The sequence below is a fragment of the Phodopus roborovskii genome, unplaced genomic scaffold (genome assembly GCF_943737965.1).
Source record: "Phodopus roborovskii unplaced genomic scaffold, PHOROB, whole genome shotgun sequence".
Classification (NCBI taxonomy): Eukaryota; Metazoa; Chordata; class Mammalia; order Rodentia; family Cricetidae; genus Phodopus; species Phodopus roborovskii.
The window spans coordinates 21433534-21490409 of NW_026125052.1; the positions used below are offsets into that span (position 1 = coordinate 21433534).

General features: G+C 47.7%; 1 protein-coding gene across 5 annotated transcripts; it reads right to left on the reverse strand.

Annotated features, from left to right (window-relative positions):
• Positions 1 to 778: 778 nt before the first annotated feature.
• On the reverse strand, positions 779 to 54799 carry Pecam1 (platelet and endothelial cell adhesion molecule 1). 5 transcript variants are annotated; one of them, XM_051179256.1, is made up of 15 exons: positions 54599 to 54793; positions 54479 to 54505; positions 39632 to 39925; positions 36636 to 36938; positions 35202 to 35477; positions 32428 to 32676; positions 30419 to 30694; positions 27042 to 27326; positions 26192 to 26299; positions 25073 to 25100; positions 24072 to 24145; positions 20228 to 20290; positions 12360 to 12416; positions 8211 to 8233; positions 779 to 1826 (listed from the first exon to the last, which is right to left on the reverse strand). In XM_051179256.1, exons 1-15 carry the CDS (start codon positions 54660 to 54662, stop codon positions 1797 to 1799), a joined length of 2157 nt encoding a protein of 718 aa, XP_051035213.1. In that variant the 5' UTR covers positions 54663 to 54793; the 3' UTR covers positions 779 to 1796. The 5 variants fall into 5 exon arrangements, with proteins under 5 accessions (XP_051035213.1, XP_051035223.1, XP_051035219.1 ...); XM_051179266.1 differs by lacking the exon at positions 12360 to 12416; XM_051179262.1 differs by lacking the exon at positions 8211 to 8233.
• Between the last annotated feature and the right edge of the window lie 2077 nt (positions 54800 to 56876).

Genomic DNA, 56876 nt, shown 5'->3' on the forward strand with positions numbered 1-56876 from the left:
ATGGGGAGAGCTTTCCACATGTTGCAAAGTCTAGTCCCAACAACACAAGGCTGAAGGAGGGAGTGTGGGCAGAGCAGAAACTAATGAAACAGACTCTGGCAATGCACCAGGCAGCCTGTGCCAAGACAGTCCAGGAAAACCACACCCAGGCCAGGATGAAGTAAGGCCGCAACTAGGGACTTTTTGCTAAAAACCAATAAACACTTGGAAAAAAATAACCTGCCAAGGCTGGAATATATACAGAGAATAGCCTTACAGAGAACATCCCACGTGTTGGCTTTTGAAATAAACAGTTGGGAACGTACAACTCATCAATAACTTCAGCTCTGTTCTGACTATTTAAGGCGGAGAAGAGAACTGAATGGAAGGAGGACGGGAAAGGAAGAAGCAGAACAGGGATGAAAGACGGCCCAGCCCTTCAGAGGGAAAGGCAAGAGGAGTAGGAGTTTGAGGCCAGCCTGGGCTACATAATAATTTCAGTTCAGCCCAGCCTGGCCTAATGAACTACACACAGTGAACCCCATCTCAAACTAGAATAAAACAGAATACAGTAACATAAAATAAATTAAGACAAGGGAAAATGAAAAACAAAGCAGCCCGATGAAGGCTGGGAAGACAGTGCCAAGGGTCCAGCTTACCCCCCCCACCCCCGCACCATTGGTCCATGTGAGGCTCCACCCACAGAACAGACAGAACAGCTTGGTTCTCTCTGTCCCTTAGGGCTATAGTTATTCTACTGGCATAGGGCCTGTCTCAGAAGATGACATTTCACAGATCATTGAAGAGTAAAAGTCAATTTTATTTAATACAACACTCCTCAGGGGCCCTTCAGCTGGGTGGCTGAGGCAGAAAGGGTAGATGATATTAGATATGAATGTTCCACAGCAACGTGGAGGCAGCTCCCATCCCCGACTCAAGCCACCCTTGGAAACAGCCTGGGACCTCAGGAGACCGTTTCTTTAGCAGGGAATAAATAAAGAAAAATTAGTGAGGAAAAGTACACATTTCCTTTTACTATTAAAAAAACAAAAACAAAACAAAACAAAACAAAAAACCAAAGAAACATTTGGTGTAGGCAACCATTTCTCTTTAGCCCTGCAGCAAGGGAGAGGAAAAGAAAGACCTGGAAAGCAGTTAAAGGACATCACCTGTGCTGGCTCGATCCACTCTAGTTTTGGCATTGCCTGCTTGAGGCTTGCCTTCAAGTAGCCACTCCACAGGAACTGCTCCCAGTCAGCTGCCCCGCCCCCCACCCCTGTGAGTGAAGCCACCATATAGGCGACCAGGTGACTGTCTGAGCAGCACTGGATACTTCCAAAGAGCAAGGCCAGCCCAGAAGGAAAGAGATGGACAGAAAGAAAACAAAACAGAAAATCTAACCCTGGATGGAGTCCAGACCATTCACTAAAAGTAACCGACTACAGGACAAGAACAGGCTTCTGTGTGGGAGGCATGTGAAAAAGCGAGTTTGTCTCTCTGAGAAGGGGTATTTGAACATCACAATATCCAGGGGTTTGTTCACCCCGAACCTCCTCTCACTCTTCCAAAATGCAAGGATGCTCGAGCTTGGAAGGACAGTCAGGCTGGCCATTAAACTGCGCCGCTGATTCTCTTTATACCCAACACTAATAAGGCAAGACATTTAAGAATGGATGGCTTGGCCTGGAGAATTGCTGCGTTCAGTGCAGGTGGGGCCGGTTCCTAAATAACTGCACAGGACTCTTGGAATACGGGAATCGGCTGCTCTTCTTGGGACGTGGGTGTCCTCCCAGGCACGTGCACCTGTCTTGGTTGTCTTAAGTTCCATCAAGGGAGCCGCCCGTTCTCTGTAAGACAGAAGACAGGACAAGTTAGGCCATGCCCTCAGAACTAGAGAGTACCTGGAGAAAAGAGGTATAACAGTATGTACAGTATATACAACAGTATATACAACATAAGAGAGCTGCGAAGGACTCGGGAGGCGGGTCCTTGGGTATGGTACTTGTCAAGCATGTTAGGCTCCACCACCAGCACCACATGTGGTACATGTCTGTAATCCCAGCATCCAGGAGGTGGAGACAGAAGGATGGCAAGTTCAAAGTCCAGTTCTAGGCTAGCCTGGGATATGTGAGCTCTTGACTCAAACAAACAAAAACACTGGAAACTGTGCCACCATCCTGTGGGAACCCAACTTCTAGGGCAGCCAACAGTTGTCCCAACCCATCTTCTATTCCCCCCATGGCTGCTCTGTAGGAGCTGCTGTCTCCACCCCTGCATTCTTGCTGTGCATCAGCATCAAGCCAGAGCATCGAGTACCCACACGCACCCGGTGTGGTGTCCCATAGGTGCTGCCCAGGGAGGAACTGTCAGGTACAAGAGAGCTCACACCTGGCTCTAGCTAGGACCACAGGGCCTCTAGCTAACACAGACACCCTCTCCAGCCTGCCTTCATTCTGTTTTTGCTTTTGAGACAGACACTCACTCTATAGCCTGGGCCAGCCTGGGGCTCTCGTAGTCCTCTGGCCTTAACCTTCCCAGGACTGGGATTGTAGTGGTGCATCACCAGGGCATCTAAGGTTCTTAGATCAGCCTTTTAATTAAAACACTTGTCTAGGCATGGTGGCGCATGCCTTTGAGCCCGGCACTCAGCTGGTAGAGGCAGGTGGATCTTTGCCGTTTACACAACCTGTAATTCCAGCTCTGAGGAGCTCATAGACTGCTAGGGCTTTCTGGCTTCCAGTCTAGTGAAAAAATATGTCCATCCCAGGTTCGGGGAGAGACCCTGCTACAAAGGAATAGGCGGTAGTGATAAATAACACCTAATACCCTGCATGTGTGTGTGTGTGTGTGTGCACGCACACACACACACACACACACACACAGAGTTCAAGTCCAAGACCCAGAGGGTTGAAGGAGAGAGCCAGCTCCCAGAAGCTGCCCTTGGACTCTTGTATACCTGTATACATGCACAAACAACTGAATTCACTCTTGTTTTTAAGTGCTAGGGAAGGACGTCACACTGCTAGACATGGGCTCTATCACTGAGCCACAACCCCAGCTCTTGAACGGCAAACTTTACAATAACACAGTAGCTAATTTTAGGTTGTGTACATATATATTTTTAAAGATTTATTTATTAATTATGTATACAGTGTTCTGCCTGCATGTCAGAAGAGGGCACCAGATCTCATTACAGATGGTTGTGAGCCACCATGTGGTTGCTGGGAATTGAACTCAGGTCCTCTGGAAGAGCAGTTAGTGCTCTTAACCTCTGAACCATCTCTCCATCCCCAGGTTGTGTATATTTTACTATAATAAAAATTAATGGGAGAAAACAAAGCCAGGCAATGGTAACAAATACTTAGGGTCTAGCACTCAGGAATGTCAAGATTCAAGGTCACTCTCAGCTGTACAGACAACTCCTGGCTAACCTGGGACATCTTATACAAGATCTTGTCTCAAAATAACAATCAGAGCTCCAAATAGTAGCTCAAGTCACCCATTCACCTCCTGGTACCTGGATCCTCACATGGCCTGGCACTGATCTCTACACCAAAGAGTACAGACTCTGCACCAAGGACTTCATATTCCACCAACGACTTTGTTTTTATTTGTATGTGTGGACAATGTGTGTATATTCAGGTGTGTGTGTATGCGCGTGCGTGCGTGCGTGCTGTGGGGTTCCTGTGGATGGCATCAGGTACTGAGCAGAGAGTGGATTGCAGAAGTTACTTGAACTGACTTTAAGGATTTTTGTAAATTTGAAGGGCAAAAGGGCTGGGCATGCTGGGAGATGTGGGCGCAGAGAACCCTTGAGAATGGAGAGCCCCAGAGAACAGGAAACATCAGAGCCCACGGTTCTGAACCCTCCGTGGACACAGGACACCGTGCTGCAAGTAGAACTCAAAGAGGAGGGAGCAAAAGAAGATGTAAAGGTTGCCTGGCATCTTGGGAACCTGATGGCCAGGCTGCCTGGCTTCCTGAAGGGGAGCTGAGATAGTCTGTCTCCATTTTGTTTTTCTGGATCTTCGGCTTTCAGAACATGATGCAGACTCTAGCTCTTCCTTTGCTAGGAGATAACTGCACAAATGGCCTGAGAAAGCTGTGTGGCCCCAGAGGGCTGGAGGCTTGCCAGTGCTGGCAGGCTGGCTGCTGCCTTCTGCCATTTCCTCTACTCTCCCAGAGAAGGGAGATGTGAGCCTCGTGTCCAGGCTCTCTGTAGGCTCTAGACCAAGTCTCTCCCCAGACGCCTCTGTTCTCCCTCTCTTGAGGCAAACAACACTCTGGATAATGCTGTGGGTCCAATTCCACAGACAGGAAGGGCTGGGCCGTAAGCAGGGCCCCAGGAACATTTCAGTAAAGGTTAACACACTCCACAGTGAGGACTGGCCTTGTTGTCGGCCACCCACGTTCAGCTATGAACTGCCCTGCTTTCTGCTCAGAATGTTGTGTCCAGTAACCCCAAAGACCCTCTGATTCCCCCTCCTCTCCTGGGTCCCTAACTCCTACTTCTAGAGAGCACCCAGTATGAGCACTATGAGGACTGTGCCAAGTGCTCACTTAATCCCTGTAGTATTTAGGTTGAGAAGTCACTCAGTTTACTGATGTGGGAATGGGGTTGGGCAAGACAGCACAAGCCCAAATACTGATGTGAATTGTACTCCACAGCAGGAGGGAAAGGACTCTTGAAAGTTACCCTAATCATCTGCTCTCTCTCTCTCTCTCTCTCTCTCTCTCTCTCTCTCTCTCTCTCTCACACACACACACACACACACACACACACACACACACGGAATTTTTTAAAATGGTGACTGATCACGAAAAGAAGAATCTTACAGATTAAGCACCTAGTTAGGGCAACTCAGGTTTGAATGTGGGTCTCCTACGCCTATACCAAGATTTGGTATAGCCTTGAATGTGTTTCTCCTATATGTGTGTGTGGGGGGCATTTCAAAGACAAATAAACTCTTAACCACACCCACTGATGCCAGCACTTGAGGAAGAGATGTTTAAAGAAGGTAAATGGTGGAGGGCATGGGAGATGGAAGGGAGAGGGAACTGGGATCTATATGTAAAATAAGAAAAAATGTTAAAGAAAAAAAGAAGATGAATGGCTTTCTATGATAGCTTGGAGTTTGCAAATATATCGTTTAACCCTTAAGAAAATCCCAGTAGGCAGATGTTGTTGTTGATGTCACCATCACTTACCATCATTATCACCAACATTATCATCAGGACCATCATCACCATCATTGTCATCTCCATCCCTAGCATCCCCATCACCACCACCACCACCATCATCACCATGGTTATCAGTATCATCAACATCACCACCATCATCATCACCATCTCTACTTTATAGGTAGGGGTGCTTAACCTTGAGGAAGAAGGCTACCCACAAGAAGGCTGTAGAACAGGGACCCCACTCTCCAGCAGCCTCAATCCCACTTCTGAGTGCAGGCCCTATCACAGCCCAGCTCCCTGCCGGCCAGGGTTCTTTTCACAAGTCCAAATTCCACTTCTTTCTTTCAAGCACAGGCTGTTCCCTTCCACGTTATCTGTCTGCGTGGGCCACAAATACAATTTATAAACAAGGCAAAAATGGCAGAGGAAAAATGAAGTCAGAATGTGCCATTAAAGCAAATCAAACAATGCCAAGTTAGTAGCTGGCTAAGTGGCTGTCTCATTGTCCAGATATTTCCTCCAATATGTTTTCAGAAGCAACGGCTGTTAAACAAGAGGGGAATGATCGCCAGGTTTGATTTCAGGAAGGAAGCCCCTCCCATTTCCCTGCTGGGCAATTCTGTTAATTTTCTTCTGACCCCCACGGCTGCTTATTAGGGAAACTGCCTATTTTCATAAACAAAATCTATTTGCTTCAAGATTCAAAGTTCATTTCTCAACGGCTAGGAACCCCCGAGTTCCCGCCAAATAGCTTTATGATTTTGGGGGCGGGACTTTAATAAGTCAAGCATTTGGATCATCCTGGGACCAAAGCAGACTTTGGGGGCTGAGGGAAAGCCACTCCCCCACTGGCCTGGAGTTCAGAGCCTTTTTGCAGATAGGCCCTTTTGGTACAAGACAAAGTAAATAACTCTGCTCAGCATAGAGCTGATTGCCAGGCTGCAGCCCTGCCTTGGGTGGCCACAGATACAGCCACGCAGACAACCAGAGAACTGTTTTTTGTTTGTTTGTTTGTTTGTTTTTTATCAGGGTCCTACACTGCTTATGGAGCAAAGCTGTCACTCTCAACTCTTGTGGAACAGTCATGTCTTAACACTGAGGCCAGAGCGCTGGCCAGAGCTTTTGGAGACTTGAGTCTCTGTCCTTGGCTCTGTGTGATTCTGGGCAAGCTGTTTTACCAAGCCAGACCTCTGTTTCGTCATCTATAAAATAGGATCCCTTATCCCTTCCAATCAAACAGTGCTGTCAGAAGCCGAGGTGGGTGCAGGCTAGAAAAAGTCATTCATTTCATTCCTCTTTCCCTCAAACGGAGAACTTTCCTCCACACAAAGGTCAGCGCCTTCCTGTCTGTCATGAGCATAATGAGCTCTGTTTAACAAGAATTCAGACCCAGCAAAACAAAGGAAGCCAGGGGCCCTCTGAAGGCTGCAGAGGTTTCTCCCAGACCCAAAAGACCAATTCAGAGGCAAGTTCCTCATTTTTTGAAGATAATAGCTGCTCTGGTAACCTTGTGGGGGCTGGGTGCCCACAAACAGTCTGGGAACCGGAGGCAGTGGGTGGGTTCAGCATGGATTGAATTGAAACCCTCCCTCTCCCTCCTTCCTTTCTAGTGCGTTCCTCCATGTGCGTATATTCGTGCATGTTCCCATCTGAGTGTGTGCACGTGTGCATGCATGTTCCTATGTGTGTAGAGAGGCCAGAGGTCAATCTCAAATGTCAATGTCATTCCTTAAGAACCATCCATCTTTTTCTTTTCTTTCCACAAGGTCTCTTGTTAATATTCAGGCATCTGTACTGGCCTGTCCTTGGGGTTCTGACAGGATATGCCCTCAGCTGCAGCCACCCAAGAGCACCACCTGTGTGTATTCACTGTGTGTTTTTATTGCTTTTGTTTTTTGTTGTTGTTGTTTTTGTTTTTCGAGACAGGGTCTCTCTGTGGCTTTGGAGGCTGTCCTGGAACTAGCTCTGGTAGACCAGGCTGTTCTCCAACTCACAGAGATCCGCCTGCTTCTGCCTCCCCAGTGCTGGGACTAAAGGTGTGTGCCACCACAGGCCGGCTTCACTATGTTCCCTTTTAAAGGGGCTCCACCCACCTCCCATCCTCTCTCCCTCTCTAGCTCCCTCTCTAGCTTCCTCTCTCCTCTCTCCTGTCGCTCCTGTCTCCAGAGGTCTCCCCCCTTCCCTTTCCCCTTTTTATGATCCCCTTGTCTAAAACAAACAAACAAACAAAACCCTCTGCTTGAACCCTGTCACATGGCATCTTAAATGACAACATCTCTCACTGGCCAAGTAACCTAGACTAGTTGGTCAGCAAGCTGAAGAGACCTGCCTGTCTTTACCTCCCCAGGTCTGGGGTTACAAGTGTGAGCCACTACACCTGAATTTTTCACCTTGTGTTTTAGGATTAAACTCAGATTCTTGTGTAAACACTTTATCAGCTGAGCTACCTCCCCAGCTCCTCCCCTTTTCTCTCTCCCCCCCCCCCCAGGGACTTAATATGTAGCCCAACCTGGCCTTGAACTCAGGCTCCTCTTTCAAGCTTGCATCACTATGCATGAGACTCTGTCTTCTTATTAAAAGAGCAGTAGGATTCCCAACCATGCGGGAGGAGATCCAGGACCCCTCTCCCTATAAAGGCTGGGCTATGATGGTGTAAACGGAGAGAGAAGCAACCCTGGAGCTTCTGCTTTTGACTTCTAGAGGGGGCCAGGGCGTCTGGTCTCAAAGAGGCCATGTTAGCAGGGGGTGGTGGGGACAGTAGTGGAAAACAGGCCCTGGGCAAATTGGGAAATAGTTCACTGTTCTGTAGAACACTTTAGTAAAAAAAACAAAACAAAACAAAAAACAAAACCCAAAACCAACCAACCAACCAACCAACCAACCAACCAACAAACAAACAAACAAAAACCCAAAATGACTACAGCAAAAGTCACTGCAGTCTCAGATGGCCTCAAACTCTCACAAGTGTGATTGTGCAATCCATGCATAAGTTACTAGCTGGCTCCATGGAGCGTTTTTAAACAGATGGGTACGAAGTGTGTACTTACAGAAAGTCTGTTTTCCATGACATCTGCAAAACAAAGACAGTTCCGTGTTGAGTGTGCGGGTCTAATGCAGCTTCCACACCAGAGCTGCTGGTGGGGCTGCACAAGGCAAGAGGGTGTGTGGGGGGGGATCACTCACTACTGCAAAAAGGGTCTCGGGCCATCTGCTGATGGTCTCAGGCCGTGTGACAGGCATGTAGAGCCCCTGGAATCCCTTTGACTTTTTTGTTTGTTTGCTTTGCTTTTTTTTGAAGCAGGGTCTCAATGTAGCTCATGCTGGCCTCTTAACTCCCTACGTAGCTGAGGCTGACCTTGAACTTCTGATCCTCCTGCCTCCACCTCCCTAGTGCCAGGCATTACAGGCCTGTGCTGTCACACCAGTTTATATGATACTGGGGGTCACACTCCACGCATTCTAGGCAAGCACTTTACCCGCTGAGCTATATACACCCTGTCTCAGACAGAGATGGATGGATGGATGGATGGATGGATTGATGGATAGATGGATAGATAAGAAGAGAGAGAAAAAAAGAAAGAAGGCTGAGAAAACCTTAAAAAAAAAAAAAAACTTGAGTTATGTTTGGTGGCTCATTCCTGTAAATCCAGCAGTCAAGATTTGAGGCAGGGGAATTACCAAGAGTTCCAGACTCTCTCTCAAAACAACAAACAAATAAAGCTCTGCATTCCTCAAGTCTACCTGCCCTTAAACCCTATCTTACAATGTTTCATTGTTCCTGGTTGGAGGGAACTGGAACAGCCATCCCTAAGGGACCCCTCTGCTCTCCTAGCTGGGCCAAAGGTGAATGGCCTCCGGTAAGTGTGTACATCAGTCCAGGCATGGGTCAGTCATACACTCCATACACTGAGACCTCCTGTCTCGTCCCAGGTCTTCACAGGAGGAGAAAAGCCCCATGCACTGGCTTCTTCTGCCAAACCATGTTTTCTGAAGGTGAAATGCTGAACTCTATATCTGGGCTCAGTGGTTAAGAGCACTGACTGCTCTTGCAGAGGACCCAAGTTTAGGTCTCAGTATTCTTGTGGACACTCACAACCATCTGTAACTCCAGTTCCAAGGGATCTGACTCAGACTTCTGGCCTCTGTGGGTACCAGGCTCCCACGTGCTATACAGACATACTTAAAGGTAAAGGACCCATACACTTAAAACGTATTTTTAATTAAGAGAAAAAAAAATCAGTTTTACAACCTTCAAAGTTTAAGCTCGCATCTAAGTTACTAGGAAAAGACCTGGGAATGTGGCTCAGTGGCAGGGTAGGTGCTTAGCAGACATGAAACCCCGGGTTTCTCTCTGGCACCAATAAATAAATAAATAGGTAATTAAATGAATCACAGTGGAGGGTGTTAAGTGTTGGCCCCAATTCCTCTAAGAAAACAGAAGAGTAAACACAAAATAAAAAAGGGACAGTTTCTCAGTTTGTCCTGGCTGCGGCCAGGGCATAATCTCTCCTCTCCTCTCCTTTGCAACCCCCCCCCCTTAGTTCTTTTTGAGACCGGATTCACTATGTAGCCTTGACTGCCCTGGAATTCACTCTGTACATCAGGCTGGCCTTGAACTCAGAGATCTGCCTGCCTCTGCCTCCTCAGTGCTGGGACTAAAGCCTGGATTAATCTTTAAAGCAACTACACCCCCACACAGATCTCGAGGGGCCAGGGCTAAGGAAACGATCTCCATTTCCAAATGCTAGGAAATTGAAGCTATTTTATTTATTTATTTGGTTTAAGAGCCCTGGCTCTCCTAGAACTTTTTTGTGTGACTGCTCAACAGTGGGAAAGGATTCAAGGATGCTGAATTAGCCACCTACATATTTGAAAATGGTTAAAATATGAATTTTATGTACATTTTTACAATATAAGAAGGTAAGCCCAGAGTCCAAAGCCAAGATTGCAGACAGTGTGCACGTCCCATGGCCTGCAAGCTCCCTCCTGTCTCTTTGTGACCCCCCCCAATTTCTCCAAGGGCCCCTTCCTTGGGCCGCTCTTTGGAGGCAGTCCTGCTGCATGCCCTTCTGCTTATCTAGGGGAGTGGCCTTCCTTTGAATTTCTCAGGGGGAAAGGGGTTCAAGAGCCAAAACTACGCCCTATGAGCCATTTCCCAAAACAGCCACTGGCTGGAAGACAGCAAAGAATGTAAGAGGAGAATGTCTGCTAAGATCTGGCCCTACACCTAGCCAGCTAGCTACTGGCTGCCCACACCCTCTGCACACACACACACACACACACACACACACACACACACACACACACACACACGATGCTTCTGGATTTTCTCTGTCAGCCATCCCTGGCTGATCACTCCAGGACTCCTGGGGAATAAAAGAGACCCTAGGAGCAGGACCTGCTGCACAATAACAGCACCCACAGATTGACTCTCTAAGTCCCCAGGCCAGCCCAGGCTAACAGCATATGGGTGGTTAGAAATGCAAATTCTTCAACCTAAAGGATCAGAAAATCTGAGTTTTAACAAATCTTGAGAATCTAGAATCTAGTCCATTCCCTCATTTCACAAAGAGACTATGTTGGTTACTTTTATATCACAAGCTAGAGTCACTTCCATTAGATTGCCGATAGGCAAGCACTTTCTCGATTAATGATTGGTGTGGGGGTCCTGCCCACTGTAGGTGGTGTCAACCCTAGGCAAGTGGTTCAGTTTCTGTAAGGAAGCAGGCAGAGAAAGCCATGAGGAGCAAGCCAGTAAGCAGCACTCCTCCATGGCCTCTGCAATCAGCTCCTGCCTCCAGGTTCCTGCCCTGTTTGAGTTCCTGTGCTAACTTCCCTCAGTGATGAACTATGATGTAGAAATGTAAGTCAGATAAACCATCCCCACCCAAGTTGCTTTCGGTCATAATGGTTTTCTTGTTTTGGTTTGGTTTGATTTTTTGAGACAGTTTCTCTGTAGCTTTGGAGCCTGTTCTGGAACTCGCTCTGCAAACCAGGCTGGCCTTGAACTCAGAGAGATCTCTTACCTCTGCCTCCCTGATACTGGGATTAAAGGTGTGTGTCACTACCACCCAGCTTGGTCATATGTTTTACCCCAGCAATAGAAACACTAACTAAAGTCTTGGAATGTTCCCCGACTTTACCAGGACCACCTGGGGCCAGTGTCACACAAGGATGTGGATTTTAACTTCTAGGAGAGGTAGAGTTGGATTCTCCAATGGATCTGGTGATGACTAGAACCCAAGCCAAGACAGATGGACAGTGGAGAGGATGAGGAGCATGAGGAAAATTTGCCCCAGATGCTTTCCTGGGAAGGTTAAAGCTTTTCAATCTTCTTGTCTATCCCTTTTTCTTTCCTTTCTTTTTAAATTATTTTTTTTTTAAACTTTATGTGTATGGGTGTTTTGCCTGAATGTATGTCTGTGTACCATGTGTATTTCTGGTGCCTCTGGTGACTGTAAGGGGTGTCAGATCCCCTACAGCTTGAGTTACAAATGGCTGTGAGCCACCATGTACACACTGGGGACCAAAGCCCGTCCTCTGCAAGAACAACCAGTGTTCTTAACTGCTAAGTGGTCCCTGGGTTCCATCTTTTAAAGACTGGGATTATGTAGCCTAGGCTATTCTTGAACTTGATATGTAAGCAAGTTTTGATTTTCCAGTCTTTACCTCCCCTGTGCTGGGATTGTAGGCACATACTGCCATGCTCAGCATCTTGTCTTTTCTTTACATGTTAATTGTTCTTTGTTAAGCAGTTACATAAATCCCCACCCTCCAATCTCCTTTTTGAGTCATTCCTAGCTGAGATTTCCTCGGCATGTTAATTAACCCAGTTTGTTTATCCCTTGTCGGTCTGTCTCATCTCATTTGAAAAGCTTAGGCAGAAACCAGAATCCCAGAAGTGTAAAGAGAAAAAAAAAAAAAAAAAAAAAAAAAAAAAAAAATTCTACCAGCTCCTTCCCCACTAACAAAGACAATGCAGCTAGGATTGTGGAATCTAGCTCTTGGTGTTTCTGTGATCTTGGTTAAGTGCCTTACACTGCCTGTGCCTCTGCATTTGTACTGGTGATGGGAGGGAAAGAGTCAGACCCTTAGAGCTGATGCTCTTCTGGGCTTTTCCCCCGCCCACTCTCGAGGCCCCATCCTTGATTCTAGCGTGAACCCTCCCACTCCACGAATCAGGGCCCCTCACTCACTAGGGTTGACCTTCCGGATCTCACTGTACACCGTCTCTGTGGCTCTCGTTCCCAGAGCTGGAAAAGGGACCAGGCACAGGTCAGTAGCTACCTCTGGGATCCAGGCCAGCCCACTGTTGTACCTACCTGCCGTCCAACAGAGCCCCTGTCCAGAAGCCTCACAAAACATGTCATTCTCCAACTTCAGAGTATCCTGACCTAACCAGAAGCTCAGGGAGATTGAAAACAGGTCAACGGGCTACCGAGGGAAGAGGGTGGCTGCAGGGAGAATCTTGGCTGAGGAGGGGGACTCTGCACAGACCCAAAGTCCCTAGCCTAGTGACCCCATCCTTCTTTTCCTGCCACAGAGACCCTGTGCTGGCTGCTCTCTCTGCCAGGACTCTCCTTTCAGGATTAGGCTGTGTGACAGACAGTCTCACTCCCCAGAGGCTGGATCCCAGGGACCAGAATTGAACCCTGAGGTCTAGGTTGAGCCTGATATCAGCAGTGGCCATACAGACTAGTTGAGACAATGGTAGAGCTGCCTGGGCTAGCTGCCTTTGGTGCCAACATCTGGGCTCATTACACATGATCTACTCATTCTAAGTGAAGCACTCTGGGGCCTATCCTGGCATTAGTTTTTGGTTTGTGTTGTCTTATTGCTGTTTTTTGTTTTGTTTTTGAGACTGTTTTCTGTAGCCCAGGATGGCTTTGAACTTACTGTTCAAAGTCTTGAATTCCAGATCCTCCTGCCTTTACCCCCCCCCCCAAGTACTAAGATTATGGACCTATACCATCATACCTAGGTCCATTGGTCTAGAGCTCTACAGGGCCTCAAACCTGTAGCCAGGTCATAATTCTCAGGGTTAAACCCTTTCAGAACAGAAGACAAGGCTACCTGTTTATTTCATATAGAAATACATTCACAGAGTATGCACACATTATACATACAGACATGTATCTCCTGTATACCCACTCGTGCATGGTATCCACACTCACAAACACAGGCATGCATACATAGACCCAGAGACCCTGAGGAAGCAGGACAAAACCTGAACACACCCTAGATTTCCATCACCTGCTGGAGAGATCACGAAGTCTCCTGGTACAGCTGGATGAGTATGGGCCGGCACCCTCCTCTGCCTATCTCCCCCAGATAGGCTGAGATGTCCTGCCACCACAGTGTCATGTGGGCATGCTATCCTCTTTGCAGATGCCTGGGACACCACACGAAGTCTAAGGACACCAAAGGTGCCTTCTCCCTATGCATTTTTTCACTATTTCACTTTTCACTGAGGCCACTCCTCCTGGGACTCTTCCTTTCTCTGGGCCCTGAACACTTCTACTGTCCTTTCTCTTACCCCACTGCTCCAAGACCCTTAGCACACAGCCATATGCACAACCTTCACACTTGCATCTTCACCCTGCTCTGTGCCCTGAGCAGTTACATGGGTTCCTGTGCCCCACAGCACTTCGGTGACATGTACCCAGAGCACAGCAACTTTCTTTGTTCCCACAGCTGTCTTCCCTGGTGGATCCCCAGGCTCCTCTGGATCAAAGTCCAAATTTATGCTCTCTCTCACTCTCAGGCTGTGCAGTTTCCCAAGGTACCAGTCACTGTTTGCAGTGATGGTGAAGCATCTGTCTTAGACCTTTGCACTTCAGAAAGGCTAGGTACTGTCAGGTCCCTCCAAGGTTTCCTGAGCACACCGCTGGAGAAATGGGAGGCAGGCGGGAGACTAAAGTCCAGGTTCTTCATTAGACACTGGATGTTTGTGGCTGTACAAGTCCCGCACATCAGAGAAAGCCTAAGAGTAGTTCACATCCCCGGAGTAGAACTCCGGGTACCCAGCGTGATGAAGGCATTGCAAAAGGAAATAGTGACTCTCCAGGCAGGAGTTGGAGCTCAGTAGAGCCATTGAGGTACCAGTCCCCCAATGCAAGAATATTTGCTTAAAAGAACAGAGGGCAGACAGCATAGAGACCCACACAACCCTTTACATTCTGCTCTGGAAACAGAGATGGAAACTCCAGGGGTCTCCAAACCTGCTGTGGGGCCATTTACATACCCCAAAGACGGATCCAACTGTACACACTTCCTATGTGTCCTGAACCACTGAAGGGGGAAATGTGGATCTGGTCCTAGCTTTCAGAAGCTCTAGCCTTCAGGGAAGAGCTGAAGGTGTGGCTCAGGAGTACAGCTCTTACTCAGCATGTCCAGGGCCCTGGATTTAAGCCCCAGCACAAAAAAAGAAACAACAAACAAATACCGCAGAGCTGGGGATTTGGCTCAGTGGATAAGAACACACCTGAGCTCGAATCCCCAACACTCCATAAAAATCAGGGGCCTAGTGTGTTAGGGGCAGAGGTAAGAGGATTACTAGGACTTGCTGGATGCTAGCCTAGAGACAGGGTCAGCAGGAGACCCTGTCTCAAGAAAATAAGGTGGTAGTAAGTGGTAAAGTAGAACATCTGACATCCCTTTTTGGCCTCTGCATGTGCTCAGGGATATGTGTACTCCAACACACACACACACACACACACACACACACACACACACACAGAGAGAGAGAGAGAGAGAGCGCACACTAAAAGCAATACTGCACTAACTGCTATAAAATGTTGTAAAATGTTGTCCATGAGAGGGATGGCCAGGCCCTCTGCCCTATCCAAACACAGAGCTAGGACAGGAAAGGGATGAACTGGAGGAGGACTGGGCAGCCAAACTTGGGTAGGGGTAGTCTGGACATCTTGTGAACTCCACTGTCCCCAAGCAAGTCAGGATACCAGGGATGGCCCCATGGTCTATGGTTACCCCTGGTTTTGCCCAGCTTGGTGGTGGTAATGGGGGCTGGGGTGCAGCTGCTCATTGCTCTTCTTCTTTCTAAGCCCCTGTGGCAGCAGCTGCCTGCTAATGACTAACCCAGGCCAGCAGGCTGTTTGTTTCTGCTGTCAGAGGTGTTTCCTGATGGGACTCTATTCTGGTTTCTGTTTTTCTCCTATGGGGTTTTCCCAGCAATTAGCCTCCAAGCAAACAGCAAACTGGGATTTAATGAGTTCCTTCCCGCCCTCCTCCATCCCCATCCCACTTGGTTAGTTGCCAGCCAAGGTTAGAGCTGGACTCAGTCCCTACAGTATAGCCTCCTCCAACTGTGAAGGATGGGAGACCCTGAGAACTGGGCACCGGGTTGGCGGATAGCGGTGTGCACTTCGTCATCACTGGCCCTGAATCCACAAAGCCCTTTCTTCACCTCGTAATGCCCTAGTCCCTGCCTGGGAGGGGACAAGGGGCCAGCACCACCTGAGCCCCTCACTGCCCGTGTGCAACAAGGAGGCTGGGACAAATAAGTACAACTTGTATCTCCCCCAGATACAAGTTTGCCCCAGATACAAGATACTCCCTTTGCCACCGGAATGACCTTTATTCCAGAATTTCCCCAGAGCCCTGGCTGAGCACAGCTACTTGTGCGAGCTGAGAAATGTGACTTGGCTGCAAGGGACAGCTGCAGAGCCTGGTGAGGGAAGCCAGAGGCGATTGTCACTGTCCCACCCTATTCGGGGAACTGCCATACTTCCTCCATTTAATCCCTCCACACCCTCAAGACGCAAAAGAACACGTTCCCAGTGAAAGGGGAACCGGGCCTTTCTCAAGTGCCAAGGTACTTCCTTATTCCCTTTTCAGCCTCCTTACACCCAAACTCCCCAGATACCATGTACAGCCCTCAGAATTCTACCTGCCCAAACCTAGGACCTGAACCACTGTAGGAGGACTGACGTAGCCTGGTGCCAGAGCCCGGGGTGACAGGGACTCTGGGATCTTCTGCACAGACAGAAAGCAGGGAGATGGTCCCCTGAGCTCTCTGACGTCATCCCTCACCATCCGCTGGAGTGTTCTGCGGAGCATGGAGGTCAAGAACAGACAGGAAGGTGGGATTCTTCCATCCAAGTTCCGTGGGCCACCCTGCTTCTTGTCATCCTGCCCTCATGCTGACCTTCCCCTTACCTCCAATCCTGACTTCTTCCCCTTAGGAAGAAGAAAGCTGCTCCTCATGTTGCTAAGCCCAGGATGCACAGTGACTGGATGATATTCCAAGCCCAGGCTGGACCAGCAATAGCTGGGACTGAGCAATCCACAGTTTCTGCTAGCACGGCCTGCACAGACTCCTGAGCTCCCGGCCCCTGGGCTTCCTTCTCTTTGGTTTCTCACTAGGCATCTCAGACTTCACCTAGGCAAACTAGACCTCATCCTCAAGCATCACAGCCATCCGTCCAAACCATGCACTTACTCGCGCAAGAAACGTGAGGATCCTGACTCCCCCGTCCTGGCCAAGGGCTGTAGCCAGCTCGATAATAGGCCTAGATGCCATCCCTTGCTGGCCCTTTGCTCACCCCACCCCAGCCATATCCCTTGCAAGGTGATAGCACACTCATCTCTACTTCCATTCGTATTCTTTAAGCTGCTTTCCTTACTGTCCTGAGTTTGTTTTTATATACATATGTATGTACGGTATATGTGTGCGAGTGCACACGCCCGTGCGTGCAGGTATGCTGCACAGGTGCTCTCATGTGTGTTGGGGTGATGGTGTGTGCACCTGTGGAGATCTGAGGTTGACACTGGGAGACTCCCTCAATACTTCTCCACCCTTGTGTCTTGATGGGTGTCTCTCTGAGTCTGTGTGTGTTTCTTGTGCTTTTTTTTGGCATCTGTTTGTCTGTTTGTTTTGCCCCATTCTGGTTTACTTGTTTTATTGTATCATATTGCATTTTACTTATATTTTTTTAAGATGGCTGTTTGTTTTCTTATGAGAGAGAGAAAGGAAGGGTATGGATTTGGGTGGGCGGGAAGGTTGGGGAGCATCTGGGAGGAGTTGGGGGAGGAGGAAAAACCTTGATCAGAATATAGTATATGAAAAAAAAAATCCACTTTTAATTACCATATTCACTGAGGCCAGATGCTGACACAGCTAGCCAGCCTGCTCTGGGAAGCCCCTGTGTACTTTGTGAGGAATACCGGAATTACAGGAGGGTCACCACGCCCACTCAGTACTTATGTGGGCTTTCGAGACCCAAATTCCAGGTCTCACACTGGTGAGGTCAATAAAGGCTTTCCCCACTGGGCCGTCTCCAAGCCCCTGAAGATATTTATTTATTTATTTATTTATTTATTTATTTATTTATTTATTTATTTATTTAAAGGAAGGAACTTAGAACCAGCCATTTCCCTGCCTGAAGCCTTCCAAAACATTCCCTCGTCCTTTTAGAGCACGACTCTGAAACTCTTGTCCCCGAGTGCCCCTGCCACCATCCTGTTCTAACTGTCTCTGCACACAGGAACTTCCTAGATACTGTGTAACAGCACTGGCTGTCCTGGAACCCACTCTGTAGACCAGGCTAGCCACAAACTCACAGAGATCCGCCTGCCTCTGCCTCCAAAGGAATGAGCCACCACCACTTGGGTTTTCAGAACTTGTGAGACAGAGTATCTCATAGCCTGGGCTGGCCTTGAACTCTTGATGCCCTTGTGTCACCGGCACACACACACAGGCTTTGGGACTGAATGTGGGAATGTACCACCATGGCCAGCTCCCCTTTCAGACCAAAATAAATGAGCTAGCTCTGATCTGCCAAAACTAACTTTCCTACTCCCTGGGTCTTCCTAGCCACCCCTACCCTCACACAGCTGCTTTCCTTACAATCTTCAGCCCAGCTTACTCTATGGCTCTCAAAGAGGCCAGAGAGACGTCTGTCCGCTTTTACACCTTCTCCAACTCCACTCTACCCATTCCCAGCACTTCTGATCGCCTGACATCATCTGTCCTTTAGTCCTCCCAGCTCCCATGTCAGCTACCAGGGAGGGACCACCCATGCCTTTGTGCCTTGAATAGTGGCTGGTACCATCAATGCCTTTATCACTACTGGTGCCAAAATGAGTGACACACTTCACTATAAAATAAAAAAGACAAGAACAACAGGCCTTCCATGCTCCCCACCCTCAGAAGCAGCCAGGACACACACGTCGAAGGGCCCATAAGGTCCCACAAAGCTAGCTCCATTAAGATCTCTGACACACACCTTGGGGGGTAGTTCTGACCAGAGGCCATGGGAAAGGAGCCAGTGGTGTATCACAGGGACAGTACAGGGCATGTTCCCCTGACTGGAAATTTCTCACACACGCCTGCCTACTGACATGGTACTTGAAATCATGTTCAGCAAGAGGAGGAGGAGGAAAACTCCAGAACTCCTCCTAAGTCATTGAGCAAGAGGTAGCTTCAGAATGCCATCGCCATGTGGCCCCAGTGAATGATCGACAGGCCCGGCCTGGAAAAGTGCCCATGTCTGCTTGGCTGAGAACACAGCACACAGCCTTAGCCTCAATGCAAAGGGAGATAGATGGCAACAGTCCCAGGGAGCTTCCCCCAAGGACCGGAAGGCTTGGGATGGTCAGTTCCTTTGAAGCATGCAGAAGTCCAAGGGTGGGCTAAGGTGGAGGAAGCTTGAGAGATGCCGAGGTCATGCTCCTGTATTTTCTGTGACCCACCTACTGTGCATCAGTCTCCCAGCACTGAATCAGAGATGGGATGTACAGGCAGTTTGCCCTTGAGTGAACTACACACCCAACAAAAAAGCCAAGGCACAGATCCAATGCCGCGCTGAAAGAGGCACTTGACTTTGCCCAAGAGTCCCTCTAAGAAGGTAGGTAATCTTCAAGTTAATGTGAATGGATGTAGACTCACCATGGAAGCTTTACCTCTAGGCATGTCTGTGAGGAAGTTTCTAAGTTGGGTTAATTGAGGTAGCACTATGTCATGGGCTGGGGTTCCAGGCTGCATAAAAATGGCAAACCTACCTGAAACTCAGGGCTCATTCTTTGCACTCCCAGGATCCAGTGTGAAAACCTGCCCTAGTCCCTTCCATGAAGAATTGCATCTCCTCCAACGGTAAGGCAAATAAACTCTTTCTTCCTTAAATTGGTCTTGTTAGGCATTTGGTCACAGCAACAAAGTAAGCAACATATACACTGCCCCTATTTTATTTTATTATTATGTGGGGGGGTTGGAGTTGGGGTTTGCTATGAGCAAATGTGAGTACAATGCCTACAAAGACTAGAAGAGAATCCTAGATCTTCTGGAGTTACTGGTGGTTGTGAGACACTGGATTTGAGTGTTGGGAACCAAATTTAGGTCCTCTAGGAGAATAATGTGTGCTCTTTACCACTGAGCCATCCCTCCAGCCCTAGACTCAACATTTGGTCCACACAGGCAACTGTTATAGGAACACAGTGCACTAGGCAGGGGCTAGCTTCTGGAAGAAGGCCTGAATACCTGCAGCGAGGGAGGGAGCTCCCCACAAAGACTCTTCCAGAGAAACAAAGTGCTTAGCTCTTAGTGCCTGCCTAGCACCCAGTGAGTGCTAAGGGCCAGTCCAGACTTATGTGCTGTGGTAGTTTGAAATAAGCTCATAGGGAGTGGCACTATTAGGAGGTATGGCCTTGTTGGAGGAAGTGTGCCATGTGGGGGTGAGCTTTGAAGTCTCCTATGCTCAAGCTTACACCCAGTGTCTTAGTTCACTTCCTGTTGCCTGCCAATCAAGATGTAGGACTCTCAGCTCCTTCTCTGGCAACATGTCTGCCTGCGTGCTGCCTTGCTTCCCACCATGACGATGATGGACTAAACTTCTGTAACCCAATTAAATGGTTTCCTTTATAAGTGTTATTGTGGTCACAATGTCTCTTCACAGCAATAGAAACCCTAACTAAAACAGGCGCATCTAGTAGGTCTTGCAGACACCTCCCTTCTGACAGCTCTGACTGTGCACAGCACTCCCAGGTGGCATCTACATCCAACCCCAGAACCTAATGTGGGCGTGGCTCACTTGATGAGGGCACTTACCTTGGTGAGGCTCATGGGGGGATACTTCCACTTCTGTGTATTCCACATCCATGTTCTGGGGGACTGTTCAAAGGAAATCACAGCACCTTGAGTTTAGACTGCATCTCCTCCAGAGGTACCAAAGCACACTAGAGGCCTTCATTCCAGTTAGCCCTATACTGGTCTGATGGGAGATGTCATTCTGTAAATGTTTCTCATGCTGGTTAATGAATAAAGCACTGTTGGCCAATAGGAAAGGAAGATAGGAGGGACTAGGAGACAAGGAGGAAAGAGGAAGTCGTAAAGAGAGTCAAGATGGAGAGTCTGGAGAAGGCAGTATGCCGGCCGGCTCCCCGGTAAGAGAAATACATAGATCAGCAGAAATGGGTTAATACTTAAGACAGAGCTAGCTGATAAGAAACAAGTACTTGGCCAATAGCATTGTATCAAATACAGTCTCTGTGCATTAATTGGGGCTGGCGCGGCGGCGGGACAAGACCAGCAGCGGCAGGGGGAAAACCGTACTCCTTACACCTGTGCAGGCAGCAGACACCACTACCTCTCTGACTCCCGTCACCTGAGTGTGGATAGAGTCTCTGCCAAGGTTTCTACAGTGTGTAAGACTTTCAGCAGGTTAACAGGTATGGCAAACAGCCCAGGACATCCCCACACGGTTAATTCCCACCAGTCTCAAGGACATGGGAAAGGATATGAGTGCTGTGGGACCAGGCTTACCAGCATCTGAGTGTTCTAAGGAGCTGATGCATCCCAGGTAATGAAATCTCCAGGCTCTGTGGAGATACCTGGGAAATGACCTTGTTTTCAGCCCAGGCTATTGCTGCCACTGTTGTTTGTGTCTGGTACCCAAGGAGACCAGAAGAGGGTGTCAGATCCTCTGGGACCAGAGTTACTGTATGGGAGCTGAAGCTGGGTTCTCTGATAGAGCAGTTAGTGCCCATAACAGCGAGCTATCTTTCCAGCTCCTGCTGTTGTTTCTTGAGACAGGGTCATGTGTATCCTGGGCAGCCTGGAACTTGCTAGGTAGCCAGGGTTAGCCTTGAATACCTCCTGGTCTTCCTGCCTCAGCCTCCTGAGTACAGGGATTACAGGTATAAGCCATGCCTGGAGTTGTGTGTTTTAAGGACCCACAGAATGAGGGGTTCTTTCTAACAGCTATAATGGATTGTGCAGTCTAAGAGACTCTGTGGAAGCAGGTCAGGGGATTCAGTTCTCAGGAGAGGAGCATGGGATAGGGAATACCTTTAGGAAATGATTTAAGCCAACCCCTTAAAGCTTGAGGCAGAAGCAAACAAAAACTGTCTATTGTTAGTTATCTTTAAAATAAATAAATAAATAAATAAATCTTACAGCTGAGAAACCAGCATGGGACTGAACCACGCTGCCTGAATGTGGGTGTCAGCTGGGAGGCCTGGGCAGTCTATGGGGCCTCTGGCAGTGGAACCAGTATTTATCCCTAGTGCATGATGGGCTTTGGGAGCCCTTTCCCTATGGAGGGATTCTCTCTCAGTGTAAGTACATGGGGGAGGGTCTTGGTCCTGTCCCAAATGATGTAACAGACTTTGATGATTCCCCCATGGGAGGCCTCACCCTCCCTGAGGAGTGGAGGGGGATGTGGGATGGGGGTACAGGAGGGAGAGGGAACTGGGATTGGTATGTAAGATTGTTTTTAATTTAAATAAAAATTAATTTTAAAAAATCATAAAGATCTCCACCTCAGCCACTGGAGGAAGACATCCTCCTGGGCCACTCTGAGTGCCAGGAAGTTTGTTTGTTGTGTTTTAGGTGTGACAGCTCATTTCTACTGGGCTTAGGAGGCATTATGGTTCAGAGCACCGGCTAGCCTCCTTGGAGTCTATACGTTACCACACACAGGACCTCTAAGAGGGATGGGAAATTATCCAGCCACCTCAGAGTTTAAGTTGTCTTTTCCTGTGATTACTCATTTATTTTTAAAGACAGGGTCCTACTGCTCACTGTGTATCCCTGGCTGACTTTGACCCCCACAGAGATCCACCTGCCTCTGTCTCCTGAGTGCTGGCATTAAAGGAGTTCACCACTACGGTTGCTTGTGAATCATTTTTTTAAATGTAAAAGTTTCTAATAAAACATCTAAATAATGACCTTTATTTTGATTTATTGGTTTCATTGTGTCATTTCCAACATCATCATAACCTGGTTGAAAATAACAATCACAGTGAGTGACAGTGGAAATTAGTTTCCTGTAACCACGAGCATGTGTGATTGTGTGTATGTGTGTGCACACACACGTGTGTGTGAGCAAGCACCTTGAACGTCTTCCTCTATTACTGTTCACATTTTCCAAGACAGGGTTTCTCTGTGTAGCCCTAGCTGTCTTGAAACTCACTCTGTAGACCAGGCTGGCTTCAAACTCATGGAGTTCCACTTGTCTCTGCCTCCTGAGTTCTGGGATTAAAGGTGTGCGCCACCACTGCCCAGCTGACATGGGGCACTTTTGTTTGAGAGTTATTTGGAAGTCAGAATGGTTTGCGGTAAGCGAATTAATTAAAAATTAAGCTTCTTTCTAGAAGGGACCAGTTACTAACAACAAACACTAACAACAAACACAAAAGCTGGTGGTTAGCATATGCTCTCCAGTTGGGGGATTGGGTTGACTTAAAGAAACAATAGAATCTCTAGGTTATCGCCTCAGTGGACACAGACAAATCAAAGTGTGGGACTCGCACAGTAGTAATGCCCTTGCCTGGATTGTATGAGGCACTATAAAAGCAAGCAAGCAAGCAAGCAAACATTTCAGCATGTTCTTCGCTTTGGAAAATTACATGTGGCTGGAGAAACGGCTCAGCAGTTAAGAGCACTGACTGTTCTTCTAGAGGACTGGGGTTTGATTCCCAGCACCCAAGTGGCAGCTCACAACTGCCTGTGACTCCAGTTCCAGACGATCGGACACTCACACAGACATATGTGAAGGCAAAACCACCAATGCATATAAAAACAAAACAAATTATTTAAAAAATTCTTATACCTACTAGAAATACTATTCTTCAAGAGCACAGTTCTCCAAGCTGTGTTTAAGCTAATTAGTTTTAGGTTTGGATTTTATTTTGTTTTTATTGCTTGTTTTTTGAGACAAGGTCTTGATATGTAGCCCAAAGTGGTTTGGAACTCACTGTATAGAACAAGATGGCTTCCAGTTTGTGGTGAGCCCTGTGCATCTGCCTCCTGAGTGCTGGAATGTTAGGTGTGATCTGCCTCTCAGTGACGTCCTCACAGACCCAAGGGTATTGAGACCCACTGGGGCAGCCTCACTCCATTGATGTCTGCTTTAGAATTACTCTCAAACCCAGCAGTGATGGCGCAGGCCTTTAGTCCCAGCACTAAGGAGGCAGAAGCAGGTGGCTCTCTGTGAGTTCAAGGACAACATGAGCTCCAGGGATGTTACACAGAGAAACCCCGCCTCTGGGGTGGGGTGAGGTGGGACATCTCAGCACTTCTTAAAAATGCCTCTGCTGAGAGGAGAATGTTTCCATTGGTTTCCCTATGTGGCAAAGTTTAGTGACGTGGTGGGAATCCCATCTGAAACGTGTGTTACAGACAATTTAATTCGACAGCTGGTTTTTGCCTCCCAAGCGCAGTCTGATTAGTCCAGGGCAATTTCAGCCTTTGGAGGTATTTCTTCATTCCAAAGAAATGAAGCATAGAGGGTGAAAACAGAACTGTCCTTTTCAGTCTGTGTTTGCTAGCTTATCTTCCAGTGGCAGATGAGCTGGGTACCACTGCTTGAAACCGGGGTTTCCCTTCTGCCTCAACCCCACCCACCCAGGGTTGGTAAAAGTCTTTTAATTACAAGAAGCCTTGACTTTACCGTAATGACTGTTGGCTTCCACATTGGGCTCAGAAACCTTCTCACTGTTGGAGTTCAGAAGTGGGGCTGCTGGCCTTCACACGGAAATCAAAAGGAAAAGAGAATAATAGATATTAACATTTTTCACTGGACCCCCCAAACCCACAACACCATCAAAGGAAGATCAAGAGAAAGCAAGAAGAAATATGCCCATTACGCGTTGGCAATCACAGCACTGGGAAGGCTGAGGCAGGAGGATGGCTGGGAATTTGAGGCCAGCCAGGGCTACACAGTAAGACACAAGCTTGTCATGGTATCACATGCCTGTAGTCCTAGCCCTTGGGAGGCAGAGGCAAGAGGATCAGGAATGTAAGGCCAGTCTAGACTATGTGAGGTCATGTTTGAAAATGAAAATGAAAGGTAAAGGGTATAAAGGTATTTTTATTATTTTTAGGTGTGTGTGTGTGTATGTGTGTGTGTGTGGTGTGTGCTCACATATGCATGTGCATGGTGTGTGCTACCTGCAGAGGCTAAGCCATCTCTCCAGCATGGTAAAGACATTTCTTTTTATAAAGGCCAATTTGGGGTGGTGGTGGAGGGAGTTGGCACACACCTTTAATTCCAGCACTCTGGAGGCAGAGGCAAGTGGATCTCTGTGAGTTCCAGGACAGTCTAGTCTACAGAGTGAGTTCTAAGACAGCCAAGGCTACACAGAGAATAGAGAAATTCTGTCTTAAAAATAAAAAATAAAATAAAAAACAAACAAACAAACAAACAAACAAAAAAGGCCAGCCAGCTCTATTATTCTAAGAGTATAAAGTAGGCAAGCCTCTACTATGACAGATAAACAGAAACGCTCACGTGTGCATGCACACGCACACACACACACACACACACACACACACACACACACTAACTATACCCAAGGCCCTTATTCTTTGAGTTTGCCAAGAATCTCCAACAATTTCCTAATGACCAGACTGTGCCTGCAGAGACACCACCCCTCTTACAAGAACACTGACCTGGACATCTCCACTGGTTTCTGTTTGGCTTTAAAAAAAAAAAAGAAAGAAAGAAAGAACTCAGGTCAGTGTAAGTATGCTGACTCTCCTAAAGACTGACTACCCATAAACATTAAGGGGAAAGAGGAACTGGGGGTGTTGCTCAGTGGGTAGCGTGTTTGCCCGGCATGGACAGAGCTGTGGGCTCAGTCCCTAGCACCATAGGAACCGCATGCTAGCCGGTGATCCCAGCAGAGGCAGAGGATCTGAAGTTCAAGGGCATCCTCATCTCTGCTGAGGCTAGCCTAAGGTAAGGGCATGGATGGGTTGGGGGTGAGAAAAAGAGAATGTGCCAGATGAAATCATGCACATTCACAATGAGTGGAGAGGAGGGGAAAAGGGTCACCCGCCCCTCAATACTTTTCTTGCTTATGTTCGTGCAGCTGAGGATCCATGCCAGGGCTGCAAACACACTGAGCACATGCTACCATCACTGAGCTACACCCTCCTCCCCTTCTCTTGGCTTACAGCAAGAGACTTCATGTAGTTTTTTTCAGATATAACATTTTAGCCAGAAGCACTTTTAGTTCACAGCATGTGACCAAGACCAGGTCCAGGACTCAGATTCCCAGAGAAGAAAGCACCGTCTCTCTGATTCAAGATGATTGCAAAAGGCAAAGCCTAAGCCAATTCCTGTGCTCTCAGGTCCAAGCTGGCCTGAAACCAAAGTCAGGGCTAACCTTTGGAAGAAGTTCCCTTGAGGTCTGTCTGTCTGTTCCCAAAGGAGCTGCAATTTTCCTACGGCAGAAAAGACCAAAGACCCCTCCCCTTCCCATATGCTCTCCTAGCCCAGACAGCAGTACCAGAGGCTCCTGAGAGCCCATCTGCCCATCATTCTGTCCCACCCCCACCCCACTCCAACCCCATCCCCCAGAATACACCAGCATTGTGTGTCACTTTCCTTATGCCTGGGCTAGACCCGATTCCCAAGTGCCAGCTGGTGCTCCTAGCTCCCACTGATGTACGCGGTAGAAGATCAGTGCACAACTGGATGATTATCTGGGAGGTGCACGGTGTGAGCATGTGTGTCACAGCTGCGGCCAGTTTCCTGGCAAGAACCACCTGTGGACAGGTGCTCACCTCTGGCTTTCCTCAGGAAGTAGCATTTGGCAGCAACTATCAAGGTGGCGATGACCACTCCAATGACAACCACTGCAATGAGCCCTTTCTTCCATGGAGCGAGAAAGACTGGAAGTGGGGGAAGAAAAAGGAAACACACGTTTTTTTCTCCTGCCAGCAAGAAATGACAGCAGATTTAAGCAGCCACTCAGACCCGTTTTTTGCAAGCCTTGTAACTAGCATCTTGCTTTGGCATCTGTCTGGGAGGGCTTCTGCCTTCCTTCAGCCGGTGCAGAGCTAGATGGTGGTCTCTGCTAGGAGCCAAGGTTGGCTATAGTCTTCAAGGAGGTACCAAGTCAATTTTGCTGAGATGTTGCTCCGTTTGGAGTGTCCCTTCTGCTCTCCTCTGTGTCTGCATAACTCTAGGCTCCTATAAACATGTCTGTGTTTGGACACAGCTGGTTCATGGATGGACATCTCACGCCTCTTTGTCATGTCCTTGGAGTTGGAACTGGATAAGATATTTTTCAGTTCCTTATAGCTAATTCATCTCCTTTTCCATTTCAGTTCATATGAGTAGGTTTCTGCCGACTGTAACTGGTCAGACATTGTTCTCCATCCCCCCTACCTCCCGAGACAAGGTTTCTCTGTGTAATAGCTCAGGCTGGCCTCGAACTCACTAATATTCACGTGCTCTGCTTCCAGAATGCTGGGATTAAAGGCGTGTGCCATCATGCCTGGCTATGCTTTGGTCTCTTAGCCTTCACTCAAATGAGCTAGTCTCCATCGTCTTCCTCCTATATGGAGCATATGAGCTTTCCTCCCCTTGGAGGCCCCCATACTACGCCTCGATGGTGGGGCCTGGACTCACCTCTGACTGTTAGAATGCTGCTTTGGGGGCTGGTCGTAAAACTGGCTCTGTTGGAGGCCGTGCAATAGTACTGTCCCTCCTGCTTCTTGCTGGCTTGTTTCTCAATCCAAAACGCTTGAGTATCATTTAGGATGGTTTCGTGGAAGGGTCTGTCATCCTTTTCTTTGTAAAACTTGAACGTGATTGGGCCAGTCCCCTCTTTCACAGAGCACCGAAGTACTATTTCATCCCCAGACTGTACCTCGTTACTCGACAGAATAGAAATCGTGACTTCGTCCACCGGGGCTGGAAAACAGGCAAAGGATTAGTCCTGAGCAGAGCAGGGCAGAGGCAAGTGTGGAGTGCACACCCTGATCCCAGCACCTAGGATCCAGGCCAGAATGCAACATAGAGACATAGGAAGCCCTGTCACAGAGAACCCAGGAGGGAGAGGAAGGGAACTGAACAGAAAAGCCATTTCTCCTTGTCAACTTTTTTCCTAGCCTAGGAATTGAATCCTCTGCTCCCCACACGTCCCTCCCCTGATTATCCCAGAAGACAGTAACAGACACCTCCTGTCCTCATCTACTGACAAAATGCAAAATACTAGTGCTGTGGGACAGTCTTTTTGCATATTGTGAATATTTGTTACCCTCGTTGGTTTAATAAAGAGCTGACTGGCCAATGGCTAGGCTGGAAAAGGTTAGGCGGGACTTGTGGACAAAAAGAGAGCTCAGGGAAGAAGGGGGGGAGGAGGGTGGAGTTGCCAGTGAGATGAGGTGAGACGTGGAGAGAAGCAAGATGAGCATGCCATGCTGACAAATGGCATCACCTTGTGGTAGAGTAGAGAAGGAATGTGGGCGAATTTAAGTTGTAAGAGCTAGTTAGTAACAAGCTTCAGCTATTGGCCGAGCATTTATAATTAATGGCAAGTCTCCGTGTGGTTACTGGGGAGCTGATGAACACTGCCTACACACCAGGGACATGCCCCATCCTCCCACCTTGAGCACGACTGTCCACGAAGCAGCACTACAAGATTAAGTTGTGTTTTCTCTTAGAGACGTGAGTGTGTGTGCGCGTGCGCACGCACGTGTGCTATGTGTGTCCTGTGCATATGTTCAAATGAATTCTCTCTGCCTTTCTGCTTACAAGAAGATGTTTGACACTTACCCTGGTTTCTTTCCTGTTTCTTCTTAGCTTTCACAGCCTCATTTCCCATTTCCTTGCTACCCATGAAGTTTGCCTTCCATCCACCTGGCTTTGATACTGTTGTTCGTAATTGCCATTGTTTTTGTCTTTTTGGTTTTTGTTGTTTGCTTGTTTGTTTTTGGAGACAGAGTTTCTGTGTGTAGCCCTGGCTGTCCTGGAACTAGTTCTGGGCCCAGCAGAGTAAGTCCAATGGAGGAGGCCACTCGTTCTTCGTGCCGTTTCCGGGTTTTAGCCTCCTACAGCCAGACTGTCTCCCAGCTCCTCCTGTTCACATGGCTTCCCCTGTCTCCGAAGCTGATTCTCCTCCCTTACCTTTTCCTTTATTGTTTGTTTTGATAGTGAAATTTGGACTTTCTGGAAAGTTGGCCCTCAGTCTTCCAACTCCACTCTTTTTAAAAAGTAACATTTTGATCACTTTATTCTGTGCACAGATGTGCCCACGCCACAGCGCGTGTGGAAGTGGGAAAACACTTTGTGAGACTCTTTCCTTCCACCATGCGGGGTCCCAGGGATTGAACTCGGGCCATCAGGCCGGGACAGGATTTCACCTCCACACTCAGTTTTTATTTCTGAGCACTTAAATTTAAACAGAAGCTTCCTGTCCAGACAGCTTCCCGGAAGCTGGAGGCTCCCTTCCCACCTGTAGACTTAGACAGCCAAATTCGCTGTGCCCCCCACCGTGACCCTTCCCTTAGTGGCATTCTTAACCGTTCAGACCACCTTCCCTACCAGTGGCGGTGGACTGGACAACAGATGACATGAGTCACCTCTCAGCAAGCCCCAAGGGTGGTGAGATCTGAAGGAAGCTAAGCACAGGCCTGGAAGTGGGATGGCTGTGGTCCCACACAGGGACAACCTGAGCACATTACCAAATCCACTGGAAAGCAGAAGGGATTAGTGGTGAATTGGTGTCAAGAGCCAGACTGCCTGGGCTCAGACCCCAAGCCTACCACCCGCCATGTATTTGCTCTAAGTCCTAGGACTTCATTGCAAATGCAAGGGTAAACTATGATGAGTCTCACGAACTATTGATTTACTAGGGATACTTTGCTACAGTGCTTCCTTTACCCAGGCCTAGACACATGAGAGGTCTCTGTAAATGCTAGCCACTAATACAGACCCGATCTAAACCCATGGCTTCCTCACGGGTGTTCACACTGACTTCTTTTTTGCTGGTTTTTTTTTTTTTTTTTTTTTTGGGACAGGGTTTCTCTGTGGCTTTGGAGCCTGTCCTGGAACTACCTCTTGTGGACCAGGCTGGTCTCAAACTCACAGAGATCCACCTGCCTCTGCCGCCCGAGGGCTGGGACTAAAAGCATGCACCACCACCGCTAGGCCACACTGACTTCCTAACATCTGGAGGTTGGGCGTACTGGCTCCTCAACACCAGCCAGATACAGAGCAGCCAGGGTCCCCAAACCCTCTCTTATCATGCTCCTTGTCCACTGAGAATTGGGTCTTATGCATCCCAAGCTGGCCTTGATCTCACTATGAAGCTAAGGATAAGCTGGAACTACTGATCCTCCTGCCTCTCTCTGCCCGGAAGTACTGGGATTATAGGCCTGTCCACCTCACCCATTGCCCCTATCCTGTGGGCAAGTCTTGCCCACACCAGCACGTGTAGATGGTATGCTTTTATACATTGCATGTTGATGACACAGAGTTGTTAAGCAAAAGTTGACAAATGACAAGAGGAGGAAGGCTGGTTAAGTGTCTGTCAACAGGACTCAGAGCAAGGTAAGCAGTGTCATGGCTAAGGCCACTCAAAGGCACAAGTCAGACGCTGAGGGAAAGCTATCTGTTCCCAAGACTACGGTGAGACTCCCAAGCGGTTCCCATGAGCCAGTGTCTGCAACTCTGTCTGCCAAAAGTTTTCTTGTGTGGCCCAGATGTCCCACCAAGGTCAAGGGTAGAAAAGAGTTCTGGCCTGCAGCTCTTGGGGGGGGGGGGGAAGTGGCTTTCTAGTCACCTGAAAAGGTGCAAAAAACCTCAAATACATTCTATCAAGGGTCACTTGAAAGGTCAAAAGGAATTACAATGGCCATGCCAAGAGCTTATTTCTGCTTTGATTGGCTGTGTGGGATGCACAGGTACCATCCCTATTATCCCCACAACCCCTAATTGACTCCAAACCTTCCAGCCCATTAAAGCTCCGCTTTCTTCTTGCTTCCCACAGCACGCAGGCTTACCTATCACCTTGACCCTCAGGATCTCGCTGTGCAAATCAGGGTGGGAATGGCAATTACTCGCCATGCACTGGTACTCCACATCTTTGAGGGGCTTATCTGTGAATGCTGCCGGGTCATTGGACTTCATCTTGAGCTCCAGGAAGACATTTGTGGCTTTTATAAGGTGGTAAGTGACAGGTGTAGTTCCATTTATTGACTGGCAGCTGATGGTTATGGCATGTCCTTTTATGACCTCAGCCTTGGCATCATGAAATATCCTAGGCTTAGACAGCATTTCTAGGACAAACGAGAAAAACAATCCAAATAAAACAGCAACCCAGACCAGGACTTTCCTTTCGCAGATTCTGGGCTTGGCTTTCTCCATGGAGATCATGATTTCAAATTCCTACCTGTCTGCCTGATTTACCTTTAAGGGGGACCTGTAAGGTTACCAGGCAATGCCTGTCTATGGGTGTGCATTCAGAAACAAGGGAGAAAATGAACTCTTGTCGATGGGGATGTAGCCCAGTGGTAGAGCATTTGCCGAGCATGTGTAAGGTCTCAAGTTCGATTCCCAGCACTAGGGTAAGTGGCGGCAAGAAGAGCTTTGTGAGGCCAGCCAGGGCTACACAGTGAGACCTTGTGTCAAAATATCGAACACAATTTTAAAATAACCTAATTTCTGTTAGCAAAATAATGATATAATAGCTAGGTATGATGGAATAGACCTGCAATTCCACACCTGGGAGGGCAGGCAGGGAGAGCGCAAGTTCGAGGCTAGCCTGGGCTACATAGTAAACCCTGTCCTGTCTCAAAGGAGAAGGGGAAGAAGGAGGAGTGTGGAGAATGAGGAGGAAGGGAGAAGAGGGAGTAATAAGGGAACGGGGTGGAAGAAGCAGGTTTGGTGGCACCTGCCTGCCTGTAGGTCCACTGGCCAGGTGTGGTGGCTTATGCATGATGTGGGTGCTCTACAAGGACAGCAAGTGCCCATAAACACTGAATAATCTCTCCGGGCCCCTTGTGTGTTTGTTTTTTTTTTTTTTACACAAAAGTCTTGCCCTATAAACCAAGGTTGTATATTGGGTTTACAGCAATTTTCCTGTCTTACTGCTGGGATTAATGGAATGTACCACCATACCTAGAGTCTCCCCCCCCCCACTTCCAAAGACAGGGTTTCTCTGTGTAGCCCTGGCTGTCCTGGACTCACTCTGTAGACCAGGATGGCCTTGAACTCAGAGATCCGCCTGCCTCTGCCTCCCGAGTGCTAGGATCCAAGGCCTGTACCACCACTGCTCATTTCCTTTTTAAACACAAGGTCTTTTATGTTGGGAGTCAGGGAGGATTGAGACAGGTCCTTGCTATGTAGTTCAGGCTGGCCTTGAATTCACAACAATCTCAATCTCAACTTCCTGAGTGTCAGCATTATAGTTATGTACCACTAGGCCTCCTAAGCAGGTCTTATACGTACACACAAGCCCGAGCAGTTTGGCTCTACACTGTATTCTCCGGACATCCAGGGTGTGGATGTGTTTCTTCCCTGACCTGAGAGTGGGTGCCCACTTCCAGGGTTAGAGCCCTCCCAATCCCAAGGCCATGGCGGCAGCCGTCACAAAAGCCTTTAATGTGGTTGGCCCATCTCTCTTCTACTCTCCAGTCGGGGATGCACACTCATTTTGTTAGACTCTATTTTCCTTTAAAATGTTTTTATACATTTATTTATGTGTGTGTGTATCTTGCACATGCACATGCATGCGCTCACATACACATACATAATGAATGTGGATATGGAGGTCAGAGGGTAACTCGTAGGAGTTGTTTCTCTGCTGCTACCATGTGGGTCACAGGGACTGAACTCAGGTCATCAGGCTTGGCAGCAAGCACCTTTACCCAATAAGCCATTTTGCTGGTCTTTCCTGGAATTCTCTACTTGCCTGAATCTGGTCAGCCTTTGAGACCACACTGGGGACAGCCATCCTCTCCTTGCTCCTACTCCGAGCACTGTGTATGTGAGGTGCTGGGAACATACTCACCGCACACCTTTATGGGTACCGGGTTGCTCCTCTTGACCACTCTGCCGATGCCTGCAGTACAGCTATACACCCCGCTGTCCCTGTTATCAGCAATCTTGCTGAAATTCTGATCCTGAGACAAGACCATATTTTCCTTCTGGATGGTGAAGTTGGCTACAGGTATGCCCGGGACAGAGCAAAATAGATCCAAAATCTTCCCTTGGTCCAGTTGACGGGAGGAGAATTCCAACGTCGGCTTGGGAAACAGCTCTGAAGAACATTAAGTGGGAAGAGGAGAGATATGGTTACCTCCTCAATCCACTGCCTGGAGATGCTTGTGGTCCAGCTACTTTCAGCAGAATCAACCTCCACCAGCCTGCTCCTCACATACTTGATGGTTATGGTTTTCAAGAGTCAGGGCTCACTCTGAATGTGAGCTCTTATTGTAGGTTCTTCTTGCATTTCAGTCTACCAGGATTCACTCATCCATCTGTTCATCCATTTATTGAGACAGGGTCTCAAGTAGCCTAGGTTGGCCTTGAACTAATTAAGTAGCCAAGGATGACCTTGAACACCTGATCCTCCTAGCTCTGCCTCTCAGGTGTTGGGAATACAGATGTGCACTACCATGCCTGGCTTCCTCAAGTGTTGACCGTAAGGAAGACCCTTGGCTGGACATTGGGAAGATAACAGTGCCCACAACACAGTCCAACTTCAAAGAACTCCTCCCTAATGCTCAATTCAGGAATAGTGTTAGCAGTAGAGCGAGGCCACAGAGAGGAAACTGAACTTCACCATGGGAGAATTAAGGGACCAGTTCTGGAAGGAAGTTTTCCTAGGTGGCTGACTAGAGAAAAAGTATACTAGATAGCATTTGGAAGTTCATTATGGCTGGAAGAAACTGCCATAGCTGGCCTGTTTGTATCTGAAGTTCTCAAAGGCAAAGCTTTCTTTCTTTCTTTCTTTCTTTCTTTCTTTCTTTCTTTCTTTCTTTCTTTCTTTTCTATTTTAAAGATTATTTACTTATCTATTTGACATGCACTGGTGTTTTTCCTGTATATACTATTTGTGAAGGTGTCAGATCCCCTGGAACTGGAGTTACAGACAGTTGTGAGTTGTCATGTGGGTTCTGGGAACTGAACCTGGGTCCTCTGGAAGGGCAGCCAGTGCTCTTGCTCTTAACCCCCTGAGCCATTTCTCTACCCTAGCTCTCCATTCTTAATAACCAGCCCAGCACACAGAATGTGTCCAGTATATATAATGAACTGATAGTTTTTCCTCTCTAGAAAAGGATGTATACCTTATCAAAAGCACTCCAAACATCTGTTATTATCAATAATCTATGCATGCTAGGAGTAATGCAGTGTGCCTTTGATGCCAGCACTCAGGGGCAGAGGAAGGCAGACCTTTGTGTGTTCTAGGCCAGGCTGGTCTACATAGGGAATTCCAGGGCTACGTGATGGGAATGTCTTATAACTAAATAAATAGCTCACTAAGTTGCTAGCACATGACACCACACCCTACAACAAGAGGATCCACTATAATGTGGTAATCCCTCAATTGGCCAGTTGACAGCCTGCCTACCTGTAAGACCTGGGGGACAGTGGCTGTGACTTATGCTCAGAGCTTAACACTTAGGGGTCTAGAGGAAGTTACTGAATGAATGGGTGAACTCCTGTATAAATGAATGGAGAACCTAGAAGAGGTGACCTTGTCCTTGAAACCACTCTAACCCAAGGCTCAGCCTGGCCCTCCACCTAATGACAGTGCTAGATTCCTTCCTCTCTGGCTGGGAGTTAAGGATATAGCACTGAACATAAGAGTGAAGGCCTCTGCCCTCAGCAGCTAACATTCTTGGCTGAATACACACAGCAAACAAGATTAAGTACAAGATAGTTTTTTGTTGTTTTTTTTTGTTTTGTTTTGTTTTGTTTTGTTTTTTCAAGACCGGTTTCTCTGTAGCTTTGGAGGGTGTCCTCTTGTAGACTAGGCTGGTCTCGAACTCACAGAGATCTGCCTGCCTCTGCCTCCTGAGTGCTGGAATTAAAGGTGTGCACCACTATGTCCACTAAAAAATCTTTTAGAAAAAGGGTTTGGGCTGGAATGTGAGCTCAACATTTAAGAGCACTGGCTACTCTTGAGGAGGATCCAGGTTTGATTCCCAGCACCCAAATGGTGACTCACAACTCCAGTCCTAGGGCGGTCTGCTCCCTCTTCTGCCTTCACGGGCACCAAGCTTACGAGTGAAGTGCAGACCTACATGTAGGCAAAACATCCATACACAAAATAAAAGAAAAAATTTAAAAAGCCCATGAAGATGAGTTTGGCAGAGAAGAAAGATATAAACCTATAGAGATATTAGCTAACACTCATTAAATGCAGACCTAGCTGTCTTATTTAAACATTGTGACAGTCCTATAAGATAATTACCATCATATCCCATTGTATCTCACACAGTAGAGGCAGGTTCAAGGGTTTGGCCCAGAAGTATTGGTATTGGGTCAATGCCAGCACATGATCACTCAGCCTCCACAGCCAATTGCTGTATGTTGACTCTCCCACAAGCCCCAACGCCCGGACTAAACACACCCAAGACAATCAGGGGCAGAAAAGGCATCATTGTCCACCTTGGATTACAATACACAGTACTACTAGATAGCCCAGGTTAGCCTTGAGTTCATGATCCTCCTGCCTCAGCCTCCCAAATGCTGGCATTATAGACATGAGGAACTACATCCAGCCACAATTGCCATTTGAGCCCACCACTTGCCAAACTTCTCCCTCAGCAGCCCTACCTGTTATGTTGACCATGATGCTGCTGACCTTGGAGATTCGGCTAGATTCCACTTTGCAGGTATAATGGCCACTATTCTCCACCATGGCCATGACTGAGTAGACAGCCTCATTGTTCTGTTTGGAAGTAGCCACAATAGCCTTGTCCTTTTGGATTATAATTTCTGGAAATTCCCGGACCAAGTGTGTCACTTGAACTGTGCACTTAATGTAGAGCTGTTCTCCTTCTGTGATCATTCCAGGAGGCTGGATTTGAAACTTGGGAGTAGAGAAGGACTCTACAAGAAAGTAGACAATAAGCCAATTGGACTCAGGTTCAAACCTGGGTACTTCCTACTCTGATATTTGTGTGGGAGGAGCTGTGTGTGTGTGTGTGTGTGTGTGTGAACTACATGCATACTTGCTGTCTATGAACCCCAGAAGAGGGCATCACATGCCTGGAACTGGTTGTGAGCTGTCGAGTGAATGCTAGGGATCCAACCCAGGTCCTCTGGAAGAGCAGTGTGCATAACCACTGAGCCTCTCTCCAGCCCTGGTTGCCTTTTTTTTTTTTTTGAGTCAGGATCTCTAATTGGCTTGGGGCTCAATAACTAGGTGTAGGCTGAGTAACCATGGAGTCTCGGGAATCTGTCTGTCTCTGGCTCCCTGGGGCTGCGATACAAGTGTGCACCACTATACCCAGCTTAACCTACGCTTGCCGACCAAGCTATCTCCCTAGTCCTTTTGGCTCTTTTGGCTCCTCTCTTCTCACTAGCCCCTCCGTGGATGGATTCAGGTTCTCCTAAATGCTAATCAAATGTCCCAGCACTTAGCCATATCTCTGTTCTCTCTTTCATTTTTATTTGGAGACAGGGTCTCACTAAGTTGCCCAGACTGGCCTTGAACTTGTTCTATAGCTGAACTTTCTATAGCATTGAACTTTTAATCCTCCCACCTCACTCTCCTGAGTGCGTGGAAATTCTAGTTCTGTACTGTCACACCCAGCTTCCATTCCTCTTTCTCTAGCTTATTTCTTTTTAATTAATTCTATTTATTTATTTGGCTTTGGGGAGAAAGAGTCTCACAGCCCAGGGGCTAGTCTTGAACTCCTGATCCTCCTGCCTTTGCCTTACCAGGGCTGGGATTACAGTCTGTGTACAGGTTTTAAGTTCTGAGAGCAGCCACCCCAAAAGAAGGCTCAGCTTTTCTGATTCTGGGGTCCTTTTCACTACATGTAACCCTGTCGGCACAGGGTGTAAGGAGAAGCCGGGTGGTGGTAGCGGTTGCCTTTAGTCCCAGCACTCGGGAGGCAGAGGCAGGTGGATGTCTGTAAGTTAGGGGCCAGCCTGGTCTACAGAGCGAGTTCCAGGGCAGCCTCCAAAGTCACACAAAGAAACCCTGTCTTGAAAAAGCAAACCAAACAAAAGAAAAGAGTGTGAGGAGAGCAGGATTCTGACCCTGCACGGTAACGTATTCACTCCGGATGGATTCAGACGTCTGCATTTCGATCCCGGACATGATCCCAGCTAGACAGCGAAACACTAGCACATGGTCCTGCTCCTCGATGAGGAAATCTATTTGCACAAAATTCTGGGTCGAAGTCTTCTGTCTAGTTTGCTTCACGACTTTTGTATCCAGTTCTACTTTTTCAATCGTAAAATATATCGGTGGCTGTTCTTCCTTCACAGAACAAGTGACTGTCACAACTCCACCTTCTGTCACCTCCTTTTTGTCCAGTGTCACTACGGGGTTGGGAACACCTTTGGGAGGATGAGAAAGTACAGTTAGGATCAGTCCTCACAATGGCCCGGTCTCCCTTGTCTGTCACGGTGGCTGATCAGCCAGGGGCTTTTTATTTCTGAACACTCAGCCCCATGCCCCGGGTAATCACTGGGCATGTGAGTGTCTGGCACTGTACTGGGTACATTAAAAATATAATTAGTAGAGTGGTGTCCGAATGTGGTGCAATTAGATTACAAACTGGTACAGATCAAAAAGAAAAAAGCTGGGCGTGATGACACATACCTTCCATCCCAGCTCTTGGGAAGTAGAGACAGGCAGATTTCTTTGAGTTTAAGGCCAGTCTGGTCTATGAGTTCCAGGACAGCCTACATAGTAAAACCTTGTCTCTAATTTTTTTAAGTCAGTTTATAATATTACTACAGCTAGTGTTTTAAGTGCGTGCGTGCGTGCGTGCGTGTGTGTGTGTGTGTGTGTGTGTGTGTGTGTGTGTGTGTGTGTAGGCCAAAGGCAATGATGAACATCTTCCTCAGTTGCTCTTCACCTTACTTTTTGACATGGATCTCTCATTGAACTTGGATCTCATTGATTCAACTAGGATGTCTGCCTGCCTCACACACCCCAGGATCCTCTTGTCTGTCCACCTCAGGGATCCTCCTGTCTGCCCATCTCCCCCGACCCCCAGGGATCTCCCTGTCTGCACCCCCAGGGATCCTCCTGTCTATGCACCCACACAGCTCTAGAAATAAGGTACATGCCATGCCTGGCTTTTCACATGGGTACTCAGGATTGCACTCAGGTCTTTTGTTTGAGTGGAAAGCATTTTACAGACTGAGTCATCTTCCCAGATAACTGATGGGAGATGCGATTCAGTAAATATATTTCTCATACTGGTTAATGAATAAAGCACTGTTGGCCAATAGGAAAGCAAGATAGGAGGGACTAGGAGACAAGGAGGAGAGAGGAAGTAGGGAGGAGGAGTCAACATAGAGAGTCTGGAGAAAGCAGATCCGCCAGACGCCTCTCCCCGGTAAGATAAGACCACATGGAAATACATAGAAATGGGTTAATAATTAAGACAGAGCTAGCCGGTAAGAAACTAGTACCCGGCCAACAGCATTATATCTAATACAGAGTCTCTGTGTGTTAATTGGGGCTGGTGCGGCGGCGGGACAAGACCAAGCGGCAGGAGGAAAAACCTTTCTCCTTACAGATAACTGTTTATAATCTATTGAATATCTACTATAAGGCATTCACCCAGGATATAGAAACTAAGCCAAATATAATCTCTCTTCAAATTTCATAGCCCCAAAGAGTGGGATAGATGTGTGGGAAACAGTCATGTGTTTCCTACTAACTCAGATACAGCCTGACAAATGCCATTAAGTGATGTCATCCCACGAATAGAGATAATTTACACAGACTAAGGTGGCATAACATCACTAGGCAAAACATCTCACGGGCCTACTATTGTCTGTGTTCTTTGTCATTGACTGGAGCGTTATACATCATTCAGCGTGTACATGGTCCACCAGTGGGCTGGAAACTGTGCACCCCACCTACGGGATGCCTTTAACCAACCATATCCCTGATGGCCTTGTTGCCATCGCTTCACTAATGAGGACTCCAGAGTGTAATGTCTTTATTACATTTTATTTATTATTTGTTAATGTTGTGTGTGGTCCCAAGAGTGCTAGGGTGGAGGTCAGAGGACCCTATGGGACTTTTGGGAATCAGTTTTTCCACCATGTGGTTCAGGGGATTGAACTCAGGTCATTAGGCTTGACAGCAGACCCTCTAAACCACCTCTGTAGCCCCTGGTTCTGGAGTTTGGAATGGCTAATGGACTTGCCCAGACGGTAACCCAGGCAGAGAGACTACACAGTCTAGTATCTTGTTTGTTTGTTTATTGAGACAGGATTTTCTCTATGTGATAGCCCTGTCTTTCTTGGAACTTGCTTTGTAGACCAGCCTGGCTTTGAACTCAGAGATCCACCAGCCTCTGCCTCCTGAGTGCTGGGATTAAAGGTGTGTGCCATTACTCTAGGCTCAAAGTGGCATAGCACAGTGGCTTTCCTGCAAATAGACATTGATGAGGACAGAGGGGCACAAATACTTTTAGCACTGGCACCCTAAGAGAAATCAACTCAGTTGAGCAACTGCTAGAGAAGAAACTCGGTATCTGGGTGTGGGGTGCATGTCTGTGGGAAACCCCAGTGTGCAGAGGAGCACATGTCTGTTACCCCAGTGTGCAGAGAAGCACATGTCTGTTACCCCAGTATGCAGGGGAGCACATGTCTTTACCCCAGTGTGCAGGGGGAGCACCTGTTTGTAATCCCAGTGTGTGTGTGGGGCACATATGTCTGTGACCCCAGTGTGCAGGAGACTGAGGCAGAAGGGTTGTTCCTAGATCTTAGTGAGGCCAGCTGGGCTGTCAGGAGATTGTGCTTCAGAGGACTGGGGAGAAAAAAAACAAGCCTTTGAGTAGAGTCCTGAGGAAAGAAGGGAGTGCGTAGTCTGTGAGATAAGGAGGGGGCCACACGTGGGAACAGAACCCAAAAGGAAGGGAGTGTTTTTAAAGCCTGTGTTTTCAGGTTAGGAGAAAGCCAGGTAGCGAGTGGGAAGGATGATGAGGGATGGACAGATAAACCAGTGTGACTGCTCCTTCTGGGACACTGTTCATGCCTGGCCAGGTATAAACCCCAGGACTCACCTTTCACCAACACCTGGTATTCAGGAGTGGTTTTCTCCTTGTTGTTCAGGATCACCGTGCATTTGTACCTCCCTGAGTGGAAGATCCGAGCCTGGGAAATGAAGAAACTCTCTGTGTGCTCCCTGGAGGAGACGTTGTGCACCAGTATGTCATCCTTATAGAACAGCACCTGGTGCTGAGGCCTGACTTGCGAGGTGGTACTGATATCCACAAGGCACAGCAGGGTCAGGTTGTGCCCGTTCGGTACCTCCCAGGACGGCAGGCTTTCCATGTGGATGCTGTTAAAGGTGAAAGCTAAAGGCAAAGCAGATATTGTTACCATAGAAACAGCATCATCCAGAGGTGGACACACGCGCGCGCGCGCACACACACACACCACATATATATCACAGGTGTACACACTAAGTCTTCCAAAAAAAAAAAAATTCATAGCAGGGCAGTAGTGGCACATGCTTTTAATCTCTGTGAGTTTGATCTACAGATTGAGTGCCAGGAAAGCCAGGGCTACACAAAGAAATCCTGTCTCAAAATAACAAACAATAAAGAATTCATACGTTCTTTTGACAGATGTACAGGAGAGTGGCCAGAAAGCAAGACGCACAATGTGGTATCCAGTAGTTGCTTAATAAACAGTGAATCTCCATTCTAAAGTCAGACATGCCCAGGGATGCTCCACCCTCGCCCAGACCTCATGGGGCCAGCATAGTTCTAGCTGTTCCTTTCTTTCCTCTCCCCCACATTCCTTTCACTCCCTTTTCCTCTCTCTTCCTTATTCCCTCCCCCCGTTTCCCTCTCTCTTCCTTCCTTTCTCTATCGTTCTCTCTATCTCTCTCTTTTCTCACTTAAAATGTTTTCACTAATAACTATTTTCAAGACACTGTGGAAAAAACAGAGCACATTACACAAAACTGAGATACAGAACTGGTCGGATGTGGGGGCTAACATCTGTCAATCCCAGCATTTGGAAGACTGGGGCAGGAGGACGGCTGTGAGTTCAAGGCCAGCCCAGGTCCAGAAGTGAGACTGTCTCAAGTGAGATGGCACCTCAAGTAAAATAAATAAATAAATGAGAGAGAGAGAGAGAGAGAGAGAGAGAGAGAGAGAGAGCAGTAGGACTATAGCAAGTCCAAGGCCAGTCTAGGTTACATAGTTGTGGAGAACCCCAGAGCAAAGTTAGCATCTTAACAGCCATCTTTCCTACTACTCTCTTAGATTCTAACATACTGTAATTTTCCGTTCCCCTATGACTGTTCTCCTGTTAAGCATATGATGCAGCCTGACCCTTCAAAAGTCCCAGCTGCAGGCTTGTCATATAGCACATTATCTTATAGCAGAACACCTGCATCCGGCTTGGAAGGACGTTCTGCCTCCCTCACACCCTCCCTTTGGCCCATTCCCTCATTTCTCCACTACTTAAACCCTGTGGTTATATTCAATAAACGAGACTTGATCAGAACACTGTCTTGTCTCCATCTCTCGAGACTCTTGTCCCCTCATTCTCACTCCCTCCCTCAGGGTCCCCGACCCCGAGGGCCAGGACACATAGTGAGTGTCAGCCAAGCCAAGGAAATTCCAAAATCTCAATAAATAAACAGTTGTATTGAGGGAGTGCCGGGGATGCACCTCAGGGGTGGGGCACCTGCCTAGCATGTGCAATGACCTGGGTTCGATCCTACTACCACAACAAAAATGTGTATTGAGTCTGGAGATATATATAGCTCAGAGACAGTGTCCGTAGGTATGGGTTCAGAAAGCCCATTAGGGAAAAAACAAGCTTTAAAAAAATAGTCATTACCCAAAATAGACACCTACCAGTAAAACCCCTTAAGTGTGGCCAGCTAGTGCTTGCCCTTTAGAGTTCAGAGGTGCCGGCAGATGAGGAAAACTTGAAACCACTTCTCTCTCTCTCTCTCTCTTTTAAGTTGCAGTTTCTGTTTGGTGTGTGTGTGTGTGTGTGTGTGTGTGTGTGTGTGTGTGTGTTTTGTTTTCAAGACAGGGTTTTTCTGTGTAGCAGCTCACTTTGTAGACCAGGCTGGCTTCAAACTCACTGAGATCCATGTGCCTCTGCCTCCTGAGTGCTGGGATTAGAGGTGTGAGCCACCACGCCCAGCCTTAGTTCTCTAGCTCATACAGCTGGGATAACTGAAATTTTGTTCCTCTTGTCTCCACCTCCTAAGTCAGTGGCTCCCAACCTTTCTAATACGTTAATACAGTTCCTCATGTTGTGGTGATCCCAACCATAAAATCATTTTCGTTGCTACTTCATAACTGTAATTTTACTACTTTAAACTGTAGTAAATCCTCATATGCAAGATATCTGATCACCGAAAAACAGTTGTCTGACCCTCAGGGGGGTTGTGACTTACAGGTTGAGAACTACTGTCCTAAATGACGGGACTATGTTCTGTTTACAGAGACATAGATAAAGGCAAAACCCTCTTACACATAAAATAAATAAACCTTAAAAAAGTCTGGAGACAATTTTTTAAAAGACAATTTTAAAGTTGAGCATAGTGGCCGGCTCATACCTGTAACCCTGACTAGGAAACTGAGGCAGGAGGCCCCTTGTGAATTAGAGACATACATGCATACACAAGTCCCTGGTTCTGTCTCTGGCCTGTTTACACAGAGATGGCATGCCTCACACCACATGCAGGTTGATACCTGCAAGCCTGGAAGCTGATCAGGGTAAACCAAAATGTATGTGGCTAAGAGAGATTTGGAGACTAGAGACGGTGTTGGAAGACACAGGAATTGTGGTGGTCTGAGTGAAAATGGCCCCATATGCTCACGGGGAGTGGCACTTTTGGGAGATATGGCCTTATTGGAACAGGTGTGACATTTTTGGAGGATGTGTATCACTGGGGTTGAGTTTTGAGATCTCAGATGCTCCAGCCAGGCCTGGTAGCTTACTCTTTCTTCCTGCTGCCTGTGGATTCAGATGTCGCGTTCCCAGTGACCTCTCCAGTATCGGGTCTGCCTGCGTGTCGCCATACTTGGCCATGCTGGTAATGGACTAAACCTCTGAACTGTAAGCCACCCCCATTACATGCTCTTCTTCATAAGAGTTGCTGTGGTTTACTGAGGGTGGGAGGCAGAGAGGGTTGGAGCTCTGTGAGTTTGAGACCAGCCTGGTCTACAGAGTGAGTTCCAGGACAGCCTCTAAAACTACACAGAGAAACCCTGTCTCCAAAAAACAAAAAACAATAAAAAACAAACAAACAAAAACAAGAGTAGCCATGGTCAGGGTGTCTCCTCATAGTCACAAAACCCTAACTAAGATAAGTACAGAGAGTCATGCCAGCTAAATAGGGTCTTGTGACTTAGACGAAGCCCCCTAAAAGCTCAATTCTTACCAGATTCCCTGGTGAGAGGAAAATATCCACAGATCATGACTACCATGTATATTACATGATAGTCTACATGTCTGTATTGTCACCAGGAAAAAGTCGCCAGGAATCAGCACAGGTGCTATGTCAGACCCATTGAGGGAAGGAATCTGGGCCGAATTCTGTTCCCTCGACAGATTCACACATTAATCCTATCCTCCAGTCTTGTAGAATATGTCTGTGTGTGCACCTCAGACATGTACTGAGGCCATTAAATTCAATTAAAATGAGGCCAGTAGTGTGGGCTCTAATCCACTGGATCTGTGATCCCCCGTGAAGACTTAGGGACTCTGGGGTAGTAGCTCATGCCAGTATATGGTAGCTAAGGCAAGAGGATTGCTTTAAGTTTGAGATCAGTCTGGCTTCATACTGGATCCTAGAAAGAAAAGGCAGAGAGAGGCAGCCATCCAGGACCAAGAGAGACTGCAGAAGCCAGATTTGTCAACACTTTGATTTGGAGTTGCAGAAGCAATACTTTCTTCCCTTCGTTTCACCCAGTCCATGGTGTTTGCTGTGTTAGCCTAAGCAGACAGATGGAGCCACACATGGTGGCACACCCCCATGGACACAGCACTTAGGAGACTGAGGCAAGATTATTGCTGTGAGTTCAAGACACAGCTCAGGTGATAGGATGTTTGCTCAGCATGCGTAAAGCCCTGGTACAATCTCCACCAAGCCCGGTGACCCAAGTTCAATCCTAGAACCCACATGGTGGACAGACCCTGCTCCATCAAGTTAGCTGATCTTCACATGTGTACAGTGGCTTGCTCCTCCCAATTAATTAAAAAAAATTAAAGAAGAAACTAAAACCTGTCTCAACACACACACACACCACCACATACACATAAACACACATACCACACACACACCACACATATACCACATACACATAAACACACACATACACACACACACTCACACACACATATGCACGCACGCACTCACACACACCACATACCACACACACACACACCACATACCACACACACACCACACACACCACACATATACCACATACACATAAACACACAAACACACACACACATGCACTCACACACACATGCATGCACTCACACACACAAGTACACACGCACTTACATACTAGCTTGGCATTATGGTACACATCCTTAAAATGCTTGCACTCAGGAGGCAGAGTCATGTGAGTTGGCCAGCCTGGTCTACATGACAAGCCCCATGCCAAGCCAGTGATAAGAGTAAGACCCTGTCTAAAACTGAAAGACCTTAGATAAATAATCCCCAGATGGACCAACACCCGGCCAAGAACATATTGTGGTTTTTCTTGGAACATATACAACCCTTACCGTAGTTTGACCTTATGCTAATGAAAGAATGCCAATATAGCCAATCATGTTATGCCTAATGTATCTATGCTAACTTGTGGTTATGCCCTATAAAAGGAGCCTTGATACCTTGCTGGCCACAGCAGCCTTCCTTGGAGATGCCTGTTTGCACAAACTCCAGGGGCTAGCCCACCTGAGTAGTTAGACCCCAAACCCAGGGTCTAACAAAACAAACAACCCAATGCCCACCCCCACGAAAACCCAACATTCACAAAATTGTCTTATAGAGAGGCAAAGAATATAGTTCCACTTGCTTGGCATGTGTGAGGCCTGGGTCTGCCTCTAGCTCCAGGAGAAAAACAACAACCACAATAGTGTCTGGGAGCTGGAATCCCAGGGTTGGACAAAGTTCCCCCAGAGAAGCATTGCTGACCCATTTTTAGGCTCACAATCCACCAATGGATTGTGTTTGTTTCCCTTTGGGAGTCTCCAAAATCCTCTAACTTCCAGTGAACTGAGCAGAATGGTACCAGGCTCTTGGGAGACACAGGGAGGAAGATCAGGAGCTCAAGGTCAGTGTGGGCTACTTAGCAAGTCTGAGGCTAACCTGGGCTATATATTGAGACCCTGTCTCAATAAACAAAACAAAACAAAAACAAAAACACATAAAGCAAGGGCTGAGGCTCAGTGAGTAAAATTCCAGGACAGCCAGGGCTGCATAGTGAGACCCTGTTTCAAAAAACAGCGGGGTTGGGGGGGGGGGGCGGATAACTAACCGGAAGTTCCCATGTCTATCTAATTCCTCAAAGTGGAGCCGGCCCTCCATGCCCTGCTTGCTTCTTCATGAAGGTTTTAGGGTGTAACGTGGATATAAATAGGGAAAAGATGAAATTAAAATAACTCTTCACAGTAAATTTTCATACTTAATAAAAAAAAAACAACAGGAAATTCAGAAACGCTCTAGTGAAATATATAAATTGCAAAATTCTCAGGACTTGACCTCTTTCTGAAACCCTGTCTTGGAAAACAAAAGAAAGAGAGAGAGAGAGACAGACAGATAGACAGACAGACAGACTTGACTTCCTATCAGGAACTGAACAGCCATGGATCACCTCCGCCTTGGGCAGGGCAGTCAGTGACTCGGTTCTATAGAGAGCGAAGACCCTGAAGTTTGACCCTCCTGCCTCTACCTCCCAGGTGCTGGCTTACAGACAGGGGGTTGGTTTATGAGGTGCCGAGGAGTTTGAACACTCCAGGCAGGCACTCTACCCTCAGAGGTACAGAATCTGTCTCAGTGCCAGGCAAAACACTTGGGAAATGGTAGCTTCTGTCTGCCACGGAATAAATGAGAGTTTTAAAGTCTCATCTCTTCTCTATTTCTAGAGGTTAATTTCATGAGGAACGATCTTGATTGTCCTAACCGGGGATGCAGCTTAGCAGTAGACCATATGCCTAGCATGTGTAAGGTCCTAGGTTCAATCCTCAGGGACTGACAGAAGTAAATCTGCTCCCAGAGCTGTTCACACTGATGTGTGGTCTCCACCCTAATTCTGAGCATCCTGAACAAGCTGCCCACTGGGGCCACCCAGGCCTCAGGCTGGGCTAAGGTACCAAGTGTGGAAAGATAGGCATGTTCTCACCACAGGCTGCGTATCCATAGCCCTTAGTTGGGTGGAGTTGGAAGCTTTCATTACTATTATTATTATTATTAATTTCAAGGCAGGGTTTCTCTGTGTACCCTGGCTGTCCTGGAACTTGTTCTGTGGACCAGGCTGGCCTGGAACTCACAGAGATCCACCTGCTTCTGCTTTCCCAAGTGCTGGGATCAAAGGGGTGCATGTAGCACTAAGCCCGGCTAATTGGGAGGTTTTGTTTTGTTTTTCTGTAGGCTTTCTGCTTCTATAGGTTGAGAAGGGAATGTGAATGCACACACTCCCTGGGAATTTTTTTTCTTGGTTGTTGGAAATTCCTTTTGAATGCTCAGCACGCACTCTCCCACCCAACCTCACCTCATTCCCCTGCCTCTGTATTTTTATCTTGGACAATGACTGAGACAGGATGCTGTGGTACTAAAGGGATCTGGGCCTTATTTCCTCCTTCACGCCATTCATGGCAAATACTGCAGGAGCCTTTCCAGGCCAGGCACTGCCCCCACTGTTCAGTAGTTGAGGTTCTCTCTCTCTCTCTCTCTCTCTCTCTCTCTCTCTGTGTGTGTGTGTGTGTGTGTCTCACACACACACAAATAATACATGCAAAAAAAAATTAAATTTAGGCTGGAGAGATGGCTCAGTGGTTAAGAGCTCTGGCTGCTCTTCCAGAGGTCCTGAGTTCAGTCCCAGCAACTACATGGTGGCTCACAACCATCTGTAATGAGATCTGGTGCCCTCTTCCGGCAATCACATGCAGGCAGAACACTGTATACATAACAAATGAATCTTTAAAAAAATTTTTTTAAGTTAAAATCAAACAAAATATTACATACTATTTATTGTCCCTTTGTTAAAATTTTTTATCATTTGTATGAGTGTATGCTTGTGTATGGGTTTATGTACATTGATGCAATGCCTACAGAGGCTAAAGGACCCTTGGAGCTGGAGTTAGACAATTGTAAATTGTCCAACACGGGTGCTAGGAGCCCAACTCCTGTCCTCTGCAAAAGCAGTAAGCATGAGCCATCTTCTCTCCAGCCTTTTCATCCAACCTGGCCAGTTAATCACCTGGAATCTACAGGAATTGCCAGGAGTGCCTCCTCTCCAGGAAATCTGCTCCACCTAAAGCAGGAGAGGGCTAAGATAAGAAATGTCTTCTTCTTAGAAGTCTCCTGCCTGTGGCAGCTGCTTGCAGCCACTAGCAGAGTTCACCATTTGGCCCTTGTAAATGTCCCTTCTCTTCTATTTCCTTTTCCCCCAGATACTGATCAAAGTCTGGGCTTTCCGGTGCCCTGAGCTTTCTCACTCAGTCTCTGATGCTCATCCTCAGCTGCTCTACCATGCTGCTGCCTGCTAACCCCCTCCGCCATTGCAAAAGGTATGGTTCTCTCTCTTCTCCATTTCCCTGAAGTCTCATAGCTAGGCTACTCTGTTGTTTTTCTTTCAGATACTAATAAAACTGTCCTCAAGCTTAAAAAAACAAAAACAAAACAAAACAAACAAAACAAAACAAAACAGTGTTTCAACAACGGGGCACAAACCTTTTATCCCACCACTTGAGAGGTAGAGGTAGGTGAATCTCTGCGAGTTCAAGGCCAGCCTGGTCTACAGAGTGAGTGGCTGGACAGCCAGGGCTACACAGAGAAACAGGAAAGAAAGGAAGAAAGAAAGAAAGAATGAATGAAAGAAAGAAAGGAAGGAAGGAAGGAAGAACGAACGAACGAAAGAAAGAAAGAGGAAGGGAAGGAAGAAAAGTTCAAAGCAAATTCAACAAAAGCTCCAAGTGTGGCTTTTTTTGAGACAGGGATTCACTATGTAGCCCTGGCTGGCATGGGACTCTGTAGGTAGACTAGGCTGGCTTTGAATTCACAGAGACCCACCTGTCTTGTCTCTACCTCTGAGTGCTGGGATTAAGGTATGCGCCATCATGCTTGTAGTGAGACTGGTGTCTCTCATCAAGGCTAAGTTCTCTAGCACACATCCACTTTTCTCTAACACATGGCCACTTGTGCAATATTCACCAGGCTCACTGGAAGGAACTTTATATTGCCAGCCAGCCAGCAGGAGCACTGCAGGAGGGCAGTGGGTGGGGAACATTGCAGAAAACTTAAGGAACCAGGTGTCCTGACCCACATCTCTAATCCGAGCACTCAGGAGGCAGAGACAGGTGGGCTACAGAGAGGCCAGTCTGGTCTACAGTTCCAGAAGATTCAATGCTCTCTTCTGGCCTCCATGGGCACTACACACACATGCTTCACAGACCTACTTGGAGGCAAAGTACATAAAATTATGTTTAAATAATAAAATGAAAATAGGGTTGTTGAGCCAGGCAGTGGTGGCACACAACTTTAATCCCAGCACTTGGGAGGCAGAGACAGGTGGATCTCTCAGTTCCAGGCCAGCCTGGTCTACAGAGTGAGTTCCAGTATAGCCAGGGCTACACAGAGAAACCCCGTCTCAAAAAACAACAAAAAGATACAATGTCAAATACTAAAATAATGGGGCCTCCTTCCTGAATGGAGGCCCCTAGGCAAGACGAGCCCCACCTCTGCCCCAGCCAGCCACCTGGTTCTCAACCTGGAAATGACTCAGAGTTGGGAAGGAGGAGGCAGGCGCTACCCACTATTGTCAGGAAAATTACAAAGCTCCTAGAATCTCGAGTCCCCGAGGAACTTCTGTGTTATCAGAAAACACGCTGACCCATCTGTGCGCTCTCAAGCAACTCCCAGTCCACTTCAAGTTCCCATCCATGTGACATTTATCCAACACCTGTGCCTGCTACAGAACCGTCCAGGGAAAGTAAGAAATTACCCCTGCTGTCTGAGACACTGCAGGCTGGTGGGTAGCTGGCTAGAGTTTGGTCATGTCACTCAGTTATGTCAATGATGCAGAGAGGAACGGCTTGCTCAAGAGAGCGCAAGGACATGCGTAGTGTGCAGGACATGCGTGTCCCCTGGGACTTCCTCGGCTGGGCCAGTGGCAGGCTAGCCACTGTTCTCCAGAACAGCATGTATCAGGGCTCAAGGACATGAGAAACCTGTGTAGTCTGAGCATGGCAGTTCTGGGAGGGAAGCAGAATGTGGGAAAGACGGGTCAGGTAGGTCAGGATGGGGATGCGTGTTCTACAAAGATCACTGAGGCCTCAGACTCCATGGCAACCTGGGGTGGTTCAGATGAAGTGGCTGAGGCTGAATCAAAAGGCACACAGGACAATCAAGGGGGCCAAAGAGACCAAAGAGGCTGCATTTCTAGACTGATAAAATATTCTACAACTACACAGTGCTGTAAATGCTCTAAATGTCACTAATAGTACATCTAAAAGTCTGGCAAAGTAACTCACACCTTTGATACCAGCATCAGGAGGTGGAGGAAGGCAGATCTCTGTGAGTTCCAGGCCACCCTGGTCTACATAGCAAGTCCCAGGCCAGCCAGGGCTACAGAGTGAGAGCCTGCTTCAAAAATATATAAATAAATGAACTTGTAAAGAATAAAATTTAGATTATTTATATTTTACCACGGTTTTTAAATGCCTAACCTGGTTGAATACAGAAAAGTAGAAGCCAGCTTCCTGGCTACAGAAAATGCCAGGTTAAAGCTAAGACAGGAAACAAAACCTTAGTGCTGAGGGAAAGTCTGAAGGCCTGGCATGCTGACGAGGAAGACTGGCTATGGGAAGATTGTAATCAGGAGCTCCAGAGAAGGAGTGGGTGTGGGGTGGAACCTAGATTCAGACCCAAGGCAGAGTCCGGTCTCCCCTATGCTATGCATGTGGAAGAGGGTTTTACTAAGACAGGAAATCCTAGGTCAGAGAAGCCAGATCTCGGGTATGATCTTTAGTCAAGGGCAGCAAAGTTCTGGGATGAATAGACTTGATATCAGGTGATCTTCGGTGATTCCTCCTTAGGGAGCAGAGATTCCAGGCCAGGAGGCCGTGGAAGGAGGAAGTGGAGACAGGCCATTAAAACCAGCCTCAAAGTCCCACAAGAATGGAAGCCCCTGGGGGTGGGGGGCAGCAGGGGTCTGGAGGGGTGGGGGTGGGTAGTTTATACATGATCGAGTTGGGTTTTTCTTTTTTTTTTTTTTTTTTTTCTTCCCTGAAACAATAGCCACCAATTGGGTTTGTCTATGTAGAGAAAGGAACCGGAAGTAGAGATTCTTGGAGTGAGAAAGAAGACAGGAATAGTCTTTATGGTGAGGGAGGGGATGGGCTCGGGCCAAGGTGGCCCACAGGGGCCCTGGTCAGCCTACAGGATGGACCTGTGCTTTGAAGCCAGGAGAGGAGTCAGCAGGATGGGTGGGGAGGCCGATTAGCCATCGCTCAGGGTTGGGCGGGGAGCCCAGGGAGTTCCCTCCAGGCCCGATGTTTCTAGATCAAGATGGAGCTGAAGTCATCTCCTAAAATGAACAGAGGCAGGCTGCAGAGGATGAGAGCTAGAGATAGACCGGAGGCCTGAGATAGAAGGAGGGACAAGGACCAAGTTTGGCTGGGACCTGACTTGTGGCGTGGGCAAGGCGGAACAAACTAGTGAGACATGTGTCTCACGTATGCCACTTGGGAGACCTGGGAGGTGGAGCTTGGCTTGCTTAGCCTTAGCGTTGACCCTGCCTAGCTGGGTCTCAGTTGCTCGTATAGTAAAACGAAGCAGGGGTCTGAGGGGGTACTCTGAGGAGAGTCCTCATCCCACAGTCTTCCTTGGAGAAATAAAACGACATTCTCTGGGACCGGCTGGTGCCAACTTTAACTCTTAATGTTCCCCACTGACTTTTGTTCTGGGTCTTTGCAGTCGGCTGAGTTTCATTGTGGCCTCTTGAATGGACCCTTCTCTAGCTGCTGCCCTTTCTACATTGCCCCTTCCGCCAGCTCAAAACTAACCCTAAAAGCAGTTTCAGGTGACTGCTGAAGGGGGATCCAGCCGGACTGAAGTCGGTCTTGCATCAGCTAACTTTGCCTTCTCACCAGTTCTCAACCTAAGAGAAATTTCAGGTCAGCTTAACATCCCTCAGGACCAACTCCCTTCTCTGGCTGCTGTAACGCTCTACAACTAAATCTGGTGACGGCTGTGGGTGGGGTGTGTGTCCGCCTCTGAGGATGATGTTGCTTCCACACCATCAAATCCCAAATGGTTTGAGATGGGACCCAAAGACACAGGTACCGGCCAAAAATTCTACCATGAGCCTTCTGCTTTGGGTGGGCTTTTATTTCCTTCCCACTCCGGCGTCCCTCACAGTCAGTGCTTTCTGGTTTAGTATCCTCATACTCATATTTTTACCCGGTTACTGAGTATTTTACCCTCTGAACTTCCCCCTCTATCTCAAAGAGTGTTTCTATGTAACAACCCCCTACCCCACTCCCATGGCCCTGACCCTACAACAGATACAACTCAGCCAACTGACCAATCAGGTTAAGGAAGACCTACCTGATCACCCTACCAAATCAAACCCCTGGCTGCAGGGATTCTCTGAAGCACAGAGGGCTAGACTTAATGACCGCCAAAAAGAGAGGTACCTGTGCCTCCCTAGGGGAAGGATGGCTGTTTTCATTCAAACCAGCATGGAAATGCTAAACAACTCATGGAAAGAATCAAACATGGAGAAAAAGTCCCTGCCTTTTCAGCTGTCTCTTCCAACAAAGACTACAAGCTTACGCCTCCCAGAGAATCACTCCATTCTTCATGGCCAAAAACTATATATACCAGCCACTCACTGTTCTTCATGCAAGGGACTTCAGCCTGCTCCTTTCCACCACTGAGACCATCGTCGTCTCCAGCTGGAAGAAGCTCCCTGACACCCCCCCCCCCACTACAATCTTCCTCCCTTCTTTTTACCCTCTGTTTTGTTTTGTTTTTTTGTTGTTGTTGTTTTGTTTTTCAAGACAGGTTTTCTCTGTGGCTTTGGAGGCTGTCCTAGAACTCGCTCTGTAGACCAGGCTGGCCTCAAACTCAGAGACCCGCCTGCCTCTGCCTCCCAAGTGCTGGGATTAAAGGCATGTGCCACCAATGCCCAGTGAGTTAGGATATATTGTATAATAGCCTCAGGTCATGAGGACTTGAGTTAGGCTGCCCTGAGCAATAGCCCCTAGCCATCAAGAATGGCTCAGTCCTAGCCCGCCGGTTTCACTCCATCTGCAGAAACAGTATGTCTGGGTATCAAAAGAACCCATTCCGCTTCCAGTCCAACCACAAAAATAAATAAATAAATAAATCACTGTAACTTCCTGGTAGACACACACATGCACGCGTGCGCGCGCGCGCGCGCACACACACACACACACACACACACACACACACACACACACACACCCCAGCCCCAATAAGCATGTTCAGTCTTTATCCCTCAGAAAGGTTGAGGCCCCACGCTGTTCCAATAAGCAGTCCCAGCCCACTGTCGGCCTCTCTGGCTCATTTTTCTTACAGCTGGTGACATCTGAAGCAGAGAAAGAGGGAAGGAGCAGTGGGCAATAGGCTATGGAATCTTGAGGAGCAAGAACCCTCTAGGGTTGGCAGAGCAGAATCCAGGCAAGACACAGGGGAGGGCAGGGGTGTATGTAGTTCAGTTGGTAGAGTGCTGGCCTAGCACGCTTAATGCCCTGGTTTTGGTCCCCAGCACTGCATAACCCTGGTGTGATGTGTGCCTATAATCCCAGCCCTTAGGAGACAAAGGCAAGGCGACCAGAAAGTCAATGTCACCTTTAGCTACATAGTGAGTTTGAGGTGCATGACAGCCTGTGTATGAAAGAGAGACAGAGACAGAGAGAGGGGACATGGCCGGGTGGGGAATAAATGGGACAGAAGTTTAAATTGTAAAGGTGGGCTAGGAGTGAACACCCTTGTCATTTACTAACCCCTGTAAACAGGGCAAGCAAGTCATCTCCTCCACTCCAATCTCAGCCTTAGCCCACTCCATGCCACAGGGTCTGTGGACCATGTGTTTTACAGCAAAGGGGAAAGGGCCCAAGAAACAACGCGAAATCGGACTTAAAGATGAGTGATGCCGGGGTGGTGACGCACAGCTGTGATCCCAGCACTAGGAGGTTGAGGCAAGAGAATTTAGAGTTCAAAGGGCAGCGTGGGCTACACAGTGAGTTCAAGCCTACCTTAGGCTACAATGTGAGGCTCCTGTCTCAAACCAGACCTAGCAAAGCAAAGCAAAAGACAGAGACAGACAGACATCTGGGTCTTAGGTAGTGGAGATCTGATGGTAGGTTCTGACAACCCCTGGCTTTTCAGGCTGAGTCATGTCTTTCTGAGGCTCAGCAACCCCATCCGTAAGTGGGGATGGCTTGAAGATAACACACTGTTTACCTCCACAAGCTTCTAAGGGAGCCAGACACCTACGCAGGTACAGACTGACCAGAGACTTATGGACCACAGTCCTCCCCATCCTGGGGCCACAGTTCCATCCTTGGCTCAACACAGTAGCATCATGTATGTATGTCAGCTCAAAAGAGCTATAGGGGTGGGTGAGCCTGCAACCCAGGGTCCTTACTGCAACCCCGAAGTGACTTTGAACTGCCAGAGAATTTAACCTGTGGCCTTTTTCCTGGGCTGGGCTGGGCTGAGCCCTTCCTTCAGAATCCCAGATCAAGCAGAACAAAACCCTATACTGAAATTTCAGAGTGGATGATGGGTCAGATTTTAAGACAGAACCCTTCCCCATGTGCAGGTAGAGAAGCTCTCAGCTACAAATACCCTTGTGGGTAGAAGAGGAGATATGGCCTTCCCCTTTAATATCCTAGGAGAAAGGGAGTCCCAACATCCATTTTATAATCAGTGCCTTGGCCTTCATGAGTGTGTCAAGTCAGCTGTGTCTCATTTATAAACCAAAACAATTTTTTAAAAAGTTTTTGATTTTGGGGAGTTGGTTTTGTTTTGCTTCAGGCAGGAGCTCATATAGCCTGGGCTTCCCTCAAACTTGCTGTGTAACCAAGGCTTGCCTTGACTACTGGTCCTTCTGTGTCTGCCTCCCAAGAGCTGGGATCACAGACACCAAACCCAATCCAAAATAGAAGATCTTGGAAATGTAGTGTGATGTAAAAACAAACAATTTAAGATAGAAAGACTGCAAACAAATAATGGAGCATTGGATTTTTAAAAAATGATCTCCCCGCTGGTCAGTGGTGGTGCACACTTTTAATCCCATCACTCAGAGGCAGGGACAGGCAGATCTTCATGAGTTCAAGGCTAGCCTGGTCTACAGAGTGAGTTCCAGGACAGCCAAGACTATTATTACACAGAGAAATCCCATCTCAAAGAAAAAAAATCATCTGCCCAATTACAACAAATAGCAACCCACCAAGATCTAAGACTATGTCCTGGAACAATCTCCTACTCCATGTTTTGAAAACACACTCTTGAAGACTTACAACATTTTGTTCTATAAGCCTCTTTATAAAAATCCTTTGAAATATTTTTCTCAGTCATTACAAATACCAACTCTAAGCAGTCTGACAAGCTGAGAATCTCAGAAAAGACACCAAACACAAAGCTACATAAAAACATCAGGACTTACAGTTCTCCTGAGCCTGAAGGCTTGAATCTGGAAGAGACAAGGAGGGGTGGGAAGAAATCTGTTTATTTCACTAACTTCAAGTCTCATGAAACTAAAGAGAAAAGTAAGTTAAAAACTTACAGAGAAGAAGTGTAAGCAGGACAGCCTGGTGCATCTTGCTGACTGAGGCCCACCTCAGCTGCATCCTGAGAGGAAGATTCTCTCAGACCCAGTCTCACACTTAGTTCTGCCTTCTGGCCATACCTTGGGGGCAGAATTCTCTTCTCCGTCACAGACCAGAAATCCGCTGTGTGAAAAGCAGAAACTACTCTGGTGGCTTCTCCAGAAGCCCACAGAGAGACCAGCTCTGGTACTGGTCAGGTAATGGTGGCCATAGCTGGAAACAGAACAATGAGGTCTGGGCTGGCCTGATATCTCCTCAGGAAATGACTGGCCTTCCGGAGGGACCACAGAATCCAGTGGCTTTGTCTAGAAGAGGAGAAAACAAAAAGCCAGAAGTGACATTTGCCTAAGAGTTCTTGAGTCTCTTGCCTCATCTGGGTTTGGGGACTCCCCCACCCCAAGGTGAGGGGTTCTTATTTCCCTCCCTTTGACGTCTACCCAAAGTGCTTTTGCGGGTTACAGTAAGGGCTGTCTGCCTTCCTAGTGGGGTGTCCAAGGAACCTGTGTCCATGCAGCGTAAATCTGGGCCTCCTGTCCTGCCCTGGTCAGCTTTTCTGACGACTCGAAGGGTTTGTGAGGGGCAGTACTACCCAGGCTTTGGAGCTGGTGATTCAGTAGAAACAGGAACTGTCATCTTCAGCCTCCATAGTGGATTCTAATTACTGACTTAGGCACCATAAGGAGCCCACTTCGGCCATACATACAAACTAGATCATAAGGAGGCTTCTCTCCCCCAACCCTGACCCCAGCTTTTTTTTTTAAAACATTTATTTATTTGTGTATGTGTGGAAGTGGGGTAGAATACATGCATGTCACTGTGTGTTTAGGGGTGGGGGACAAACTGTAGGAATTCTTTCCTTCCACCATGCAGGTCCCAGGATCAAACTCAATCGAACTTAGAGCATCAGGCTTGGCAGCTGGCACTTTTACCCACTGAACCAGCCCCCTTTTATTTTTGTGTCTTCATGAGAGTATGAATGTGTGCATCAGGAGACCGGTGTCTGTGTGTATGTGTGTATCTGGAGGCCAGAGAAGGTTTCAGGGCCTCCAGAGATGATAATATTTGGCTATTGGGATTTGAACTCTAGTCTTCATGATTGCTCAGCCGGTGCTCTCCCCTCCTTCCCCCCCAGGCAGGGTTTCTCTGTGTAGCTTTGGAGCCTGTCCTGGCACACGCTCTGCAGACCAGGCTGGCCTCGAACTCAGAGACCAGGCTGGCCTCGAACTCACGGAGATCCACCTACCTCTGCCTCCAGAGTGCTGGGATCAAAGGTGTGTGCCACCACCGCCCCTCTTTCAGCTAGTGCAACTGCTGGGCCATCTGTCCAGTCCCAGTTTACCACTCTTCCTCCCTACTCCCCCCCCCTTTTTTTTGTAGTCATAGGAATTGAACTCAGAGTTTCAGGAATGCCAAGCATGTACTCTACCATTGAGCTAACATTTCCTATTCCCTTCCTTCATTCCTTCCTTTATTCTGATGCAGGGGCTGGCTAAATTGCTCAGGCTACCTTTGAACATAATCTTCCCATCTTCAGACAAATAACTGAGATTATAGATATGCGCAGCCTTGCCTCCTAGGGAAAGTTCTAGACTAGAGGTTGGTTTCTTTCACCGTGGTATTTGAAACCCTAACCCCCCATTACCCAGTCCTTGCTGAACCCTCTAGTTTGGAATCCCATCACTTCCTTCCCTGCTCTAGGCTCTGGTTGCCAAAATGTATCCCAGAATGCCTTTCCCATTGCTGTTTGCCCGCTGAAGCATCCCTTCCTCTCTTCTCTGCTGACTAATTGTTACTTATTTCTCTATTCTTTCTTAGCTGAGTGGACTTCCTCCTCCATGCCCCTTTACCTCCCTCATCTTCAAGTCAGGCCCTCCCTACAGTGTGTAGCAACAGCCTGTTCTCCTCAAGTAGACTGACCCCTCCATCATCTCGGGGAAATTGATTCGTACTTAGTAGATCAAGAAGAGAGATGGCTCAGAGGTTAAGAGCACTTCTGCTCCTTTGGAGGACCAGAGTTTGGTTTCCAGCACCCACATCAGATAGTCCATAACTGTGTATAACTCTAGCCAATGCCCTCTTCTGGCCTCTGAGGACACACACAGAGCAGACATTCATAGACACATACATATAAATAAGTTAAAAAATTAATAAGCTGCCAAGAGTGGTGGTGCACACCTTTAAGCCCAGCCCTCCGGAGGCAGAGGCAGGCAGATCTCTGAGTTCAAGGCTAGCCTG

Bases quoted from the DNA above. Each gene is read 5' to 3' on its own strand.
- Pecam1 (XM_051179256.1), bottom strand. From the start codon at position 54,662: ATGCAGCTGAGGTGGGCCTCAGTCAGCAAGATGCACCAGGCTGTCCTG. The intron at 54,506-54,598 runs GTAAGTTTTTAA...TGTCTCTTCCAG, and splicing joins CCTGCTTACACTTCTTCTCT to ATTCAAGCCTTCAGGCTCAG. The intron at 27,327-30,418 runs GTAAGCCTGCGT...CCTGTTTTCCAG, and splicing joins CCTGAGGGTCAAGGTGATAG to CCCCGGTGGACGAAGTCACG.